The sequence below is a fragment of the Musa acuminata genome, chromosome BXJ2-9 (assembly GCF_036884655.1).
Source record: "Musa acuminata AAA Group cultivar baxijiao chromosome BXJ2-9, Cavendish_Baxijiao_AAA, whole genome shotgun sequence".
Taxonomy (NCBI): domain Eukaryota; kingdom Viridiplantae; phylum Streptophyta; class Magnoliopsida; order Zingiberales; family Musaceae; genus Musa; species Musa acuminata.
The window spans coordinates 47,990,267-48,061,085 of NC_088346.1; the positions used below are offsets into that span (position 1 = coordinate 47,990,267).

At 39.9% G+C, this 70,819-nt stretch overlaps 7 protein-coding genes, 1 long non-coding RNA gene and 1 pseudogene across 26 annotated transcripts; 4 read left to right on the plus strand and 5 right to left on the minus strand.

Annotated features, from left to right (window-relative positions):
* Nucleotides 1-775: 775 nt before the first annotated feature.
* On the minus strand, nt 776-1,707 carry LOC135621904 (NDR1/HIN1-like protein 13). The gene has a single exon (XM_065123531.1). The coding sequence runs from the start codon at nt 1,634-1,636 to the stop codon at nt 917-919; it is 720 nt and encodes a 239-aa protein (XP_064979603.1). The 5' UTR covers nt 1,637-1,707; the 3' UTR covers nt 776-916.
* Nucleotides 1,708-5,780: 4,073 nt separating this feature from the next.
* On the minus strand, nt 5,781-7,476 carry LOC103999434 (heavy metal-associated isoprenylated plant protein 47-like). 2 transcript variants are annotated; one of them, XM_065127036.1, is made up of 3 exons: nt 6,891-7,476; nt 6,542-6,614; nt 5,781-6,188 (listed from the first exon to the last, which is right to left on the minus strand). In XM_065127036.1, exons 1-3 carry the CDS (start codon nt 6,894-6,896, stop codon nt 5,932-5,934), a joined length of 336 nt encoding a protein of 111 aa, XP_064983108.1. In that variant the 5' UTR covers nt 6,897-7,476; the 3' UTR covers nt 5,781-5,931. The 2 variants fall into 2 exon arrangements, with proteins under 2 accessions (XP_064983108.1, XP_064983107.1); XM_065127035.1 differs by having other exon boundaries at nt 5,784-6,188; nt 6,542-6,617.
* A 13-nt stretch (nt 7,477-7,489) lies between these two features.
* Nucleotides 7,490-9,111, plus strand: LOC135623754 (protein ALUMINUM SENSITIVE 3-like). Its single transcript, XM_065127034.1, has 3 exons — nt 7,490-7,876; nt 8,274-8,519; nt 8,658-9,111. Exons 1-3 carry the CDS (start codon nt 7,592-7,594, stop codon nt 8,973-8,975), a joined length of 849 nt encoding a protein of 282 aa, XP_064983106.1. The 5' UTR covers nt 7,490-7,591; the 3' UTR covers nt 8,976-9,111.
* Nucleotides 9,112-12,953: 3,842 nt separating this feature from the next.
* LOC135621873 (uncharacterized) lies at nt 12,954-14,275 on the plus strand. The gene is made up of 2 exons (XR_010490950.1): nt 12,954-13,127; nt 13,633-14,275. It is a non-coding gene; the product is annotated as an uncharacterized LOC135621873 (long non-coding RNA).
* Nucleotides 14,276-16,507: 2,232 nt separating this feature from the next.
* LOC135622109 (uncharacterized) lies at nt 16,508-23,144 on the minus strand (annotated as a pseudogene). The gene is made up of 5 exons (XR_010490992.1): nt 21,416-23,144; nt 18,014-18,178; nt 17,300-17,444; nt 17,085-17,128; nt 16,508-16,994 (listed from the first exon to the last, which is right to left on the minus strand). The product of XR_010490992.1 is annotated as an uncharacterized LOC135622109 (transcript).
* A 120-nt stretch (nt 23,145-23,264) lies between these two features.
* LOC135580902 (pentatricopeptide repeat-containing protein At5g65560-like) lies at nt 23,265-30,344 on the plus strand. Of its 17 annotated transcripts, none has more exons than XM_065127044.1 (5): nt 23,266-26,771; nt 27,033-27,213; nt 27,984-28,080; nt 29,470-29,552; nt 29,674-30,344. In XM_065127044.1, exon 1 carries the CDS (start codon nt 23,499-23,501, stop codon nt 26,571-26,573), a length of 3,075 nt encoding a protein of 1,024 aa, XP_064983116.1. In that variant the 5' UTR covers nt 23,266-23,498; the 3' UTR covers nt 26,574-26,771; nt 27,033-27,213; nt 27,984-28,080; nt 29,470-29,552; nt 29,674-30,344. The 17 variants fall into 17 exon arrangements, with proteins under 17 accessions (XP_064983122.1, XP_064983127.1, XP_064983116.1 ...); XM_065127042.1 differs by having other exon boundaries at nt 29,479-29,552; XM_065127048.1 differs by having other exon boundaries at nt 27,984-28,063.
* Nucleotides 30,345-33,550: 3,206 nt separating this feature from the next.
* On the plus strand, nt 33,551-39,029 carry LOC135623755 (cellulose synthase-like protein E6). Its single transcript, XM_065127056.1, has 8 exons — nt 33,551-33,879; nt 36,454-36,772; nt 36,841-36,978; nt 37,057-37,188; nt 37,278-37,490; nt 37,598-37,822; nt 37,959-38,306; nt 38,390-39,029. The coding sequence occupies exons 1-8, from the start codon at nt 33,608-33,610 to the stop codon at nt 38,933-38,935; spliced, it is 2,193 nt and encodes a 730-aa protein (XP_064983128.1). The 5' UTR covers nt 33,551-33,607; the 3' UTR covers nt 38,936-39,029.
* A 2,260-nt stretch (nt 39,030-41,289) lies between these two features.
* Nucleotides 41,290-42,710, minus strand: LOC135622110 (caffeic acid 3-O-methyltransferase-like). The gene is made up of 4 exons (XM_065123749.1): nt 42,301-42,710; nt 41,856-42,166; nt 41,716-41,780; nt 41,290-41,638 (listed from the first exon to the last, which is right to left on the minus strand). Exons 1-4 carry the CDS (start codon nt 42,708-42,710, stop codon nt 41,342-41,344), a joined length of 1,083 nt encoding a protein of 360 aa, XP_064979821.1. The 3' UTR covers nt 41,290-41,341.
* Nucleotides 42,711-52,788: 10,078 nt separating this feature from the next.
* On the minus strand, nt 52,789-56,147 carry LOC135623756 (disease resistance protein RPM1-like). The gene is made up of 2 exons (XM_065127057.1): nt 55,994-56,147; nt 52,789-55,906 (listed from the first exon to the last, which is right to left on the minus strand). The coding sequence occupies exon 2, from the start codon at nt 55,840-55,842 to the stop codon at nt 53,011-53,013; it is 2,832 nt and encodes a 943-aa protein (XP_064983129.1). The 5' UTR covers nt 55,843-55,906; nt 55,994-56,147; the 3' UTR covers nt 52,789-53,010.
* Between the last annotated feature and the right edge of the window lie 14,672 nt (nt 56,148-70,819).

Sequence of the window (70,819 nt, forward strand, 5' to 3'; positions counted from 1 at the left end):
GATGCAAATGTCTATTGAGGTGGAGATGTTCGTGTCTTGTAGAAAAATTCATTTTATCATCTAGCAGTAGATGGATGATAATACCCCATGACATAGATACTTATGTATTGTTAAGTTTTACTATGAGCGTTACCGCAACTTTGCCTATAGATCACAAAGAATATACCAGTATTTTTATTGCTGATCAAATTAAAGACCTTTGACAATGGTTATGACATGTGACTTTTGACTTGTAATCAATGATTTTTAGTCTTGGTTTCAACCATCGTTTAAACTAATGTAGTTTAACCATAAGAATTATAGTCATAGTTTTAGTTGCACTTAACGAGCTAAAATAGAGGTTTCAATTGGTATATGTCCACAGAGCCATCCATGTTCATCTAACCAATGTTTCAGTTGAATTCTTTAAGCTTCTTTGGCTTTATGCCATCCACTAAGCAATGTTTTTTGGGAAAGCCATCCCACTAAGTCATGTTGGTGGCATCACTAGAGAGCTGAAGGTTCATTTGGAACACACCTTATTGCTAGCATCGATCTTACTCTGAGGGGACCTTTGATAAAGTTGCTTGGACTAATAAACAGAGCAGAACTTTCCCAATCTGAATTTTCAGCGGAGCTGTTGCAAGATTTAGATGAACACAGAGCACAAGTTGTTCTTTCCTACTGCTGTAAGATAAACAAAGATTTGTTCTTCAATGGCAAAACTATTATGAACAAGAAATGAATGTTCATGCTCTGACTACATCATTCAGGTCAAGAAAAAAAGGTACCTGACTTCAGTGCAATCATCATCAAGTGTGCGTATGTTTGATCAAAACCAATGCATGAGAGACCAGGAGAAGAAGAAGAAGAAGAAGAAGAAGAAGAAGAAGAAGAAGAAGAAGAAGAAGAAGAAGGAACTATGCATGTATAATCTTCAAGACTTCATTCTGCAACGTTTTGCCACCAGCACCCCATTTGGAGGAGCACTCAGCTCAACGTCGCAGCGAGGGTAGATCCAGTAAGAGAAGTGGCCTGCGCCCAGACTTGCCTTCACCTTGAAGGTTCCTCTAATACTGTACACGACACTGTTGCTTCTCACCTGCTGCTGCAGCTGGAGGGCAAGGCCAGGTAGAAGGGACACCTCGCTGGTTACCATGTGCACCGACTCCAGCCTCGACTCACCTGTCCGCTGAGCGAAAGGCTGCACCGCCTGGACCGCGATGATCCGGTCGTGGAAGTACAGCTCCACGCCCAAGTACTCGAACGTGAAGTCTATCTTGTGGTTTGGGTTGGAGAAGTTGGCGAGGAAGGTGAAGTCGCTATTTAGGTACGTGGAGGAGTCGATGTAGATGGTGTTAAGGCTTGCGGCGGTCAGATCCAGCGAGGGGTTCCTCGGCTTGACGACGAGGAAGATGATGAGCGTGATGACCCCCGCGAGGATGAGGAGAAGACTGAAGACGACGCACACGACTGCACCACACCATATCAAGGGGCTCGTTTTGTGGCGGGGTTGCAGGAGGTGTTGCGTCCTCGTTCGCGAGTCGTAGAACTCCGACAACGGTGGCGCCTGCAGCGCCGGTGACCCTGATTTCATGGGTGTGGTGGCTGACTTAGGAGGTCGGAGGCCGTAAGGGGAGCTGAGACGAGGAGGCATCTGCGGAGGAGTGTGGGGGAGAAACACCTTGGGAAGAAGTAATGGGGTGAGATGGTTTCTTGAGGACTATGGAAGGCAAAGAGGAAAGAAGCTTTTGAAGGAGGGAATGGGCCATGCTGTGGTTGGTGACTCACAAAGGGAGCTCGGCATTTGAATAAAGTGAGAGGGAGATGGGAGCTTGGAAGAGTCTGCTTTCTCTTTGACAAAGCACTATAGTTAAAATGTTATGATATCATCAAACTATCTTTGAGTGATAATTATTAAGGGATTAATTATAAATTATCCTTGTAATTAATTATCTTAAGTATCTTTTGTTACGGAAGTAAAATATTGAAATCCCTATATATGGATTAATTAAATATTTTACGAAAAATATTTCACTTTCGTAAGTATAGAAATATCAATGTAGCTTTTAAAAATATAGAACTACGATACTATAGGTATTTAATTACAAGGATTAATAATTTTGATCCTTGTAATTACAAGGATCGATACGATACTACGAAATCACACACAAGTGCATGGTTTAAATCAATTAAAAAAAAGATATTGTGTAAGTATTGTTTATCGTGATTGATTTTGAACACACGATCTACTTCTTTATCGTGATAAATATTTTGATACCTTATGATTATGATTATTTAATGGAGATCTCATCTTACATGATATTAAAGGACAAAAATAATATTTTATAAATTTAAAAAATAAATAAATATCAAAAAATATGTTAGATAAGGTTTTGAGTATATGTCAAAAGGAGAGACAGAGAGAATGAAGAAAATAATTGCCTTTAATTTTGTTCCTATCAAAATTTGGCTTGAATAATTTAGTTAGTAAAGATTTTGAGAAAGAGGATTTGGCCTGACCATTAAGACATAGTTTCTTGTCCAATTGGAGTCTTAATTATATGTCATCAAAAACCAAAATAAGTGTGCTCGGAATTATAAAAAGAAAATATTTTAAAAATAATTTTAAAGTATTTGGATCAAAGAATCTACTATGAGAAGATTAGACAATCTAATCACTATTTTTTTATTGATTAATGAAAATTAATAAATTTTTTTTTTCAAAATTGGCACAAAAGATACATTTTATATATTGAAATTATATGTGCACAAACATAATTACCTAAAATAGTGATTTGAGTGTATCTTCTGAGCCAAGGAAATGTGTTCATCAAGTTTGATACCTTATAATTATTTAATGGAGCTCTCATCTTGCATAATAAATACTAGAGGGAAATTAGTATTTCCTAAGTTGGAAAGGTAACTTGATACCAAAAAAATATGTGAGATGATGTTTTGAATTCTTATAGATAACTATGATATACAAACACTCTAGCTAAGCATATGCCATTATAAAAAGAAAAAAAAAAAAAAGGAAGAAAATAATGCCTTTCCTTTTGTTACCATCAATTCTGGTTTGGTTGGCCCTCTTTTTTTCTTGCCAAGTTGAAAAAAATACTTTGAAAATAAATTTAAAATATTTGGATCCAATAATTTATTAAGAGAAGATTAGGCACTTTAATCATTATTTTTTAATTGATTAAAAAACATCAAATTATTTTTTCAAGATCTACATAGAAGATATATTTTATATATTAAAATTTGATGTTGTGTAAGCATAATTGCATTGTCATAGAAGATTGAAGTGTGGCTACCATTGGATTATGGATTGATACACAAAGATCATATAAAGTTTTATCACATTGAATATCATTTCAACCCAAAAGCATATACACAAGATTTTTCAAACTTTATTTGAAAATATTTCTTATCCTTTTTCAAACTTCATCTTGCATATGAATATGTAATGGAAATATTTGCCTATTTATTTATTTATGGCTCAATCATCCATATAAGGTCTCAGATAATATTTTCCTATTCATCCCTTTTATCATTCTCAATATTAGGTCGGTTCAAATATCATTTAATTGATATAATAACTAATTCATTTGAATCAGTTTTATCGACTTTAAATTATCGATGCTAGATATTAGTACATCAATCAAGTTAGAACTTATAGTCAATTTTTTTTTTTGTTTTGGTAGGGAATGTTGCATATGGCAAAACAATGACAGATTCTAATTGATTAGAATTTTCTTTTCTAAATTATTTTATATTATTAAAATATTTGACAAGTAACATATAAGATAATATAAGTATAAAAATTATAATTATACTATCAATTTTTTATAAGACAGACGAGAATAAAAGGTTTAAGATGATAGATAATTAAGAGAATTTCTTTCATCTCTTAAAAAAAATATTATAATTAATTTTTTTATTGATCGATAATTATAATCAAAATTTAATCGGATTTACGATATACCTTACCTAAATAAATAGAATCACATAATCTCAATCAAATCATTTGGTACACTAAGGTTGGTGTGCATTGATGTTGTGACTTAGACCCACACAGCCCACCTCAAATCATCTCAAGCATGCAAAACAAATGTTAGGCGAGAAGAGAGAAGAATGCACCCATCAGTAAAATTTTGAGTAAGGTGATGTGCGAACTATAAAACATAATCGAGTTATCCCAAATCAAAACCAAAAATGATCGAGCCTCTACGAGTGTTGACATTCTAGAAATGCTTCCTCCAAAGATACAAAGGGGATCTCTCAATTTCAGCCTTCTAATATTCTTTGCTTTTTTTTCTTTTCTTTTTTTTCTTTTTTTACTCTGAAATTTTTTTCTAAATAAAAAATTATAGGAGGATACCAAAATAATTAGATAGGCTCATATCTTTCATCTCAGATGAATAATCTAAAAATACCCGACAAGTTTATATTGCTTCTTCTATATTCAGAATTCTGTGTTACTATATTAAGCTTCCAGAACCAATATTCCTGAGAGTCCTTATTGCTAATAGTCTTCAAAAAATTTGGAATGTTAAGAATGAGATCAAAATCAATCTAGATTTTTATCCTTAGACGATGAGAGAACCTTTTGAATTCGTAGTTTAAGCTGCTATATATATATTTTTGTATTTACTTTGGAAAGAAAGAAACAATAAATACAATATAATTGCTTCTGTGAAATGCTGGGTTGAGTCTAGAATGCTAATGAATTCATGTAAGTTAATGCTGCATTCCCTCTTTCCACTGCTAATTTTATTTATTGATATGAAAGAAACAGCATCCTAATTGTACTATATTCATTCATCATAACAATGAGAGGCGACCAAAACTAGCCTTTATTTCTTCTTGTTTCTCGAAAGAAACACAACAGCACTATAAAAACAGTAATTTACATATGATGCACAAATTTGATAAGACCATATGACATATTTTAATGAGCCTTTATATTCATATTACCAAAAAAAATATAGATCCTCTGGACAGTCGATATTTGATCATATATGTCATTCTGCTAATACCTTATTTATATTACATATTCAACTATCTAACTTAATATTTGTCATCACTTCCACCTTTGTGAGATAGCGTATGCATATATATCATCTATGGATTATCAGAATCTGTAATGACAAAGTGTGATATATTGAAAGTTCTGAAAGAAAACAAATGTGAAAGGACAAAAAAAAGAAGTACATTATTTTATAGAATAATGAGCTGTATTCTATAATTTCTTGATAAATACAACAAATGATTACATCACTATATGCTTCACTAATTAAATTAGTATAGGTGGATTACTCTTTGGTTATAATGAGGTATACCTCTATATCACCCCTTGGAATAAAGTGAGCTAATTATATATTACGTTTGTAATTAGTTATCTTTACTATTTTGATCTCTATACTTTTAAAAATTACATTCAGCTCCAACAAAATCTCTCTATCTCTCTTGATTTTTAACACTATGAAATTATCTTTTTAATAAGAATCTCAATGTTTCACTTTCGTAAATTTAGGATTTCCAATATAATTTTTGAAAGTTTACGATCTGAAATGCTAAAAGTAGTTAATTACATAGGATAATTTATAATTTACCTGAATAAAATTGAGCTATGATATAGTACTAAATATTTTTGTGAAAATATTAACTCAATCATCATATTAACCTTTTAAGGATTATTGGATACTGTTTGGTTTCTTGGTTCTCTGATTGTTGTGAGAAAAATAAAACAACCAAAGTCTTGATTGCATGGAAATCCTAAGAATAAATGGAAAAGCTTTCATGTAAATGCAAATGACATTACAACAAATAAAAGAAGAAGAGAACTTCACAAAGACTAACGGGAACAAACAACATCATGTCCTCAGCAGACTCTTACACAAGACAAACCAGCAAAGCAGACATGCTTGGATCTCAATGACACATTGTTTACAGGATGGAACATGCATTTGTGTTGGAGCTGCAGCTTTCAGAATCATACAACACCACCTGAGAACACTGTGGGTAATTGGGATACAAGTGCACCACACTCTCAAGCTTGTGCTTCTTCGCTTTCTCCACCTTGAGAATATTTGCATGGCCAACTTTCTTCCTCAGGATGCATGTTAAGTTTGCAGGATCGATGTCGTCGCCGACGATCACCAGATGGTCCTTGTCCTCCCCTTCTATTGCGACTGAATCAACCCCTTCAGCAGCAACATAGATTGAAAGATTATAGTTCCTTTCACATTTTTTTTAGTCGTAATCCAGCGATCATAGTAGTATTATGAAAAAATAGAAAGAGAGAAGAATGATAAATCTAGTTCTCCTTGAAAATCAACATCACTATGGTAGTATTATTTTTCGGATTTGATGATGATAACCCTACAGATCGAATAAAAGTTTTGCTAGATGAAATCGAAAAGTACGCATCATAAATATGATATATTGTCATTTGATTTCAATCATAACATTAAAATTTTTTTCACGTAAAAGTAATATATTTTAATTTTTATGATTAGATGAATATTATCGTTCTCCGCCATGTTCATCAGCTCACCTGTTGCGGCAACTAGCTTGATGGCTTTGGAGCGGCATTTGTCGCACTTTATCTGCACTTTGATCACTATCTTCTGCTGCAAAGATAGATGAATGCGTATGCTTGCTTTGTTAGCAGATCATTGAATCTAACCGTGCAATGTACTGCTTCTTCTCAGAAAGAAACAGAGGAAATGGTACAGGCGACAAGTAATCAACACAGCACAATTCTGATGTGCTTTTGAAGCAATATCATCCTAATTCATTTTTAGGAGGATTTTTGGACCCCCTTCAACAGTATATAACAATAATAATCTCGGTATAAGCAGTACCCACACTAAGCTATAAAGAGAGAATAGAGGAAGGCATACCTTCATGTTCCTTGTTCTCGATGGATTGAGAAGAAACTGATGTCTTGGCTTCGATGGGAAGAAGAATGTGGTGCCTACATATATACAGTGTCATTAATGTGTTCATGTGAAGGAGAAGACTGGTCGAAGGTGCCTGCAAAACCAAGTCAATGCGCAATACTTCAATGCTAAGAACACCATAACTGTGTCAGATCAGAGACGATGGTTTCTATTGCCATCGTCACCGGGTAACAGTGTAAGTAGAAGGTCTTATTCATGCCACTGGTTGCTTTCATGGTGCCATTCACAAGTATATATTACAAGGAGTGGATTGGATACTGTAGCAGTGGAAACCAACTCTACAGAAGTCATGTTAGATCAGCTCAAATTCTTTGATGTGCATTTCCAATGAATCCAACCAAGTAAAACCTGTAATATCATCTCAATGGGGATCACAACAAGACAGCTTCAGCTTCTTATCAAAGCTAATCGACCAAAACATCAAGCCATTCCATATGAAGTTGGTTTAAAGCATGTGAACCATTTGATCATAGATGAATGGTCATCACTGTACTTGATCAAACATTATCCTAAACTATGAACGACAGTCGCCTCTTCACCTGCCCCCATCCCCACTTCATGCTGTTCTTGTTGTTTATGATTCTTATCACCGTTCAATTATTGACTTGGGATGTGAGTTGAGAAGAGTTTGGTGCTCTCCTATGTTTTCTCCATGTTCCATCCTTGATTTGCTCCGATCCATGGATCTCTACGGCCAGTCTTCTTCTTGGATGGGCTTCCTCGGAGGGATGATCAAGCCTGTGGTCTCGACGGCCGTGGTGGTGATGGCAGTGATCCTGTCCTTCTCTCAAAAGCTTGGACTTGAAGGGGAGATGGTTCAGGCCACTGTGAGATCCTTCCTCCAGCTCTCTGTCGTTGGTTTTGTGCTTCAGTTCATCTTCGCCCAGAAGAATGCTGGATGGGTTTTGCTTGCCTACTTGTTCATGGTCTGCCCCCTCCTCTCTCTCTCTCTCTCTCTCTCTCTCTCTCTCTCTGTGTGTGTGTGTGTTTTAGCTCCAAAGGAAAAACACAATTTGGGGCTTTGCTCCCAAAACACTGATACGAGGACAAAATATATGCTGTGTGGGACAGAACATATCTTAGACTGCATGTATTCCCAAGATATGAGAGGATAGACAGGAGCATCCTCCTGTGGGTTGAATCTCACATCAATGTGATGAGGTTTACAGATCAAACAAATAGGAGAAAGGATTGATGAATTATACAGCATGATTCATCTTTTCCTAATGTGTTTGATCCACGAGAGAAGAACAAATGAGCAAAAATGTACTTCCCTTCCCTTCATGGCTTCCGCAAACAATGGTTCTTGGTGGCTGTGTACAGGTATCGGTTGCTGGCTACACCGCAGGAAGGCGGGCGGCACACGTACCTCGCGGGAAGTGGATTGCCGGCGCATCCATCTTGATTGGAACAACGGCGACCATGTTCTTGCCCATCGCATTGGATGTTCTACCTTTCACGCCCCAGTTCTTCATCCCTGTTTCCGGGATGATGGTTGGTCACGCAATGGCCGTCACCGGAGTCACGATGAAGCAGCTCCATGACGACATCAAGGCCCAGAGGAACCTGGTTGGTCTCAGCTCACTCGATGATCCACACAGGACGCTGAATCTCCATTTCCTCTGTGCTTCCTTCTTGATACTCTCCAGCACTCCAAAGTTGTGGAGATCTGCAAGAGCGATGAACGGGACAACTCCTTGTGAACAGGTGGAAGCGGCATTGGCTCTCGGCGCAACTCCTCGTCAAGCGACGATGCAGCAGGCGACGAGATCGCTGGTGGTGGCGCTGTCGCCGGACCTTGACAGCGTCAAGACCGTCGGCCTCATCACCCTGCCCGGGACCATGACAGGCCTCATAATGGGCGGCGCGTCTCCAATGGCGGCAATCCAGCTGCAGATAGTCATCACCAACATGCTTGTCGGGGCTTGTGTGATGAGCAGCATCCTTTCCACCTACCTGTGCCTGCCTGTGTTCTTCACCAAAGCTTACCAATTGGATCACCATGTGCTTGCTGCTGCAAATTAAAGCCTCTTTGCCTTCTCCACGTTGAGCTTGTAGCTTGCAGCCCACAGCTCGTGCTATCTAATCATCATGAATTGTCGTACATGAAATCTTCCAAGAACAACTCAAAATATTACATGCATCGTTGTATATATTTGGATCTTCTTCCCTCTCTTTCTGCTCCCATGCAAATTTTTCTTCCAAAGAACTCAGTGCTTCGAGCAGTCCATTTTGTTACTCTCGATAAGTATTTAAGGTCCCTCAATTACCAGCGTCAACCTCCACCTCCCTTTTCCCCCTGTGCCTCCCCTGCTCCTCCTCCACCTCCCCTTTCTCCCCCCCTTCTCCCCCTCGCCCTCAGCCTCTGCCGTGTTAATTGATCCCCAATGTATCTTTTATGTTGCATAAAAAGAATTTTATTTGTCGATGATTTTCTCATATTTTTTTATTAATTAATTTAGTTGTCTTCCTCTTTTAGCTCATTGTCAATAGTAATTTTTTCTTAGACAAAATAATAATAATAATCAATTTCAATATGAAAAATTGAATTATGTGTTATATGTAAGACACTCATATTATCATTAAGGAGTGGATGCTAATATCATGAAGAAGATAGTTGATCCATCAACTTCTATAGTGGTGTTTTATTCATCTTGTTATTGATGAGCATTTTGTTCTTACACTTTCAATATTTTTGTATTGATCATTTTCTTATTCAAGATAATAATTAGGTTTTTGAGGTGATACTTCTATGACTTCATTCGATTGACATGATATATTCTTCTTGATTTAGGAAGGTGGTTAATGTGAATTATTATAAATCATTACTAGAGGTTTGCTTAGATATATATACATCAAAAACATCATGCCTAGATATATATATATATATATATATATCATATTAGTAATTAGGTGAATACATCTATATTCCTTATGATTAGAGCTATATCCAAGAAAAACATAAGAAGTTTTTTTTTTGAAAAACTTATTTTGACTTTGGTGCCTTAAATAAGGAAAACATCAACAGTTGAAAACTTTTAAGCTATTATAGTTTGGATTTTTTTAAATAATTTTTTAAAAAATAATATTTTTATTTTAATAGAAGAGGAACGTAATCTATTTATCAAGAAAGTTGTAAAAAAAAACATCCACCCAAAATTTTAAAGACTAGTTTCTACGATATGTCACCATTCTAAGATTCTATTTTGCCCTGATATATCCGGACATGATAATTGTTGAGCTATTCTACGTTGAGTAAGATGGCTAGTATAAGACGTTGAGGTAAGTTTTCCTCGCTTTGAAAAATCTTTATTTTTCTATCAAATTAATTTTTTACTAGTTTTTGATATCTCAAGAAATAGTTATAAAAATTATATTTTTGTTTTAGAGGATAAAACTATGTATCGAAGTACAATCATCAATAAAAATAATATAATAACAAAAATATTGTATGGAAGAGATTAGCAAGCCCTCATAAGTCAGATTTTCTCGAAAGAAAATTGATATATTTTATTAGAATCTTAAAAAGGAAGTTTGCATCTCTTTCTTGGTTAACAACTAGTACAAATAGAGCATCGAGTAACCCAAATAGGAATGTTGGTAACCTTCTTTTTATCAAGAACCGATAGAAATTTTGAACGAGGGTGTCCCATTCGTTTGGTGTTATAAATTTGAAGAGGCTTTTTGAGTTTTAATGACTGAGAAAGCTTCTATTTGTGTCTTTTCGATAGCATAAAATTATCATTTTCATACTCCTTCGCTACAATCTTTTGGCTTCGATCCTTACCACAAAAATTCTAGCGAAGGGGAAGGAGTATAAGAAATAATAATTTTATGCTATCGAAGAGACACAAATTCAGGCTTTCCGATAAAGCCTCTTTTGGCTTCGATCCTTTGTCATTTCTTATACTTGAAGTTAGTCGTTGTTTAGCCATGTCTCGTACTTAGAGTTGCATTGCTTCTTGCCATTCACCTCTATTATTTCTTCTGATAGGATTTTCTTTACAAGGTGATTGGGTATCCTAAGATTTCGAATCAAAAGCAAAACCTACAACTTCCAAAGATGAAAATTAAATGCACTTAACTTTATGGCACAAAATCTTTCCGACATATTGACCCGTTCTTTGGTTCGATATCCAATCTTTTGACATGATGCTCTCCAGCTCAACATCCGATTCTCTTACTTTAATCGATTTATCTTTTCATGATCGAAGTTAGTCATGCGTCACTCAAATGCTAATTAGATCATAACTTCAATAATTGATTTAATCATCAAAATCTGAGATTCACACAAACAATGAAAAAAAAAAAATAGTCTCTCTTCGCTCCAATTCTCTACATCGCTACAGCAAGATGTAATATGACTTTTTATACACAAAGAATTGATAATTTTTAATGAAATTATTCCAATCAAGGAATATGAATAAAGGAGGAAATAATAATCCCTTGAATCATGACAATCATTTTGTTAATCGATCCCCAATGTATCTTTTGTGCTACATGGAAAGAATCCCAACACATCTTTTATGTTGTATTGGAAAGAATTAATTTTTTTCTCCTCTAACTCCTTGCCATGGTTAAGTTGATTTTGTGAGATCTCATTAACTTCTTCAAGTAGAAGAACGAATGAAAGAAAAGAAAAGGAAAAAAAAAAAGATTATTAAAAAATTAAAAATAAAATTATAAATAACAAAAAGAGTTTGTCCATAGAATTTTTTCATACTTATTTTACTGATATTTGTGTGTCATCTAACAGCAACACATTTAGAGTTGGATAATAAACGTATCCAAAGAACACATTTAGTGTATTCTTTTACTAATATTTGGGTGTTATCGATCGCGAGACTCAATTAGCAAACGCAAGCGATGTCTCATCCCCCGTCACTATTGTCTCAGAAGAAGAAGAAGCCGAAGCAGTAACAGTGTTTTTACTGACGTAAATGAGATCAAAAAATGGATGCGACGTAGAGTTATCGGACCAAAGAGGACGAAGCTTACAAGTTGACTGTGACACGTGGCGTAGAGGGAGCAGCCGTGTCGAGTTTGCGCTCGTTTGCATGCAGGTCTCTTCAACGTCGGTCAAACGATTCGAGTTTACCAGCACTGACGGGGGGAGGGAAAGGTTATGAACCTTATCGTCTTCTTCCTGTGATGCAGAACGAGATGGCCATCGCTGCTGTGTCTGATGTGATGGAGGTGGAATCAAGCGATGTGTCGCCCGGAGCAAAGCAAGACGGCGGCCGGCCCTGCGAGCAGTGAGCAATCAGCGGCCACGTAGGGACGAGGTGGAAAGCCTCGTTTGAACGCCAAGGATGCCATCGCCATAATGTCTCCGATGGAAGACAGGACGTGGTGGGCGCCGATGCACATCGACATGTGTCGCGGAGAAGGAAAGCAGAGACGTGGCCTCCATGGGGTGGAAGAAGACGAAGCATGATGAGCTCTGGGATAGCTCTGCTGCTGCTGATTGTTCCATCACATGGAAACGAATATACCTTTTCATGTCTTGTAGCTAAACCAATTAATTAATTAATTAATTAATTATATATATATAAGAGCTATTTTTTTTATATACATGTGTTTGTGTAAATTATATTTATATTTTTAGAATGGAAGGAGAAATATGCTACTTCCAAACAGTAGACATGAAAAAACACAAAATTAGATAATTAATTATCATCAATTTTGAATTATATATATTTTGGATCAAAAAGTTAATGAGTATGTTTCTTATTTAGCTTTAAATAGAAATAATATCCTTTAAAGTATTTATTTTTCATGAATGAATACAAGTTGATCTAATGTTCAAAAAACACACCCTGTTTTGAGTGATTGTTCAACTTTATTCTTATTTATGTGTGACTAAAAAAAACAAAAATAAAAGACCAGTAATCTAATGATTGGAAATAATGGAAGCAGGCAAGGAGAGGATACAAACCTAACCGTAGGTGAGTTTAAGAAAAAACCTGCATCACGTAGTCAAGTTGCAGAAGGAGAGGCGGCTCCAGAAAAGCGACAACGGTAAGCTTACCGAAGAAGGTCAGTGCGTCTTCCAGAAGATTACATCTATAAATAAACCCAACGCTTTTCGCTTTTCTTCTCACATCACTTATCCCCCTTTTCTCTCTCAAGTAGAAACCCATCGAGGAGAGGGAAGGCCGTCGCAGGTTTGCTGAAGTAAGCGCTTCGGATCTCTTCTCTTCTCTTATTTTGATGCTTTCTGTTCCTCCAATCTGATGGATTTTAGCTCAAAGATCCCTTTTTTTGTCTTTCTGGAAGTTTGCTTCCGCAGAAAAAATTGATCTTTTTCGTTGTACTGTTAAGATGTTTCAATATCATGTCGCAGAAGAAGCGAAATGATGTGGTCTGCGATATCTTCGAAGCTAGGATTGGCTAATGGCTTCGATTGTGTTGGTGTTCTTCTTTTACTATTATTTCTTTGCGCTGTTCTTTGATTTCAAGGTCTCTGCTTTGTCCACAGCATTTACAGAGACTCTCTGAAGGTATCGGGGACTAAAAACTCGGTTTTTGACTGTTAGAAAGATCGTCTTATTGTTATTCAGGCTTTACTGTGTCCGATCCTTTCGATTCTCCGTTCTGTCTTCACTAATTTCATGTGGGATTTTGGAATAGTCTGCATATGTTCGTTTGATCGAATCTTACTCTGTTTTCTGTGTCACAGGTCTAAACAAGCGGACCCTTTGATCGACCGTGCGTTCCTGCAATCCGACAACCATGGGGCTTTCGAGCCTGCCGACCCCATCGGAGAGCGTTCTCACCCTCGTGCTCGTCAACACTGCCCTCACCGTGTCGACCGTGAAGGAGCTCCTCCGCTCCGCCCTCCACGTGCTCGGCCTTCGCGCCGCCCCGCCGTCGACGACGAGGACGACGCCGGAGGGGCCACCGGAGCCCAGCTTCACCGACCGGTTCCGCAGCCGGACCAGCCCGGTCCGTTTCGCCTCGGCGATGTCGTGTCGCCGGCCCGGCGCCGCGGACTGCCGGGTCTGCCTTGCCCGGTTCGAGCCGGAGTCGGTGGTGAACCGGCTCCCCTGTGGCCACCTCTTCCATAAGGCATGCCTGGAGACGTGGCTCGATCATCGTCACGCCACATGTCCTTTGTGCAGGACCCATGTCCTCCAGGGCGTGGACCCGGCCGTCTCCGCCGCTTCCTCGTTGCCATGGTTTTAGCTCTTAATTACCGTGAAATGCCCCAGAAAGCCTCCTCTTTCTTTTTTTCCCCCCTTTTTCTGTGTATTTTCTTTTTTATTACTTCTTTGTAAATATTGAGGTAGTATATATACACTGTTCAATATAACTTACTCTCACCAGCAATTTTTTTTTAATTTTGAGATAATTTTTTTTTGCTTTTATCCTGTTATTTACCTTTTATATATATATATATATATATATATATATATATATATGAAAATAAATGATAAAATAATAATTTTAATGTTTAAGTTGGTCGTGGCGAATGATGTCGGTGGTGACGGACGATGAAGTCATTAGCGTTGATGTTGATGTAATTATTGAGTAATCTTTTTATCATTTTGTATTTACAATGATGTTTCATCGGCACATAATCAAAATCCATTACTGAAGTCATTCTAGAGATCCATTGTCTATCGAAGTAGGATCTAGATGTCTTTTCGTCGTTTTGTTATGTTGATGTTTCATCGGTACATAATCAAAATTCATTAGTGAAGTCATTCTAGATATATGTTGTCTATCGAAGTAGGATCTAGAGATGTGTCTCTGTCTTGTCGATATCAACATCGTGCTATTCCTTCTCGTTCGTCTCCTCAACCACCACCACTACTATTATTTTGCGATCAAGTCCTTAGAGAACATCGTCGTTGCCAACCTCAACCTTTTCATCTTTCCCGTGAGGTGTTTACGTGCACTCTAAGTATCCTCAACATCCTCGTCATTGCCCTCCACCTCCTTGCCCAACACATTATCGGAATCCATTCCATGCTTCTCTCTATTGAAGCATATCACTCCATCATCAAGTCAAAGAAGCTTCTTATCATTACTCTTGTGAACCTCCTCGGGACTCGTTTCATACAGACTAGGTCCATCAAAGATGTGCTTAAGGCCCTTTACTCGCTCAATCGCACCACCTTGGTCAAGCTGGGTGTTCTTTGCGCTAATGGTGAAGGACGAGCGAAGGGGGGTGGTAGAACATGTGACAAGTGCGTGGAGGCATCCTAGGGGGTGGACAACATCAATGTCTTGATAGATCTAATGGTTGAGAGGAGTGAGAGTATAAGAGAAAATGTTATAGTTGCATTGTTGAACCTGATAAAGAGCAACGGGGATAAGACAATACGAGACATTAGGGAGGTGGATGGGACGGAGGCAACTATGAGGGCTCTGGTCGACGGTAACAACGAGATGAGCACAAGGGGAAAGAACAAAGCGAAGACGCTATTAATGGTTCTAGAGTGTGCACGAGGGAGCTAGCCATAAGGTCTTGATGTTTACGAGACCGACACTACTGAGTCCATGTCGCAACCATTGCTCTATGACGAAGCCACAAAACACTTTGTCATCACTTTGCATCCGCCACTAACGTTGTCCACTACCGTTAACTGAAACATTAAAATTATTTTTTTACTCCTTATTTTTATATGTTCATTAATAAAATCGACGATGTTAAAATAAACGAACCTGTTTCACTTTCGTAACTATAGATATGTCAATAAAATATTTTTAAATATAAAAATCAAAATGTTAAAAACAATTAACTACAAACGATAATATATAATTAGTCCATATGTATCACACTTCTCGCATAGTTTAGTGGCCTTACAAAGCAATTAAGATTTGTTATAGGCTTATGAACAGTTCAAATAATAGCTCCATAAGCAAATCATACTCATCATTAGAAACCAAGGTGACACATGAAGACATGGCACACTACATGGAATTGTAGTTTGGACCCTTCATCTCCTGCAATGAACCTTTCACAGGATGACGAGACTCAACATGATGTTTCTTTCCTAGATTCCGTCAGATGTGTCACATAACAAAGTGCATCGAGACCAAACTTAATACACTGAACCTTTGATTCTTCCACAGCCTATCTTTCCCCGGTTGATGCAACATCATAATGCTTCTTTACCAGATTGTTTGAGATAATGTGAGGCATCAAAGAGCAACAAGACCAAAGTCACAGGAGGGAGAGACATGCTAAACCCATATGGACCAGATGGATTTCTATGTAATTTGATGCATCTATAAAATGAAAGAAGCATTTTAATGATTATCTGTAAAATAGATAAGAGTTCAAAGAGATAAATTTTACATTTAAAATAATGATTTGTGGTACATCAAATCCACTGACGAAAGAGTAAAGATTTTATTTCACAAAAAAAGGTATCTACTTGTTTAAGTTCCATGGTAAAACACTGATTACAGTCTCACAAACAGATCCCAAGAAAGCAAATAATAGCAGAAAATTTGGAGGACGAACAGTGCCACACTTGTTTCTTTTTCTCAAGCGCATGAAAAAATATGGGTGCATCAATTCCCATAAAAACAAAGGAATGATATAAGAGAATAACTCATGTCTCTTTTATATGAAATGTATAAGTCATGCAAGTCTACAAGAAGATAAATTGAAAAAGGGAGAGCACATGCAGAGGTAGGAAGGGAGAAAAGGCAAGAATAAAGAGATGAGAATAACAGAAGTTTACACAAGGAATAAGATGATCTCAGTGGAAAATTGTGCCATCAAAGTGTGGAGCTTTGTGAATGCATTCCAAGAAACAAGTATGATTATGGACTTCCCTATCATCAAAACCGATAATCCAAGCACTGTCCCACAATCACTCAAGTAACTTTATGTTAAAAAATTTCAGCACTGCTTTTATCTTCCTAAACATAAGTTGGAAGAATAACAGGATGTGTTATTTTACCTTTCCCAAGCTTTTGTTTTGTAGGTTGTAGATGATATCTCATCAACTGGAAATGAAAAGCTTTGGTTGATGAGGCTAAATGGCATCTGTTCTGAAGATTATTTCCTCACAAAGATAGCATCTGGCAAAAGAATCATAAAAAGGTGATGGTAACTTGTACCTACCCTCAAAGGTATAAAGTTAAATGCTATACATTTCCATGTGGTCAAACCTTTGCTGGTTGATTCTCCAGATTATTCCCCATATAACAAGCACCTGCAAAAGCATCATAGATTAATGGTAACTCCCGGCTAAAGTTAAAGTTAATCCTATATATTATACTGGCATTTCTAGGTGGTTAATCCTTAGTGGCTTATCTTACCAACTACATGTGGGTTAGCAACTGTGGTATCGAAAACCATACAGTATAGATGATTCAGGCCTTACCAGCAGCATCACTAGCACAGGCTGTCGATAAATCTTACGGCGTCAGTAGGATAAAAAACCTCTATGAGTTCAAGAAATAATTTTTTTCTTTTCGTAGAACAAATTCTGTCATGCTCCCATCTCTTGTTCCAGTCTGTACTGTTATCTAGGAAAACATGTGCAGGAAGCATCAAACTCTGGAATCATTGAACTCCATAATGGTAGCTTTGTTGGAATAAACTCAAAAATTAGAACATCAGACAGACATAGCAGGCATATTCAAAAAGGTCAAGAGACTTGTAAAGTGCGGAAAAATTGCTAATACTTCTTACTAAATAAAGTTTTAAACAAATCAGATATACTTATGGTTGACGATCACATTCGACACATCTATTTGTTGACTGGTTTTAACAAGAAACATATTCTATAGCTCGAAATATCAAAATCACATCTTACTCGGAACAAACCCATTGTTGTTTTCTGCAAATTCATTTGTTTCAACTAATGCATGAAACATGCAACAAAAAAATCTTCTCAACGAACAATCCCATGCATAAATGATAGATCCTCTAGCAATCTAGCAATTAGGTATCTCAATATAGTAAAACTGAACTTTTTTCCACAATCCTACTTGGTTACTTCATTTCTAATGAAAGGAAACCCAATGACTCATTCAGCAGACCATTTTCAGTAGTATAAATAAATAGGAGATGTTCGATGCAAGGAATTACTTACTGGACTGACACTAGTTGATGTCCAGCTTTCCTCTTGCTGTAAATGTGCCAACATAGTTGATGTAAACAAAGTTACACATTATAGTGGCTGACAAATGACAAATGCACAAAGCAACATAGTTGCTGGACCTTCAGGGTTCAGCAAGCAGTAGTTATCTGACTTAGCCTGCTGCAGCCATAAAGTAACCGTTGTTAAATATTCACGTCATGCATATGCTACATTATAGTACATCCAATCTACCTTAGAGCTTCAACATATTAAAAAGATTGACCGCACTGTGTAAAATTATGTCTCATGCTATTTGTCCAAACCAGGTGGAATAAAACAGAATTGGATGTTGTCTCAACAACTATTCCTTTCAGTTTATTTTTAGAATAATACTTTCAGTTCTTTGAAAAATACTTGTCCATATCATGGGCCAAATTTTGAGACAAGATTTTTCGTCAAGAATTGCTTTGTGTAAATAATTAATTTCTAAAAAATGAATAAATTAATCTGCACTAAAAGAATGTTTAAAATGAATATAATCTTATAAAATGGCACAGCCAAAACATAAAAAATAAAAAAATAAAAAGAGAAGAGTTTACTGCATCTGATGAAAAATACTAGTATCCAGAATGTACATTTTCTCATCACTCAAAAACAATGAAAAAAGATTGATATTTTGCATAACCACACATTAAGATGATCTAACCATTCTACAAAAGCAAAATTAATAAGAATATAACACACCTAGAGCAAAATCCAGTGAGTAACAGATGCTCTCTTCAATTGATATGCTCCTTGTTGAATCTCGGATTTTAATGATGAAACCAATCGATATATGTTTATGTTTTAATCTGCGTTTTGAGTGAGGATACTTCGATCAGGATGAGACAATTAAAGCAGGAAGAATCATGTTGGGCCGGAGGAATATGTCAGAAATTGGACGTCGGGCCGGTGGATCGGTCAACGTATCGATAGAAGGCTTCGGGTCGTGGATTCGGGCTTCGGGCCAAGAAGAGCGGATATTACGCCAAGGATATCGGAGTTGCAGTGTCAACTGGCCGATTGGGCAATAGGCCACAAGAGAGGACGATGCGCCGAAGAATTGGACGAAGCGTCGAGGGACCAATGATATGCCGGACAACTCGATTAATGCTTAGTATTAATTGTCTAGATCGAAGTGTGTTTTTACATGCGCAGGATTAACTACGATAGCAAGGCATGAAGCAAAATGAAGTCTCGGAGTCAAGGACACGATTACGTTGGGAGTTCGAGAGTTTGTCGGAAGTCCGAACGTTCGTCGAAAGTTCTAGAGGAACCAGCTGAGAAGTCTCGGAGCTTGCCAGAGAAGCTCGACGGAACTCGCCAAGAAGATCGTCTTAAAGTCCAGGAGCTTGCCGGGAGCCTGCCGGAACATTGCCGAGAGATTGTCGGAAGTTCGCCGGAAGCTCGCTGAAAGAATAGACATAGGGATTTGTTTAGCTTAGCAAATGTCTTAGGATTTCGTAGTTAGCACGTAATTGGGCTTGGATTTGGGTTAACCCAATTAGGGGCCAGCTAGGCCCATATAAGAATTATGTTGAGCCCAATAAAAGGCCCAAACAATGCCCCAAGAAGTCTCACCGTCGTGGCACAGTCTTCGAGACTGTGTCAGGCAATGGTACCGCCAGTCTGGGCGGTTGTACCGCCCCTGGCAGGGTGCCAGGCGATGGTACCGACCAGCACTGCCCCCCAAGTGGTGGTACCGCCAGACCTGGGCGGTGGTCCCGCCCAGGGCAGTGTCAGTGTCAGACTGACACTGGGCGGTGGTACCGCCCGTGCCCGGGTAATGGGAAAGTTTTAGGCTCCAAGTTTGAATCAACTTGAAGCCTATAAATACCCCTCTCGTCCCTGGTTAAAGTACACAAGCACAAAGAGTTTAAAAAGAAAGAAACGCTGCTAAAATCTTGTGTGATCTCCTCTTCCTCTTCTAAGTGTTAGACTGGTTTGAGAGAAGAGTAAGTGAGTGCTTGTAAGGGTTGTCTCCTAAACCCGGTAAAAGGAGAAGAGGGGTGTAAAAGGTAATTAGCCTTCGCCTATTGAAGGAAGGCCTCTAGTGGACGCCGGTGACCTCGTTGGAGAAGGAAGCCGAAAGTGGATGTAGGTCACGTTGACCAAACCACTCTAAAACTGCCATGTTCTCTAGTTTGTATTTTATTCTTGCTATTACCTTACTGCAAACCTCTTTAAGTATTTACTCCCTTCAATTCATTACGTACGCTTTCAAGTTAAGTTTCTGAAATCGATTTTTCGTCGGAAACGGTTTTTATCGTACGAAGTTTTTCAAACCAACGTAGTTTTTACCGCTGCACTAATTTACCCCCCCTCTTAGTGTCGACTCCTGATCCTAACACTCCTGAGTTGCTATTGTATAAATTAACCACATGAAAATAACCAAGACATGTGGTCATTCAAGTTGCATGTTTAAAAGAACTAATTGCTGTTTTCCTCAGACTCAGCAAGCACAAATTCTGCATATAAATTTTTTAAAGCAAGAACAACCGTCATTATTAAAGGACCCGTAATGGTTCCCTCCAGGTCAAGGACAAGAAAACCAATTAGATTCTTCAATAAAATGTCATTCAGGTAAATATCATTTATCTGAGGTCCAACACAAGCAGTTCTGATTGATATAAGAAGAAACATATTCCATGGAACCAGAAAATATGGTTTAAAATTTTAAGAAATATAAATACAAATGCAAAAATGAAGTAATTTATTTTGTATAAGGTTCTTATAAGACAGAAATACCAAGAACAGGCTTATGCATACCTACCTACTACCCTTTTTGGTAGGTGACGTAATATTATGTAAGGACCTACTTTAATAATTGGAATATGATTATTGATTTTTCATACCATAAACAGTTTGTTTTATTCAAATATAGAAAGAACCTTTCAAGGAGGATTTCTACATATCTATATGTAAATACTTTTAACAGACACTAAAACATCTCTCATGGAAAATTACATCATAGTAAACCTTCAAAATCAAATAATAAACAGTGTTGTGAGAATATGGACATATATGCATTTTAATCAATGTGAGAACAAAAGCACTTTAGTCAACAGTTCTATTCATCACCACCTCCTCAGACAGGAAACAAACCACTAGCCAGTAAGACGTCCTTTGGGGAGCCCGTATGGGAGACAAATAAACAATGTCAAAGGAGATGATATTACGTGTCAAATAAAAAGCGACTCGGGACAGTTTCATTCAATATTCCTTTTGTTTGGTCAATTTCTAGATCCAAGAAAATTGTTGACATGATAACCTTGAAAAAATCATCATAATTAGGAGGCAATTTTAACATATCAAACAACATGAACAACACAAAATTGGATAAAACCTCTAAAGCATTAGGAAACAATGTCATACCACCGTTGATGCTAAGGCCAGTTAAATAAGCACTATGCCCTGGTATCTCCTCCTGAACCACTGAAGTGCCATAGTCCATCAGCATAAGATGTATCGCTGCCAATCCTACAGCCCATATGTATCTTCCTTCTATTAATAGCTGAATCACAGCAGGAATTGATGAAAGCCATGGTGGGAATATAGGAACTAAGGCACTGATAAATGCAAGGATGGTCGATGGGTACAAAAAATGCACCAAGAAGAACCTAAATAGCAGCCAGGTAAGGCAACCATGGAAGATGGCAATCTTCGCAGTGGCCAAAAGTACACTGCTTATTGCATGGTCAATCACCTCAACACATCGAACCCTCATAGATTTGGAGATGGGAATCATACCAATGGCTTGTTCCGTAGCTCCACCAGACTCCAATGTGATGAGATAAAACAACACCCAGAGAAAAACCATCAACTGGGAGACAAAATTTAACAATTCCACCGTGCCTGAGACAAATTTCAGACCAATGGAGAACATTAAGTTAGCACTGCCACCAAGCACCGAAGTACTACTCAGAAGCACCGGCTTTGAGACCTCAATACCCTGTAAAGCAAGGTCTTTAGCTTTCACCACCAAATCCTCTCTGGTAATCAACAATTCCCTAAAGATGAAAACCAATTCTCTGTATATCACAGCCCACTCATGGTTCTTGACATGCATGCTCAGAGCCTGGAGCTTGACAGCGTAGGGGTGTGGCGGCGATCTTGTCAAACCTGTCCAAGTCTCAACAGAAGGATGTGCCGACCAACCTAACAAGAAATGCCAGAAGCCATTGGCAAAGTCAGTCAGATTATACTGGACAGCCAAATCATCGATTTGCTGCCAGACTGTGTCATAAAGCTTGGCCGAATACTGAACAACGAGGCCCGGTAGATCATTATCATCCATCCACTTCTTGAATCCGATCTTCTCAGCTTAATTGCTCTTCTGAACATGAGATTTCAGTGACATCGCGGCTTCCTTCCCCTCAACCCCAATCTTATATAAGAAGAAGACTCCGCCAACAATGGCCCCGATGATCATTACGCCGATCAAGCTGATGGCGACGATGGTGTTCAAATGCTTTAGGACGCCAGTCGTGAGGACCCTGCCGCCGCTGGGTATGGATGACCGCCCCGTGGCAAAGCTGGCGTGTATGACGACAGAGGTGGCGGCTGGGCCAGCGAGGGAGAGGCCAAGGGCGAAGAGGGCAGGACCAGCAGGGCCAAGCCGCTCATAGCAGACAACAGAGGCCCAGAAGGAAACGAGCCAGCGCATGAGGCGGGAGAAGCCGTAGCTACTGTCACGGGAGCGGGGGGCGGGCTTGCTGGGGTGGATGAGGGCAGAGCGGAGGTCGGCGAGGGTGCCGGCGGAGGAACGGAGGGGGCCAGCAGGGACAGCTAGGAGGGCGGGGAGGAGGCCGAGGCGGAGGGTTGGGGACCAGAAGGCCACAAGTGCGCGCTGGAGCTCACGAAGAGGGATGGAGCAGAGAAACGCCCACTGGAGGGGGCGGACGAAGCCGTGGAGGACGCGGTATAGGCCGTAGAGAAGGAGAAGGGAGAAGGCAAGGCCGGCGTGCGCCATGGCGATGTAGAGGGCGAGGCGGGCGAGGGGATCCAGCGCCAGGATCCCGGCGGACGCGGATGGTCGATCCCTCGGCCGTTCGGCGGCCGGAGGCCGGCGGCGGAGGGAGGCGTAGTGGAATCTTCTTCCAATTCATTAGAGATGGTTTTAAGAGCCAAATCTGATCAGGAGTGACATTAGGAATAGGATTCATAAAAGTAGACTTACCATCTTGCGACAGTTTGCGCTCTCTATCCTCACTGAGACCGACCGGTGATCGCTTGCGAAGGGGAAGAGACTCATCAACAGTGACCTTATCGACTCTCCTTTCTCCGGTAGTACACCGCGGACTCGGCTGGATTTGGGCAACCGGACTCGAATCTGTTTTGGGTCGAGCCAAATCTGTCCCGATGAGACCCCGAATCCCCGAATTCGAACCGGGCGCTTTCGTTGGACCGCCACTATTAAGCTTTCTCCCACCACTGAACCCTTAAACCGTAACCTAGCATGAGAAGACGATGGGCGGTTGCCGTCACGGCCAGCAAGCCCACCCCTGGTCTACTATCAACCTCCTCCTCCTCCATACGACCCTTCTCTTCTCGGTATTCCTCCTCCTCCGCCGTCGCCGCCGAAGACTTACTAGCCGAGACCCTGCCACCAGAGAAACCCAGCACCGGCTCGTTTCTCGTCGCCCGCCTATCCTATCTTCTCTCCCGGCCGCACTGGTGCAAGAATCGCTCTTTGAAAAAATTGGCTCGCTCCGTGACCCCGCCCGTGGTCGCCGAGCTGCTCCAGGGCGGTTCCCTCGATGCCGAGTCGGCGCTCGCGTTCTTCCAATGGATCGGCCAGCGTCCAGGATACCGGCACAGTGTAGAGTCCTATGCCTCCCTGGTCCACGTACTCCTTCGATCGAAATCTCGCTTCCAGGTTGACGAAGTTGTCACCTTTATGATTAAATCGTGTTATTCCGTCGAGGAAGTGCGCACAGCATTGGAGACATTTAAGTTGATCAACAGAGCAGGTGGCGGTGTCAGATTCAGGCCCTCTATTTGGTGTTACAACACGCTGTTGATGTCCCTCGGCAGGTATGGAATGATCGAGGAGATGAACGATATGTACCGGCAGATTAATAATGATCAAGTTTTGCCTGACCTTGTTACCTACAATACGATGATCAAGGCCTATTGCATGGAAGGGAATCTGGCTGAAACAAAACAGTATCTTAGGTGCTTACTGGAATCTGGTTTGGCTCCAGATAGATTTACGTACAATTTTTTGATCTTAGGGCACTGTCGGAGCAAGAAATTAGACAGGGCTTGTTGGATTTTCTTGATGATGCCACAGATGGGTCGCCGGAGAAACGAATTTTCATACACCATCCTCATCCAAGGGCTCTGTAAGCACTCTAGGGTAAATGAGGCTTTGAGCTTGTTCTTAAAGATGGGAAGTGATGCATGTCACCCTAATGTCCACACGTACACGGTGATGATAGATGGTCTTTGCACGGTGGGAAAGCTTGATGATGCTGAGAAATTGTTGAATGAGATTTTTGATAGAGGTTTGGTTCCTAGCAATGTGACTTACAATGCTCTGCTGGATGGTTACTGTAAGAGAGGGAAATTTGAAGCTGCTTATGGGGTTATGAAGCTAATGGAATCAAATGGTTGCAAGCTAGATGAATGGACTTATTCAATAGTCATTCAGAGTCTTTGTAAGGAGAATAGGCTTGAGGATGCTGAGGCATTGCTGAATGAGGCCATTGCAAGGGGTTGTGGTCCTAATGTCTTTACATTTAGCGCTCTCTTACATGTATATTGCAAGCATGGGAAGATTGCTGATGGTTTGAGAGTTATGGAACTCATGGAATCAAATGGATGTAAACCAGATGCATGGACTTATACAATGATGATTGATGGCCTGTGTAAGGAGAATAGACTAGATGATGCTGTAAAAATGCTAAGGGAGATGTTTGATAGACGTTTGATTCCAAGTGTTGTCACCTATACTGCTTTGGTTGGTGGATTTTGTGAGAGAAGGAAGATGAACGATGCACTACAGGTTGTGGAGATGATGGAGTCATATGGGTGTCAACCAAATGCTTGGACTTATACTGAGCTGATTTATGGATTTTGTCTAGAGAGAAACGTGCACAAGGCGATGAGTTTGTTATCCAAGATGCTTGAAGGTGGATCAACTCCAAACATAATCACATACACCAACTTGATTAATGGGCAGTGCCAGGAGGGTTATATGGATGATGCTCTCAGATTACTCAACTCAATGGAGGCAAAAGGTTTGGTCGCTGATCAGCAGACATATACTATTTTAATAGATGCCCTCTGCAAGGACGGCAGAATTGGTGAAGCTTATGCTTTATTTTCCTCTCTTGCCAGAAAAGATGTAATTCCAAACAAGGTCATGTATACTGCACTAATAGATGGCCTATGCAAATCAGGAAAGATTGATTTTGCTTATTCCCTGCTTAAGAGAATGAGTTTAGATGATTGCTTGCCAGACACCTTCACGTACAGTGTGTTAATAGATGGCTTTTGCAAAGAAAGAAAATTGCAAGAAGCCTTGTCACTGCTGGGGACTATGTCCAAAAAAGGTGTAGAGCCTACAGCTGTAACTTTTACGATTCTTATTGATGAGATGCTCTATAAAGGGGACTATGATCATGCTAAAAAGATGTTGAACCAAATATTTTCTTCAGGTTGTAAGCCAACTGCACACACTTACACTGCATTCGTCCATGCCTATTGCTGTGAGGGAAGGGTAGAAGAGGCGGAAAGTACAGTAACAGAGATGAAGAATAAAGGAATTCTTCCTGATTTGGTAACATATAACACATTGATTAATGGATTTGGAACTATGGGGTACATGGATCGTGCATTTTCTGCTCTCAAGAACATGATCGATTCTGCATGCCATCCAAACTACTGGACTTACTCAGTTTTGCTCGAGCATTTCTTGAAAGGCAAGCAGGAAAACATTGTCCTTAGTAGTTCAGAATTGTGGGAGAAAATAGATGTAGCAATAGTTCTGGAGTTTTTAGGGGAGATGGAACAGTTTGATTGTGCTCCTAATCTTGTTACATATGGTGCCCTCATAGCAGGCTTCTGCAAGGTGGCACGGTTGGAAGAAGCATATCTGATGTTGTCTCATATGAAAAAAGGAGGTTTATTACCCAACGGAGACATCTACAACTCTCTCATTATTTGTTGCTGCAAGTTAAACCGGTATATGGAGGCATCAACTTTTATGAACTCCATGTCAGAATGTGGCTATCTTCCTCAGTTGGAATCCTACCAGGTTCTTCTTTCAGGGCTCTGTGATGAAAGAAACTCTGAGCAAGCTAAATTATTTTTCTGTGACTTAATGGGTAAAGGTTATAATCCTGATGAGGTTGTATGGAAAGTTCTCATTGATGGTGTACTTAAAAAAGGTTATGTGAATGAATGTTCTGAGATGTTTACAATCATGAAGGAATTGAACTGCTATCCTACTCCTCAGACACTTGCTCTGATGGCCAAGTACACTTCTGAACTAAGTCAGGGGGAAACAAGCATACTGGAGAAATGATCCTTCTTAATTGGCATCTTACATGGTAATTCCTGTGGCAACTTTTAAATGTTCCCTTCCCTTGTATGGATACTTATTGGTGGAATTACACCGGAAGACTTATGAAGCATCCTTGTAATGGTGTCAGATGTCCTTCAAAGAACTGTCTTGAGACTGATAGTATCCTGTGATAGTAAACCATCCTTGACATCTGAATAGGTTTGTTTTTTTTCTTTCACTTATTTATGATTCATTTGGTTGGGAATTTGTCATCTATAGAAACATATTTTGTTAATCGAGCAGTAATTTGCTCTTCCTTGATGCTTAAAGGTTACAATAATGAAAAAGATTTCAGCATCATGTTTTCTGTTCAGAACTTGCTCTGTTTAATTCAGTTTTTGAAGCTTATTTAATCAATTATATTGTAAAAGGCTAAAAGCTTATTTCAAGTAGAATAAAAATCATTGATTGTGCATACAGGTACAAGGGCACAGGTATCTACTCAGACTAAACTGCACAAGTTCCTGCCTACTTGTATGAGGCTGTTGCAATGTACGGCAGCAATTTACAAAGGGGAGTCCAGGAAATGGAATCCACACTGGAGCAGTGTTCATATTTTCCATCATAGGTTGGAAATTGGCCTTCCAAGGCATGATGAGATGTAAGACCTTCGCACAGATCGACCATGGCCCTTCTTTAAGAATACCAAGAGAATCCTCTTCGGATGTAAACCAAAAAGAAAAAAAAAATCCATTGGTCATTATCAAGAATTAATGGATTAGAAGGAAAATTCCAAAGTTGGATCACCGTTGTTCTAATGATTTCTAGCGGTGGTGGTTTCCTCAGAAACCAGTGGTATTCTAAAAGCTATGTGCCTAGCGTCAAAAGTCAGTTGGCCATGGACGGCCAGATGTTTAAAGATAGTGTAGTTTGATGGTCATGAATTTTTCCCATACCTCCAGATATGAACCAAGTCGATATAGCTATTGTGAATGCCAGGATGGATCATGTCATATGGCTTAGGCATGGAAATAAGAAATTTGTATGTGAAAATATATCTTAAAAAAGTTTAAATTATTGAAAATCGAGTTTAGGGTTCTTGGTGAGGTATGTGTAATACAGTATTTAGAACTTCAAATTTCTTACTGATTTAGATAATAATACAAATATGCTTATTTTCTTTGTTACATTTGTTTCATTGGTATAGACAAGAATAAGAAAAGCTTGCCTAAGAATCAGCATATACATTTCTGTTATCTAATGCTGTCACTGGTATTTCTTTTTACAAAAGAATGTTCCCATCTTCTCTGAATTTGATAATGTTGGCCATGAGTTACATAATGTGCTTTGGAGGGGTTCTGGTCTGTACAACTAAACGACAAAAATTAAACTAATATTTACAAAAATCATACTGATATTTAATAAATGCAGATGCATATGATGGTCACGAGTAGCCAAGATAGATGCATTGGTAGTTGGAAGAAACACAAGCAAAACAAACTCGAAATGTGGTAATGTCTTGACTCAGGTTAGCTGCTCTTCACTCTAAAAAATAAACTGATACATTTGTTATTCCTGAAATGATGACATCATTCCTTCATATGGTTGTTTTCATTTCTTTTGGTTTATGTTCAACTCAATTTACAGATGTTCCTTGTGTTCTAGTTGTTATTTCAGATGAGTGGATTATTTTTGCCCTAGTATATTTTGGCTGGTCCAAGAGAGCGAAGGGATAGTAATAAAATGTTCTTTTCAAGTCTGTCATAGGAGCTGATAACCTTGTCTTCTTTTTTCTTTTCTCAATATTGGTGTCCAAGATTCTTCGGAGCAATTCATTAAATTCTGACAAGTTGATTCTTCAAAAGCTTGTGAATAGCTTCGACTCCTGAATATTTTGTTGTAGCATTGACAGTCTTACACTGGTTATTATTCCGATTATTGTTACTAACATGGGCTTTCCCTTTCAAGATATTATTGGAGATGGTGAGAACATATCAGATTCCTTGGAAAATTATGCCTCTTAAATTCTTTGAATTGACTGGTTAAGTTCTTGAGGTTTTGGCTTTGCAAATAAAGAGGTTTAACAATTATCACAATGTGTCCTAGGTTAGTTATTTCTTCTTTGAAGAACTTTGCTCTGAATGGCACTTGCAAAAAAATTTTCATAAGGAAATAATTTAAACTTTATTTTGAGAAAAAGTATGAGGTGGTAATAGTGGTAATACACAGTGACTAGGAGCAGTGTTAAATCTTTAAAGGAATACTAAAACGGATGGCCCAAACCATGATAACAAGTAAAATTGCAATGAACCATTTCTTGAAAAGAATCTGTGTTGGGGATCTATAAATGAAATATTCACAAGCAAGGTACCTAGGAGGACGATAAAAGGGTCTCATGAAGAAGGCCTTAAGAACAACAGCAGCAATAACAACAACTAGTTGTAATGACAGTAGCGATAGAAGGGTCCCATGAAGGTCTTAAGAATAACAGTAGCAATAACAACTAGTTGGAATGACCCAACTATTTGAGATCAGCTATGTAGATCTTTTATTGTCATTGAGCACCATAAATCTAGAGTGAAGGTACCTAGGAGGACGATAAAAGGGTCTCATGAAGAAGGCCTTAAGAACAACAGCAGCAATAACAACAACTAGTTGTAATGACAGTAGCGATAGAAGGGTCCCATGAAGGTCTTAAGAATAACAGTAGCAATAACAACTAGTTGGAATGACCCAACTATTTGAGATCAGCTATGTAGATCTTTTATTGTCATTGAGCACCATAAATCTAGAGTGATTACCTTATGTCTGATTAATTGCACATTATCAGGCAATACTAGAGTGATAACTTAGTTGATCATGCTAAGTATCTATATCATGAATGCGTCGTTTTAGTGCTAACATTAACTTATAGCAGTTCATGCAGGACATGGGACCAACAGGCTTTTTGGTAGACCTATTCTTCCTAGAGGGTCCTCACGATTGAGATAAGACTTTTTGGTAGGACATTCAGCTTTGGAAACTTCCATGTTTGATTACAAGAGGAGTATTGGAAGGACAGTTCAGATTCTGATGCCTCTTTGCAGCAGATCTCCTGATACACGTCTCATATCGATTGCAGGAATTCTCAGTTACTCAACTCAACACTACACTCACTTCTGCAGCTTGTGCTTCCTCACAACTGCACACTGGAGCTAGTTGGTTTACTGGACAAGATTGAAGACTTTCGACCTGGTAGATTGGAAAAACAATATGGATGCAGTTGCCTCCAAGTTATATCATTTATTAGTTCCTTTCTGGCAATGATACAAGATGGGGACCAGCTTGATTGCTTTGGAAAGTTGAACCTCCTCCAAAGTCTGCTGTGAAAAATGTGCTTTTTCCTCAAAAAAAAATATATATATGATGGATAACGGCCAAAGCCTGGATTTCGAGCAGTTTCTTGTGAACCCTCTCTGCGTTGAGCTGTTCGGGATCAAGTATGTAATAATATACCAATCAATCCGAATTTATCAATCATCCTTCATTCATAAGCAGTTCAGTGTCCGATGGATTCTTGCTTTTCTGGCTGATACTGTAGTGGGAATTAAAGCTTTTGTCGTAAAGCTGGACAGCAAATGCAACTATTTTGCTTCTTCACGCCTGATGCAATCGAAGTATCCATACAAGAACAAGTTCGGCATGAAGACTGAGCCACACAATTCCCTCGCTCATATATGGTGCAGATGAAGGTGAATTGTTTTGTCCTAAAGATTCTTTCTGGACTTCAAATGCGGTTATTTTGTTTTTTCATGATTGTTGTTTGTTTGGCAAGTCCCATAGTCTCACATCGGGAAAATCAGGCTTGTTATTTCCTATTGAAACTATAAATAAGGGTCTGGGCTTTGAAGTCAAATATATCATAAGTGGTACCACAAGAAAAACCTAAGTGTTTGCTTTAGGTTTAAGTCCATACTCAGTTAAATAATTTGAGCTTATAGTTGAGGTTTTTCTTGTTTAGTATTTTCGGATATTTTATGATTTAAAAATATTTTTTTTAGATATTTGTAATAGTTTTTTTTATAATAGTGATTTGCTCATCTTTCATATGTTAACGTAGGTCAAAGTTAATTGATCGAATCACGTAAATTTGGTGTATTTGTCGTTTTTATTTTTTTTATTTTATTGTCTTTGTTTGATTGTCAAAATTATCCTTTGATAAATTTCCTGGGACTAACTCTAATGTTGCAATCGATGGGACTAACTCTAATGTTGCAATCGAATGACATGTTCCATTTATCATCTCAAAATTTTGATTAAGCATGATGTGTCAACACTGCTAATCCTCTTTAGGAGTGTGCTTTATTCACTTGCTTTCCAACTCACTGACCATTCAAATGTTGCTCGCGGTGACACAAAGTTCCAAGCCAATTTGTGAGTGGTGTCGAGAAAAATGTTGTTCTTATCAGCATCCGAAGTTAGAAAACCTGATCATCATTGATCTCAAGATTGACGAGAAATATCCCTTAGCTAAGCTGAAATTGACCAGAAACCGTGACACATGAGTTCTATATTATAATAGTTTATTATGGATAAAGGTTTTAGCTATTTTGGATACATTCATAAAGTAAAAATAAGATGATTAAAAGATAATAATTTTGTTTAAGTGATTAAATAAAAATATAAAATGTATGTTAGATTAGTCATTTTTTATTAATTTGAGTATATATATTTAAAAAAATAATATAAAAATAGATAAATATGTTGAGATAATTTGTGACAAATTCTTTAATTTGAGTGCAAATATTTTAAAAAATAATATCAAAAAAATAAATAAATATGTTGAGATAAATACGTAGTCAAAAACTATTTGTGACAAATTCTTTAATAGAATAAAATAACAGCGAATCATCTAAAATAATAAAAGCATATTCGAAGTAGACCTACAAACGCCGTGATTCTTGATTTAACTTAGAATATTATTTCTGCGCTGATGCCGTATCTGCTACTGCGCTCAAGGAAAAAGAGGTTGCCATTTATTATCTACCTTCTGGTTGGCTTTGGCTGTCTCTCACCGATTGCCTCTGCCTTCCTTGTCATCATCCACAAAGGGACAAGCTTGGAGGCTTGCCTTGGATAAGTTCAAATTGGGTGAACCGAGATCAAACTTCTCTTCCTCTGGATTGTGACCTCCACACTTTTGACCCGGTTGTGCTTGCAAGGACTGGGAGATGAGAACCAGCAGGTGGTCGATGCACCAGGACAAGAGAGTCATTGTCTTTGGGACAATTCAGCCACCATCGAGTTCGTCCTTCCAGAGACAGAGAGAGAGAGAGAGAGAGGGACTGATGGTTGATACTTGAATTGGTCCGTCAAAGATTTCAATGGACATGGTGATGATCATGCTTAATCTGTCAATGCATCGAGAAAGAACATGAAGTAATCGTCTCTTACTGCAATCAGTGATACCATAGGATGTAAGCGGCTAGAAGATTCATTCTATTTGTCAACAAGTGCGGCTTAAAGATTCATTCTATTTGTCAACAAGATTTATATTTTATAAAGTTGATGTAAACATAAAATCTATACTTGTGCTTGTGTGAAATATTTTAATAATAAAATTTAAATTAAAAAACAATTTTTTTGATGATAAAGAAATTTAGAATTGCGAGTTGATAATAATACACTCATCAGATCTTTATAAGTCAATCTTAATCTTGCCCATTTTCGATATGAGACTAATCAAGGGTGTTATAAGGCTCCACGCTGTGACGAATCCTCTGACTCCGTCTACAGGAAACCCTTGACCAAAATGTTTAAGCTGAAGTTGATATTAATACACTCATCAGACCCTTGTAAGTTAATCTTAATCTTGTCCACTTTCGATGTTGGACTATCAGGGGTGTTATAGTCACTATGAGCGATAGATTAAGGATAAAAAGAGATGAGAGAAGATGTGTAAATCTTAATAATATCACGTATTCATATCTCCTATGAATTTCGAGTCCCCATGAGATCTTTTTCTTTTATAAGCAAAAGTATAAAGTCTAAAATAAATAATTATAAAAGTCTCCCATCATGATCATCTTCTAAAGAATTCTATCATAATTGAACATCCTTATTATTGATCGATAATCATAATCAAAATTTAATTATATTTATAATATATTTTATTTGAGTCATATGATCTAAAATTTCATTCATGCATACATATATGTAGTTCTAAGATAATAGAAATTTTTTCTTTTTATCTTTCTTGATAAAGGTAAAAAAGATACAATCATTTGACCTGATCTTTATATTATTATTTACTAATGTATTTTGTGTGTGAAAATTTACCGAATGAGATTTTAAATTTTTATTAAATAAATTTTATTCATCATCACATAATCAATATTTTAAGTATAAAATTTATCATATGCCATTTTAGGTTTTATATACTATAAAATTCAATTACTATAATATATATATATATATATATATATATATATATATATATATATATATATATATATAATATTGAGTACAAGACTTGTAGATATTATGGTTAGAAGATACGAAATAATAACTATAAATAATATGAAAAAATAAATATTAAAATTTTAACTTAATAAATAATTTAATTTTTTATATAGCTCAATGATAATAAGAGATTCATGCAACTGACTCCAAATAATTCAGATTACTATCTTATTATTGTCTTAGTGTCGCTGTTGATGAACCAACGTATAATTAATTTCATGCCACTCATCTCTTTATGTGGCCATCTAACACTAGAATCATACACCCAAACAAAACACTTTTATCTGGCCACTCATCTCTTTCGTGTCACTCGTCTCTTTGTATACGGCCGAATTAGCTCTGAATCATTGCAGCAAAGAAAGAGAGTCAGCGTTCGTGAGAGAGAAGGAAAGGGTAGTGACTTGTAGTTGATTTCATGCCACTAGTCTCTTTGGATAACCAATCTAACTAGCACTATATCATACACGCAAAGAAAGACACATACACAGAGAGAGAGAGAGAGAGAGAGAGAGAGAGAGAGAGAGAGAGAGAGAGAGAGAGAGAGAGAGAGAGATATGGCAGAGAGGAGACTCCTCTCTCTCTTTGGGACAGAGAGAGCAAAGGGAAGGACTGCCTACAAGCTGTTTGCCAGCTCCATGCTTGTGAGCATTTGCCTGGTCTTGTTCTACAGAGCAACTAACATCCCCGGAAGAGGGGAACAAGGGAGGTGGGCATGGATGGGGATGCTTGCAGCAGAGCTCTGGTTCACTTTCTACTGGATCATCACTCAGTCCGTGCGTTGGAATCCCATTTATCGCCACACCTTCAAGGAGAGACTCTCTGAGATGTAAGTCACAGCCACTCTCTCTCACTTGGCTCTCTTTCTACCTTGTTTCTTCTATACAGTTCTTCATAAGAAGTGAATATTGAATTGATAGATAGATACAAATGATAGGATTATCACGTAAAATAAGGTAAAATATTTTATCTTTTACTCATTTTTTTTATAATTATAATATTTATATAGTCTTCAAAGATATATTACACTAAATATACTTCGAATGAATCATTCTTTCGATGAAATTAACCTTTTTTTATCATTCTTTAACAAATTTAAATCCATGATCAAGTCCATGAAACATATCATTCTTTGACGACAACTCGATCTCTCGACTCAACTGCACATGTTAGAAAGTAGCTATTAGAACCTCGGAAGATAGATCATGAACTCTATTCAGATGCTTCCATATCTTGATTGTGAAGTCAGATTCTATTCTTGATTAAGGATCACTGTTTTCCTGGTTGACCAAACCAAAAAAAAACATATTTACTGATTATTATGCTGAAAAGAATATTACCATAACCTTGTTGGTTTTGTTACACCGACGAGAATAAAATATGTCCTTCTAAAGTGGGTGAGTGATGCATCGAATGGTTGTTGAGAGAGAGTAGTTGCCGAGACAATTATATAAGCTGAAAGTGATCTCCTTGTAGAGATTGACCTTGTCTTCGAGGTTCGATCTACTTATAGAGATATGATCTGATAGCTGGCATAAAACTTTGGAGGAGGCCTCACACATCAATCATCTTTGTCAACTGAGATGAGACTACGGGTTGGCAGCCTACAAATTCAGCCCATAGTGGGTTTGGACAGCCCACAAATTCAGCCCATAGTGAACTTGGCAGCCCACAGCCCACAACCCACACCCCTCTTAACCTAATCCTAATTAAGATTAAGGGGGTATGGTAGTTACGTTTTCGAAGCAGAAAAAAGCATAAATAAGACAGCAACATGGGAGAAGAGAAGAGCTACGGGATTCGAAAGAAAAGGAAGAAAACAAGGCAGAAAAGAAAGAGAAAGAAAGGGAAGAAGACACAATCATCTAGTAGTGTTCTCATCTCATGTTAGATCAAATCTACAGTAGACTCTTGCTGTGATTACTTGGGAAGGTTTTAGATATCGTGGACAGTGACGTGATCCTTGTATCCCAATTGTTCTCTTGTGATTGTTGCTAGGGTTTAGGGCAAGAGATTGAGATTTGTACATTCATTATTCTCATAGTGGAATTGGAGAGATTTTTCATGTATATCTTGATATTCTATTTGATTATGGTTCCAATTAATTTCGCTGACTTGCTAGTATTTGTTCATATACAAAGATTATTTCTGATTTATATCCGCATCATGCAAGTGACCCTGCCATTTCCGGTTCCAGAAATCCTACACGACCAAACAACGACACAATGCAATATTTGGAGTGTTCTTTTCCTCCTTCGTTTATGTCTTTCGTCTTTTATCCGACGGAATCCTCCACTATTGATTTGAGCAGATGAACGAAAATATTAAACTAATATTTGATTGATTATTTATTGGTAAAGATATTTAAATATCTTATTATTAATTTGAAAGAGAAGAAAATCATATAATTTACATTGTTCACTAATCTACTTGATATATGTTTCTTTAATTATCATCTGCCTACCATCATCTTTTCCATATCATAAAATTACTTTTTTATGATATGATTACATATTACCCCTATCATTACATTTTTTAAATAATTTATGTTAAAATTTTATAGTTATAAAAATGAAACATCTAATTCTATTATTTTAATATTATTAGTTTTATCGATAAGAATATAAAAATAAAAGATAAGGATGACTATCGGGTGACTATTGTGAATGAGGAAAGTGACGATAAAAGATAAGAGCTTCTCTGTATCTACGTCGATGCCGATGCAAATGTAAAATGACAGAAAGGTCACTTGACAACTACGTTGGTATTGATGGATATACAGAGCAGTCTTCATCTCTCGTTATCACTCTCCTCATCCACAACCATCACCTCAAGCGACACTTTCGTTACTCTTTGTGTTAGTGTCGATATAATTGTCAAGTGGTTGAAAGATCGCCAACACGAATATAGAGTGGGCTGCTACTCTCCTCATATACAATAACTACTCATGGTCCCTAACGATTCTACCATTCGCTACCACCGACATTATTTGTTGTCATTAACTAGAATAGTAAAATTATCTTTTTGCCTTTTGTTTTTGTTTTTCTTTCGATAAGATCAATGACGTTAGAATATTTATACTATGTTAGTAAAAATTTATATTTAATTAAATTTTAAAAATATTTTAACTATTATTTATAATTTTTATTATTTTTTAATCATTAATAATAATAATTTTATATCATTTTAAATTTTTATTTTATTATTTATTGAAACTATATTTAAGAATAAATATTTTTTATTTTTTAAGAACCTGATTCATTCATCCTAACGTTATCCAATACAGCGTAGGATCACTTTTATGGATAGAGCCCATAGGATTTTGGATTGGGCTTCAAGGGGCCCATGTATGTGATGATAATAATAACAATAACCGTCATCGTTTTGTTGCCGCTAAATGCAGAGATGACTCCGAGCTGCCGGGGCTGGACATCTTCGTGTGCACCGCCGACCCTGTGGCGGAGCCGCCTGCGCTGGTGATCTCCACCGTGCTGTCGGTCATGGCGTACGACTACCCGCCGGAGAAGCTGAGCGTGTACCTCTCCGATGACGCCGGATCGGAGCTGACGTTCTACGCTCTCTGGGAGGCAGCACAGTTCGCGAGGCATTGGCTCCCTTTTTGCAGGCGGCACAAGGTCGAGCCACGGTCACCGGCAGCCTACTTCTCATCCCGTTCCCACCCTTGCGATACCTGCAACGACACGGAGCGGTCCTACATGAAGGTAGCAATTGTCTATGTGAAGGAGCGGTCGACGACATGATAGTTAATGATCGACACAAATTCTTGCAGAACCTATACAAAGAAATGGAAAGCCGCATAGATGCCGTTGTCATGCTTGGGAAGGTACATGAAGATCTCAGAGCACGGAAAGGCTTTTCAGAATGGAAATCTGGGATGACATCCAGGAATCATCAGCCTATTGTTCAGGTACAGGTGTCGTCAGCAGCACGATCAAGATGAGTCTACTGCCATCTTGTCATTGTTATTCTTTGGTTTCCCTCGTAGATCTTGACAGATAGCAGTGACAAAAGTTCGGTCGACGATGATGGCACTGCGTTACCAACATTGGTGTACATGGCACGCGAGAAGAGACCGCAGCACCATCACAACTTCAAAGCTGGCGCCATGAACGCTTTGGTAACCTAACCTTGATCGCTTTACTTTCTTGCACTGCAACCTGCTCAGGTAAAGACTCGAGCAATTACTGTACATCCCCTAACGTGCAGATAAGGGTGTCTTCATTGATAAGCAACAGCCCGGTCATCCTCAACGTGGACTGCGACATGTACTCCAACAACGTGGAGTCCATCAGAGACGCACTGTGCTTCTTCCTGGATGAAGAGAAGGGTCATGACATTGGCTTTGTGCAGTTCCCTCAGAACTATGAGAACAACACCAAGAATGATCTTTATGGCAATGCCTTTAAGGTGATCAATGCGGTAAGAGCGACATGCAGATCGAGTGTTTGAAACGCTACGTACTCTTCATAGCATCAAACAGATGTCGGGCAAGACCTAAATTGTGTGCAATGTGGATGGGCTACAAGGTGGAGCTTGCCGGCTTGGACAGCTGGGGAGGACCTTTGTACATCGGCACTGGATGCTTCCACAGAAGAGAGGTCCTCTGTGGGAGAAAGTACAGCAAGGACTACAAGGAAGACTGGAAAAGAGAAACTAAGAGGAAGAAGGAAGATACTGCCTTCATCTTGGAAGAGCGAGCCAAGTCTCTTGCCACTTGCACCTACGAGCACAACACTCCTTGGGGCAATGAGGTCTCTCTCTCTCTCTCTCTCTCTCTCTCTCTCTCTCTCTCTATATATATATATATATATATATATATATATATATATATATATATATATATATATAATGTTTTCAGATGAATAAGCTGCAACTCTGGGATGACAGATGGGATTGCAGTATGGATGTCCGGTAGAGGATGTGATCACAGGATTAGCAATTCAATGCAGAGGTTGGAGATCCGTCTACTTCAATCCTCCAAGGAAAGGTTTCTTGGGTGTTGCTCCGTCGACACTGGCAGAGACACTGGTGCAGCACAAGAGATGGAGTGAAGGGAACTTCCAAATCTTCCTCTCCAAGTACTGCTCTTTCCTACAAGGCCATGGGAAGCTAAAACTAGGACTGCAGATGGCCTACTGCATCTATGGCTTGTGGGCACCAAATTCCATCCCAACTCTCTACTACGTTACGATCCCTTCCCTGTCCCTCCTCAAAGGCATCTCCTTATTCCCAAAGGTAGGCCACATTGGATTCTCCATCAATTCCACCTTTGCATGCCCCAGTACTAACTTAAGCTGATTTCTTTACGCCGAACTTAGGTCTCCAGCCCATGGATCATCCCCTTTGCCTACGTCGCCATAGCCAAGAATGCGTATGGCTTGGTTGAATCCCTGGCATGTGGTGATACCTTAATTGGGTGGTGGAACATACAAAGGATGTGGTTGCTGAAGAGGATCACCTCGTATCTCTACGGCACGGTTGATGCCATCCTCAAGGTGATGGGGTTCCCCAGGACAGGGTTCACGATCACGGCGAAGATGGCGGACGCGGACGCCTCCAAGAGGTACGAGCAGGAGATCATGGAGTTCGGCTCGTCATCGTCGTCGCCGATGTTCGTCGTGATCGCCACGACGGCGTTGCTCAACCTTCTCTGTTTGGTGGTTGGGTTGCAGAGGCTGGTCGCAGATTGGGATTTTGGAGACCAGTTCTTGATCCAACTTCTTCTTTGTGGAGTGGTAGTGGCTCTGAATCTTCCCATCTATGAGGCACTCTTCTTGAGGAAGGACAAGGGAAGGATGGCTCCTGCTGTCACATGCATCTCTCTTGGATTCACTGCTGTGGCTTATCTACTTCCTATAGTGTAGTCTTCTAAGACCTTTACGCTACACGATAGTAGCTAAACATGTCAAAGACTCTCAATGTCATTACTGCAGTTTCATGGGCCTCTCTTTCTGCTCATATCTCCTGGTGGTAAACGTCAGTACTGCGGTTCGTAGACTAGTCTGAAGCTTTGGATTTAGATTCTGTCATTGTTGTTTTCTTCCTTATATTGATAATACCACAATATAAGATCTCAGGAACTTTACTGGATTGGCATTTCAATCGTAGTAGATAAATTAGTCAATGAGATCAAACTTGGATCTCATGGACCAAGTCCCAACTAAGGCACACCTCAAGACGCTCAACTATAAGTGAGCCATACACGACTAGAAGATCCCTGGCTGGTCATATAAAACACAAAGAGGAATATATGAACACTGATGTTGCTACGGTGGCTTCTCACTCACCAGCTGACACATGAAAAGTGCGAGCAGGAGGAGGAGTCTGTCATCAAGCTTGACCTTTTTTGGCATGTTGACGCATCTTCCTCCACCTCCGAGTTAGCGTCCTCGGGCTTCACGCGTGCAATGACCAACTTATACTCAGACTGGAGGTAACACCGCACGAAGGAAGTCCTTTCTTGAAGCCAGTTGATTTCTTATGCTCAGCCATCGTCTCCTTTGGCACAGTACAGGCAAAGACTAACCTCGGCTCGGGTAGCGCATGATCACATCTCCCCCCACTTTTTCCTCAGGATTCTTAATGCACCTGCACAGCTATAGGCTCTCATCACGTAGCCGTCGATTCTCGAAACAAAAGTTGTGGTATTGTTTGGAAAAATTATTATAACAGAATAATTTTTTCTCTTTGTATATCAAAATAATTTTTTCATCAAAATATCAATTTATTATTAAAAATAAATATTAAAATTTTACGTGCAAAACTCAATGCGGAAAAAATCATAGGATCGTAGTCCACTTTAACTCTCCAATATCATTAATAATGATAATAAGTTTACAATAAATCTTTTTCAAACAAATAATGATATTGGGATATGTATACTAAAATAACTTGTTTAGGGGGGATCCAAAACATGAAGTTGTTGGTGTGAGCTAACTTGAATCACCTACATAAGATATGTGAGGGTATCATGCCAATTTGAATTACTCATATAGGACTATTAGATACATATTGATATTAGGGAGAAACAACATTAACCACCCATTTAACGGATGTAAAATACATACAATGCATGAGACCATTGGGACATACCAACTTCAATCTCTCGTATATCTGAGTGTCAAACACATATATGATATTGGGATATGTATACTAAAACAACTTATCTAGGGGGGATCCAACGCATGAGGTTGTTGGTTTGAGCTAACTTAAATCACCTACATAAGTGTGAGGGTATGCCAATTTGAATTGCTCATGTACGACTATTAGATACATATCGATATTAGGAAGAAACAACATTAACCACCCATTTAATGGATGTAAAATACATACAATGCATGAGAGCGTTAGGACATGCCAACTTCAATCTCGCATATCGAGTGTCAAACACATATATTGTGTTGTCACATGATCATTGGTTGGCGCTCAAATGGCCCTCCGAGTGATTTACTCTTTCCGACGACTTAATAAATAGCTAGTTATGGGGTCATTTTGATATATTAAAATTTAAAACAAGTGGTTTTGGTTCCAAACTGGAAACAAAATCGAAACTATCAGTCTGGCAAATGAAATCATTTGATCCTAAACCAAAACCGTAATTACCTGAAGCTAGTTCGGTTCTAGTTTCAAATTTGGTAAACTCAAAATCGTCTATTATGGAACTATGGATGACATCAAGGTGTGCCAAATTAAAACACTATAGTAGGGAGTATTAGATGCATGAGGTGCATGAGTACGTCGAGTTATAATGACTTGAAACATTCATGTAGAAACACAAGAACATCGAGACATGCTAACTTAAACTACTCACAGCAGGGAGGTTTTAGATGTGCATAAGATGCAAGGGTGTCGAGTATACCGACATGAACTATCATTATCATTATTGAGGTTGTTGGACACAAGAAATGCATGAGTGCTTTCAAACTTGCCAACTTGAATCACCAGGCTTATGAGGCATAAAGAACGTTTAAGATACTAATTCATCAGCTTATTTGAGCTCACAGGGAATTCTTGTCCCCTTCTCCTTCGTGCTCTTACCATCATCTCGATGTTCCAAAGCCAAACCATCAAATCAAGCAAAATGGTGTAAGATCAAAAGGACAAATCCAGAACATGGTTAAGGGGACTATGCAATCAGACAGTCGTAAACTTCGTCTGTGATGTCACCTTATTGAGTCGAATCCACGAAACTACAATCGTAATTCTACTAAACCTTCCCATATAAGAGTTTAATTTGCCCACCACATGAAGCTTCTCTCCGAGACTCCAATTTACTTGGTGAACTCCAACACCGACATACCCGCAAACGTAGCAGCAGCATTGAATCCGGCGAAGCCGGCTTCCGTTGCCAAGGCCCGGAACTCCTCCTCAGTTCTCTCCTTCCCTCCGATGCAGTGAGCCAACATGACGAGGTCCAACTGGAAGATGAATTGGGCTTGTGCAGTTGCCGCCGGAGCCACCGGACGGATGTATTCCACCACCAACACCTTCCCATTCTCCGGGAGACTCTTCCGGCAATTCTTCAGCAACGTCACACAGAGATCGTCACTCCAATCATGAAGAATCCACTGCACCCTCAGAATCACTCGTCGTTAGCATTTTTGGAAACCAATGCTCAATCAATAAAAGTCTACGTCGACATAACCTTCAAGAAAATGGCGTCTCCAGAGGGAACACTGTCGAACATGTCTCCACTGACGTGCTGCACTCCTGCAACCAAACCATACCACGAAAGAATGATTAGACGCCTGTTGATGATGATTACAGAGACTGATGGAAACGCACCTGGAATCGGTTGTGCGGTGGAGATGACATGGGGGAGGTCGAAGTTGATGCCCTTGACGTGGGGGTGCTGGGAGGTGATCATGCGGAGGGTGGCGCCGTCATTGCCGCCGACATCGACGAGCACGTTGATCCCAGCGAAGCCGTTGTAGTTGCGGAGCAGCTGCTTGATCATGATGCCGGAGTGGCTCAGCATCCCCTCGTTGAACACCTTACTGAACCGTGGATCGGTGCCCATGTACTCGAACGCCGACATGCCGTAGGCGGCCTCCACAGGGTGAACACCGCCCAACAACGATTCCTTTACGTGGTGCCTGCCATCAAAAACTTTAACTAAGAAAGACTATCCAAATAAATTAAAATTTCAATATACTATCTTAAAAAATCATAAAGTTTCTATTAAATCATGAAAAAAAAATCATAAATTTAATATCATATTTCGACGCACCATATATCGATGTTGATCTTGTCGTGCTCCAACAAAGCATACTTCGCTATAGAGGCATCGTCGTTCGTAGTCAAGTACTTGCAGACGGGCTTCATGCTGTACTTCCGCAAACTGCGACCATCGGCGGAGACGACGGTGCAGGTGATGACATCGTTGGCAGCGAGTAAGCAGAGAAGCCGGTCCACCCAGTTGGCCGCCTGCGGGTTCTTGGCCGGCAGCTGGGCAGCGATTTCCTCCGCGCTCAGTGCACCGCCTGGGCCAGCTCCGACGATGATCTCGAATAGGCCGAGCTCGATGGCCACCTTGAGGGTCATGGGGAAGATGACGACCGACGACAGTTGCAGTGCGCGCTGGCATGCCTCTTCCTCCTCCTCGGGGGTCAACCGCAGCACCTCCTTCATGGCCGCCATTAGGAGTTTGCTATCACAGGACGAGTACGTGATCTGTGTGTTTAGGTGGAGGAGAGCGAGGAGGTTCGTGCTGACTTTATAGTGTGCTAATAATCCTCCAAAGAATTCAATTGAATCTTATCTCCTTAATATTAAATCTTGCTAAACGCGCATATACTCCATATACAGAATGTTTTTGGCATCCTAATTATGTAAAGTAGGTTAGCATACATGACACAGTTATAATCCGATCGTCTATAGCTTTATTAACGGTATACCTGTTTCGAATAATAAGTAAAAATTGATTTTTGTAGAACCTAATTATTATGGAGAGAGCATTATAACCTTCGACAAAATATGCATTGGATTTGGATGGACTCTTTATAATTTCCTTTTGTTGGAATTAAAGATGTTCATTGTATCAAGAGATAAAATACATTAAGAACCTATAGAAGGATAATATAAATTAACTATTAGTTCTTGAAAGAGTTTTTTTTTTTTGAAACAGTGATTCATATTAAATGTAACGAATATAATATATGTATGGAGGTTATATAAATTATGTGTTGGGTCATGAAATATAGAAAGTTTTTTACTGAAACATATAATATTTTGTCTTGTCCTATTCTTCCTTTATGTGATAGCTCTATCTTTTCTCCCTATCTAGTTCAATACCTTCTTGGGGTAACCTTGCGTAAACCAACTTACCATTTATTCATTATACGTCGGTCATTCACTAATTTGACGGAGACAAAAAGAAAATTTTGATATGTACTTGCTATCTCTCTTCTCTTGCTTATTTAGTTATTGTACACTTGATTAGTTTGTAAAATATTTTAAATAACCAATTTTATCCCCCACTTGGTGCCATTTGGTTTCACTTCACCATGGACCCTCTCTGAGTTTATAGACTCCGTCATTCTCTTTCAAATAATCTATTAGGTAAATCTTTAAAAATTATTGACATAATTGTTAAAGGAGCCCGAGGCAAAATCACTCTCATGTCATTATGTACTTGACTTCTTTGCTCCCTAGTTCTTCCCTTCCAAGCCCCTTTTGCCTCATCAACTACCAAACGGGTAGTCACCAGTTCATCAGAGTAGGCCGACAATCACTCCCTCAGCTGCCTACCCTCCTCGATGGCCTTGCCTAGCTGCCAGCAAGTATCCTTCAACTCCTAGCATAGGACTTAAACCTGCTCCTAGGCCTCTACCACACTCTCTACAGCCTCATCTTCAATGACAGTCGATGTGTCCCAAGCCTCCTCCACCTGTGCCTCGACTTCTTCAGCACAATAGATAGCCAAACCTAGGTCCAAGAATAGTTCAGAGGTCTCAACCTCCACTCTCCTGAATGCTTTCACGAGGTGTTTCTCTACCTCCTCGACTTGAAGGTGGGTCCGAGTCAACTATGAGGATAACTTTGCAACTCGAGCCTCTACCATCCTCCTCTCTTCTTCAGGCCGCTTTGCCTAAGCCCGCTAGGCAGAGTTGGCCTCAGAGAATTGGCTGATCAATGCGTCCACATCCCACAAACGGTCAACAAGCACCGTCATGTAGTGATGGTGCTGCAGGTGCAAGATGGTTAAAGAATAAGTCAAAAGAAAATAACAAATATGCTCAAGGGGCCTTACCAGGACTTCGTTGTGAGAGTAGAGGTCATCCAATACCCCTGGCAGGCAGTTGTATATTATGCCAGCCAAGGTGTGTTGGGAAATCTTGGGAGCGACATCACATGAGCAGCGAAAGAACAAGAAAACAAAATCCTCGATTCCCAAAGAGATGTTCGTCGTCGTGCGAAGATTGGTACGCAAAATTCGCGAAACTTAAAACTGCGTATAGAGTAGATTGTGTTACCTAGGGAGATCGTATATCGCTGTTTGCTCGTAAATCTTTAGGAGTGGGTGAAGGAGGTCAAGCGTCCTCCTCTCTAGCGGTGATCCACACAGCAAGGCTGCGACGATGCTCCTCAAAACTCCAAGCCTACTCTGAGGTGGAGAAGGGGAGGAGAATAGGAGAGTCAAGCAAATGCTCTAGCCTATGAGGCTCTGAATCCCTCCTATTTATAGAGGTCCCCTGTCAAACCCTAATGGGTCCTCCCCTAGTGGGTATTGGATCTGCATCCAATAAAATAATGGCTCCGTCGGATATCTCATATTCGAACCTCTACTCATCGCAATGCCTATCATATGTGTGTGACCCTCTAGGCCCAATATCGAGCTGGCCATGAGTCATACCTATCAGAACTCCTTCTAACTCAGTGAATTATTATCTCTGTAATAATTCACTTGACTCATCGACTACGGACGTACTAGCCCACTACGTCGTAATCCCCAGACAATACAGAGGAATCCAATCCATTGGACTTGTCTGTCCTCAGTTACCGTGTACCTATAATCCCTTATCCATCTAATATCCCTGATATCGTATATCGAGCATGGTGTTGTCAGACCCATACGGTTTCTACTCGAGTCTCGCTCTAATGGATTCTCTCGGAGAACTCTTTCTCTACGAAATTGCTATCTAACAATAAGGCATCATCAACCATCCAACATTCCGTAAGAGGATCAATCAGTGAACTCATTCTCCAATGAGTACCTGTACTATATCCCTAGTGTCCCTACACGAGCAGCTATGAGACCAGCTGCATCCATCATATGGACGAGTATACAGCCCACCAGTCTGTCCGGTTATCACGATGTCCCTCTCGAGTAACCTATGACCGGGATTATTTAGGATATGTGTTTAAAGGTGAATCGATCTCATTATCGTGATCTCATCACGATCCGATTCTCATTGCACAAATCAAAGGACATCACAATATATATATATATATATATATATATATATATATATATATATATATATATATATATATATATATATATATATATATATATATATATATGCAATAATTATAAAGTGATATACGCCAAAATATAATAAGCAAAAAGATTATGTATCAAGTCACATGTGTCATCACTCACGTGATTGGCTTGCTGGGCACCTATGACTAGCAAGGTGGGGTTGAGCGAATCCCGACAATAGGTGGTGGCTAGCTTTGCCTCCTCCCGTAGTCATTGGTCCTTGGGCAACCCCTCCTAATGCGACTTCAGGGGGGCACCCGAGTACGGAGCCAGGCGGCCGAGCATAGTGGAAACGAACGATCTGAATGTGAGGAAGCTCTAGTCCAGCGAAGGATCAGTAGATAGAGGATGCGGAGGTATGGCCTAAGGGCCTTTGGTGGCGTCATCCTCCCAGGGGGTGGAGGGCTCCTTAGCCGCCTCCTCACATGATGACACCACCGCAGGTGGACCCAAAGATGGGCCCGAAGAAGCTACATGAGGATCCTCCCTCGCCATAGACAATTGCAGGTTAGGGATTTCCTTAGTGGATGGCTCCATATGTGGAACAATGACCACGGGAGATGGAGCATTGTGGGGCTAGAGTAGCGATATTGGTTTCCCAGAGGCAACCTCTTAGATGGGGTCAGCCCAAGTAATGGCCCTAGAGAAGTGACAACAATAAGATTCGGACCCCCAATTGAGGGCCATATAAGAGAGACAAGGGGTGGCCCCTACCTCTCAAGCGATCCCAACCCAAGAGACGAAGCCACCTCTACCTTCATGAGCAGTGGCTTTGGGGGTTCAGTAGGGCCCTCCGATGCCTCTTTTAGGGGCTAAGGCGTACAACATCGTACTTACCTGAGGACCTCAAAAAAGTCAAAACCCTTGCAAGGGGTTGCAGGTCTCCCTCGAATAGGTCGACGCCAACCTTCGAGCTTCCAAAAGCCCCAATAGCAGGGCCACAAAAGGTGCCCTAGGCCCACGATGGTCGCTCAACCGTCAATAGGCCCTCGTTGGGCCCCAAGAAGGGAGTAGAAGGGCACCGCCTCTTCAACTCCCAAAGATTCATACCTGCTAAGGGTCCACAAAGCAAGGGTCAAAGACAAATAAAAAAGAGCCAAAAAAGAAAAAAATGATCGTACCAAATGGGGCTGGAGGAGAGGTGGCCTCCACCGAATAGGCTTCCTCCTCATGCTTCATGACCCCAGATGAGAAGAACCCCTATATCTTGTCTAGGGCCTCGCCTTTGCTCGGAAATAGAGAAGGCAGTGTGTTGTCTATGATATGTGCTGCCAAGCCTTTCGTTGACGATGAAGAAGTGACTCCTCCAACCCTTACTGTAGAAGATCACTCCGCTTATCTTAAACCTTGCACAGGATGACAGGTAGTAACTACTTAGCCCTTGACTTAGTCGAAAACATGAGCAAAAGAGGTCCCAAGATGACACCACCTGCACGTCATCGCATGCCTTGAGGAAGAACCTCAAGAAACACCAAGAATTTGGTGTCATATGGGAAGGCAAAATTTGATAATATCCCAAACAATAAGCCATCACTGGAGGAATAGGGAGGCATAACCCCGCCTCCACAGCATCAATGGAGAGACAAAATCACCCGAAGAGTTGATGGAAAGGGCAAACCTCATCCCTAAGGATAGACAGAACAAACTCCGATGAATTCGAAAGCAATTGCATAGTGCCTCTAACTACTACGAGGTAACCACAGAACTGTAGTCGTGAGCCTCCTTCATTTGCACTAGGTCTCATGGGACCATAGGAGTCTCTGAAGGCTCGCTCCTCGCAGATAAAAAGCTTACCTGAACCACCTACCATATGTGTATAATCCTCTAGGCCCAATATCGAACTAGTCATGAGTCATACTTATCAAAACTCTTTCTAACTCAGTAAATTATCATCTCTTATAATAATTCACTTGACACATTAACTACAGATGTACTAGGCCACTACGCCACAGTCTATAGACGATATAGGGGAATCCAATTCATTAGACATATCTATCTTCAGTTACCATATATCTATAGTCCCTCATCTATCTAATATCTCAGATATCGTACACCAAGCATGATGCTATTAGGCCTATATAGTTTCTACTCGAGTCTTGCTCTAATTGTATTCTTCCGAAGAACTCTTTCTCTCTCAATCTGAATAACCCTAACCATGGATTTGTGAGTAAGAATACATAGGATATTTCTCTCATGACACTGAGAGCAGATGATTCTCTATTGATACTCAATTACCCTCATAAGATTGGCTACCACATCCGATGATCGGTTGAACTAGATATATAACCTCTAGACCTATAAGTTCGGTATTAAAGAGCGGAGTACTCATACAGGGCATCCTTGGTGTTTCAAGTCTAAGGACCAAACATACAATTAGGACTACCGAATCACTATATGACAATAAGGTATCATTAAACATCTAACATTCTATGAGCGGATCAATTAGTGAACTCATTTTTCAATGAGCATAAGTACTATATCCCTAGTGTCTCCACACGAGAAGCTATGAGACCAACCGCCTCTATCATATGGATTGGGTATACAACACACTAGTCTGTCTAGTTATCTCGATGTCTCTCTCGAATAACCTACGATCGAGATTTTTAGAGTTTGTATTTAAAGATAAGTCGGTCTTATTATCGTGATATTTGCTAGTCATAGGTGTCTTATAAACCAATCACGTGAGTGATGACATGTGTGACTTGACTTGCTTATTATTATTATTTGACATTTGATCACTTTATATTGATTGTTGCACATACACATATATATTGTGATGTTCTTGGATCTGTGCAATGAGAATCAGATCATGATGAGATCACGATAATGAGACTGATTTACTTTTAAACACAAACCCTAAATAATCCCGATCATATGTTACTCGAGAGGGACATCGAGATAACCAGACAAACTAGTGTGTTATATACCCATCCATATGATGGATATAGCTGGTCTTATAGCTGCTCGTGTGGGGACACTAGGGATACAATACAGGTGCTCATTGGAGAATGAGTTCACTGATTGATCCGCTCACACAATGCTAGATGGTTAATGATACTTTATTGTTAGATAGTGACTCCGTTGTCCTAGTGGTGTATCTAGTCCCTAAACTTGAGACACCAAGGATATCATGTATGAGTGCTCCACTTTTTTATACCGAAGTTATAGGTTTAGATGTTCCAAATCTAGCACAGTCGGTCATCGGGAGTGGTAGTCAACCTTACGAGGGCTATTGAGTGTCGATAGAGGATCATCCACTCTCGGTGTCATAAGAGGAATATCACATGTGTTCTTGCTTAGACAAATCTCTAGGCATGGTTATTCGGATTAAGAGAGAAAGAGTTCTTCGGGAGAATCCGATTAGAGCAAGACTCGAGTAGAAACTATATAGGTCTGACAGCACCATGCGCGATATATAATATCTGGGATATTAGATAGATGAGGGACTATAAGTATATGGTAAATAAGGAAACACATGTTCAATTAATTGGATTCCCCTGTATCGTCTAGGGACTGCGACGTAGTGGCCTAGTATTCACAATCGATGAGTCGAGTGAATTATTATGAAGATAATAATTCATTGAACCAGAAGGAGTTCTGACAGGTATGAATCACGGCCAGCTCGATATTGGACCTAGAGGGTCACACACATATGGTATGCATTGCAATGAGTAGAGGTTCGGATATGAGATATCCATTGGAGCCCCTATCTTATTGGATATCCAATAAGCCTCTGAATTATTGGATCATATGGATGAGATCTAATAAGAGCTAATGAGAGATTATTGGATAAAGATACACTAATCTAAGAGGCTTTGGTAGTTGGATAAAGATTCAATACTCAATAAGGCAGGATCCATTACGGTTAAGTTGGCCCGAGACTTCTATAAATATAAGGGAACCAAAGGTTCATAGGTTAGAGTCTCTCTAGGGTTTTATCTCCTATTCTCCTCCTTAGATAGCAGGCCTGAAGATTTAAAAAGCATCGTCGCAGCCCTATTGTGTGGATCACCACTAAGGAGGATGTTTGACTTCCTTCACCCTCTCCTACAAATATGTAGGGATTCAGGAATATATGATCTTCCTAGGTAAAACATAATCTTTCATATACATAGTTTTCGATTTTATGATTTTTATGCATTAATCTTTGCACGATGAAGAACATAATCAATGAGAAATTTGAGGATTTTGTTTTATGTTCTTTCGCTGCGCATGTGATGTCACCCCCAAATTTCCTTACAATCTCATCATAATTTGATTCCATTCTGCAGATCCATAGACATCACAATATATGCAATATACAACATAAATTGAGAAAATATCAATATCAATAATAATAATAATAATAATAATAATAATAATAATAATAAGCAAAAAGACTACGTAGCGTATCACATGTGCCATCACTCATGTGAGTGGCTTGCATGGTACATATGATTAGCACAATCCACCACTCCAACATAGTCAAACCCCTTAGCGAGTCCAATCTATCACTCTAACACGGTCAAGCCCCTTGGCAGGTCTGATCCACCGCTCTAACATAGTCAAACCCCTTGACGAGTCTAATTTACCACTCTGACGTGGTCAAACCCCTTAGTAGGCCTAGTTCTTGAGTCGTGCGCTTTAGTATAAAGACTCAAGGGATGCACCTAGGCATAGTCTACACACGCCCTAGCCGTGCACTCGATTTGAAGACCCAAGAGTGACACCTCGGATAAGTAAGAGCTAAAAGGAACTCGCTCCTAAGGCAAACACCTCAACATGAAGTCTCGAGGGTGGCACTTAGGCCGAGTCTACACGTTCCCTAACTATGCACCTCGACATGAAGACTCTAGGACGAACTTATATGCTCCCTAACCATGCACTCGATTTGAAGATTATAAAGTATAATTCACTCGGTGTAATGATCATAATCACTGAATCATTAACCCAATCACATCATATTAAATTTTTTCTTATTTTTTAATATCATGATAGTAAATGATTTATTTAATTCATATTTAAGAATAAATCTAATATAGAGGAAATATTCTCTCTCGTATCTTATATAAACTCGGACAAAGACCCCTCTACTTTCACTGGTTTTGGAGGAATTTGATAGAGAGGAGAGTAGATGGTGGTCACCACCCTAAGAAGATTGTAGGTTTTCCATTTTAATTCTATCATTACAAGTTTTAAAATAATCCATCAATGCTTTTTCTTAATATTACATAAAATTTCATATTTATTAATTTTAGATTTTAAAAGTAAAGTTATACATGTTTCCATATTCTAACATTGTAATATTATTTTTTTTAATATTATATCATAATGTAAAAGAATTCGTAAATCACATTTTCTTAACCTTGGTTTAGTGGGCCCTATGTAGCCGATCTCAAATCACAATGACTCGGATCGCTTCAAATGGGTCTTAAGTGATTCTAAATTTTTACAAATAAGTCTAAAGCTGATTTTGGGTGATTCTAAATTGGTGTGAGTTTGAACAGGTGAATCCAAGTTGGTACAGCTTCAAATCAAATTGGTTCAACATAGGTGCATGCCATTCTTAGGATATAGTGAGCTTGGTATCCCTTTTATCTATTGGTTTAGACAATTTAAGAGGTTTTATTTGATGTTGTTGATGACTTTTGATAATTATTTAGAAATTAATCAAAATTTTAAATTTCATTGTTGAGAATGGGGTTGAGTGTACTTGTTTAATATGATTTTTACCATATTTATGAGGTATATTTAGAAGTGCCCCTTGAAAGGAGCTAAGGGATTATCACATTTTTGACATGCCATATGCCAAAAATAATTTATTCTAACATTTTTTACATTTATCTTAATATCTCATTGAATGCATGAATGAATGAATTTACAAAATATAATGTCTCTATTGAGACTATCTAGTGGTTTATGCATTATTGCATAGTTGGTAGGTCTTGAGTGCACATAAAAGCATCTTGTACACTCTTTAATGAATAAAATTTATTATTTTTTAAATATAAAATATAAATATTTTATAATATATGAGGACATTATTTTCCTACCGACATAGGCTAATACTGATAATGTTACATGACATTATTTCCTTATAACATTATTTGCCTACAAAAACATTATTTATCTTTGAGAATTAGCCGGCTAACATGGTGGTTAGATAATTTATTGATCTCCATTTTGGTAGGTGAGAGGTACCACTCAATTCATTGTGGAGCTACAATATAAATTTTCTTAATATTTATATACATAAATATATTATTATGATTCATATTTATATATATAATATTTATAATGGACTTGTTATATATATATAATAATTTTTATGTTTGAACTATACTATTACGATTCGTATTTATATTATCTTGATATTACTCATATATTTTTAAATAAAGTTTGACATATGGATATTTATATTTTTAGAACTTAATTATGGAGATTTCTATCCAACATGATTGCTCAAATGTTTTTGTATATTATTTATTGTGATAGTAACTTTCTAAAAGTTACAAATTGGAGACTTAAGTGACAAAGACCTGTTTGACATTTTCTTCTCTTGTGATGGTGGATTAATCAGAGTTCCATGACTTTGGTCTGATCCATGAAAAATTCTCTATTCTTGATTACATACATTTTGGAATTGTCTGCAAGCAATGGAATCTTGAGTCATCAAATTCATAGGCATTTTAGATAGAATCTTGGGTCATTATTGTTAATTTCTATATTTTGTGAAATATCAAAATAAATTTCACATGTAAAAATTTGAGCAAACTTATTTCAATCTGAACCACAAGACAAGATATATTCATGGCTTTGGCATGTAAAAAATAATTATTATTTTTTGAAACTAATTTTTCTGTTATTTCAAAATCATTTATGATTTAATAATATTTTTAAAAATCCATACTCAATAATATTTCATAAATCTTAATCAATTAAAAAAACTACAAAATTCTCATTTTCCAATTAAAGAAAATGTGTCCTATGATAAATAGGTGGATGAGTAATAAAATACCCCTCTAAATTAACTGTAAATTAATTAGCTACCCATATACTTCTTCTGACTTACACTTAAACACTCTTCTCTTAGTAAAAGAACAATGGATACAACTCAAGGGATGACTTCAACCTTAACACTAAAGCTTAAAGCTTAATTTAACCAATATATATTATTCTTAAGAAATCCAAAAAATATTGGCCAACCTTTGGATTAAGTTTGCTTGTGATTAACCAGTAGATAAGAATCACAAATAACACAACCATTTGCTCCTTGCAACTATAGATACAAATATTACAACTTACAGGTGATAGAAAAACACAAATCAGCAGACACAACAATGTCATTCTTCAGACAAGGGTGAAACATAAAAGAAGACCACACACAACAACACTGAGCAAAGAGCAAATATAGTAATAGGAGTAACATCATGGTCTTGGCTTCAGTCATGGGATCCGAAGGTGCCGTCCGCTGTGTCAAAGCCACGACATCGACTTTGAGATAGACTCCCAGCCAGTGCTCGCCTTCAGTCGATGGTCTCCTTCAAGGCTCGACATAAGGCTTTCAGGCATATCTTGCAAGTATAGATGGCGGAGACCGGGAAGGTTGTCGATGCCACAAAGTCCTTCTCCCTGTAGATCTCTGCAGCGGCTAAGATGCAGCAAAGACAAGCTCGGCAGAGCCTTTTCCTCCATGTCCAGCTGACTCAGGCGTTTCAACTCTGCAATATTAAGTGACTTCAGACGCAAGAACATGTTTGCACGGAAGCGCAGCTGCTCTCCGTTGTATGCCCTTCGCAGCGTGAGGTGCGCCAGACTATCTAGTTTCTCAAGATGAGGAATGGGGTTGCAGGTAGCTTTCAGTTGAGAATCCAGTAAGTACAAGTGGGTTAGGCTGCTTAGGAGATTGAACCATGGAGGGACTTTCCACAGCTGCCCATCCAATACAAGCTTGCGGAGGTGAGGTGGAGGAGAAGGCAGGGAGTCCAACATCAGTGCCTCGTCGGATGCCGCGTCGATAGTGAGGGAGAGAAGCTGGCCCATCTTGCTAATGGAATCGCACAGCTGAATCCCGTCTTCCGCATGCACGTTCGTAAGTCCAAGGCATCTCAGTCGGACCAGCGCAGCTATTTCAGCGATGAGCCTCTCATCTGCTTCGACTGTTTTCAGAGTCAGCAAGCCTTTCATATCCCGTATCCACGAACTGGTATCTGTTTTTATCCTTGGAGCTTTTTGATTCAGTATGTCGTCAATCTTCTTCACGGTTGCCTGATCGGATACTAAATTAATTATACCCCTCCCTTTTTTTAGCTTCTTTAGTACATAAACACAGTCCATTAGCAGATGCCGCAGTTCCTTGAGCTTAGCCACTTCATGGGGAAGACAAATCACCTTGGTTCCCCTCAGATCCAAGGTCTCGAGCATCTTAAGTCTTTTGACATATTTGGGGAGCACTTCAACATTTGTGTCCCTTAAGCTCAAGTACCTTAGATTGAACAGATCGAACACTTCACCCGGGACATGGTCGATAGGAACATTTCTCAGTTCTAGCACCTTCAACAGCATAAGATTTGGGGACATGGTTAGGAAAGAAGCAGCAGAAGCTTGGTCATCGACGAAGAAGAGAAGAGATCGAAGGCGAGACAACGGAGCCTCCTCCTTCTTATTATTTGGCGGGACAGCCGGGGCTTTCTCAATGCCGATCTGGACGGACAGGCGACGCGCTTTGACATCATCTACTTTCGCTCCTTGCTCATCCAAAACCGCACAGAGTTTGTGGCCTTTGGATACACATAGGGTTACCTCTCTCATGAGGATGTGCATTCGGCAGGCTTTGACTTTGCCGAATTCATCCTTCCTTGCCACCTGGAGCATGCTACGAAGGATCAGCTCATCGAAGTAGCCCTCTGCGACTTCCTCCGATGTCATTCCATGTATGTCCTCCACGAGTCCCTCCGCTACCCACAACCTGAGGAGCCAATTTTTCTTGATCACATGGTTCTCCGGAAAGAGGCTACCACAGTGCAAGTAGCACTGCTTGAGATGGTTAGGTAGATCAGCGTAGCTAAGCATCAAGATGCGCGACATGGTTACGAGCATCTCGTTGTTGCTCAACTCTGAGCCGATACCATTGTAGAAGCGCTTCCAAGTCAAAGGACTCCGATCTTTGGACGACAACAAGCTTCCTAGTGTAAGGACAGCTAAAGGCAAGCCTTCACACTTCGCTACAATTTTTCGAGCCCAGTCCTCTAAATCTTTGGGGCAAGACTTATTAGGATCTATCCAGAAAGCCTTCTTGCAGAAAAGAGACCAAGCTTCGGATTCAGGCAAAGGCTGGAGGTTCAAGATATGGCTGTCGATGCATAGCGAGGCAGCTACGTGGTGGTCTCTTGTGGTGACGATGACCCTACTGCCCACTTTACCGTTTTGCAGGAGATAAGAAAAGTCATTACATGCGTTTCTGCTCCACACATCATCTAACACGATCACGTACCTCTTCTGATGAAGGCACTCGTCGAGCTCGTCTGGTGTCCCCTGCACCTCGCGGTTGCCTATGATCTGCCTTACGATGCTTCGCAACGGCTCCTCAGCGTTGTAGGTTTTGGAGATGGAAACCCAAGCAAAGCAATCGAAGTGTCCCCTGACATGCTGGTCGTTGTAGACTCTCCTGGCCAGGCTAGTCTTGCCCAGGCCGCCCATGCCACAAATCGAGACCACCATGTTCCTCGGGGCGTCGTCAGTCTCACCAAGGAGCCATTTAATGACTCTGGCTTCGTTTTGCTCCATTCCCACCACATCAGTGCCCGTGGTTTCGTGAGGCAGCTCCTCATGTGGCTGCCACATCTGACAGCCACCGTGGTAGCTCTGTTCTTCTCTGCGCATCAAGAGCTGTGGCAGGTATCGGTCTCTTCTTTGTTTAATATTTTCGAATTCTTCTTTGACTTTGGTCAAACGAGTGCCGATGTAGTCTGAGGCGTGGGAGTTCCACGATTTATCCCACTCTTGGCAGTGACCGAAGTAGACGATAAGATCCATCATGTCTTCGACGTCCTGCGCTGTTTCCTTCACCTCCTCCACCCAATTCGCCTGGGACTCGCTGTCTTGTTTCCGTTGCTCCTCGTCACGTAGTAAGCACTGCATGCTCCTGAGCTCCTTCCTCAGGTTATCGAACTCATGTTCGATATCAATGCTTTTGGATCCTTGACTCTTGTTGACGGCTGTTATCGCTCCTCGGACAGCAGCGGAGGTCAGATCCTTGCTCAAGCACGCCAGGTAGTTGCTCAGCACAGCGAAAGTCAGCGGATCCATTTCCAAAGATATACTCTCAGCCGCTATACATCACCAACACTTCCGGCGTGACGACCGCCGCTTACTGCTCCATAAACAAGCAACGAAGGTTATGCATGCAAAACAAGTCTATAATCTTACATATCATAAAGAGATCAAGGAAGTTATGTACCTTCTTCCACGGCGTCACTCCTTCCACAACCATTCCCAGCTCAATCAAAATAGAGATTGATTGCATCTACCCAAAGGACTGTCTTCTATATAAATGCATGACACTATGGTCATTTCGACAAGAGGATCACTCCACACCACTCATCTTGATGGATCATTCGGTGCATTGACGACCCCACTTGATCAATCATAACCCGATATCTTTTGTTGGATCATTCACCCAACCTGATGCTGTAGAAGCGCCTCTTTGTTGGATCTTGGTGCATTGACTTCACGTGTTGGAAGTCACTCACAGCTGGTTCAATCATTCATTGGCACTGACCCACCACCTTGGACGTTTATAACGTGATGAGCACGACTGAGGGGACTTGGCCAACTCAGTCACCGGACACTAGTCCAGTGTAGAGCATCATGACGTGACTGCTTTGGTTGCTTGTCCACGTTACGTGACCCACCAAAGAAAACTAAAAACATCTTGTGACGCACCACGTTGAAGAATTATCACAATGGAATCGTCCTCACTCTCTCACTCTCTCACTCTCTGTATATATATATATATATATATATATAGCGATATATATGTACTTTTGTTGTAGGAAGAGTTTGCAGAAAATAAAAAGGTTTGCGTGCTGCTCGTGCCACAGTTTTGAAATGCGTGTTATGGTGGAAATGTGTTGATGACGGTACCTCTAAGGATCAAATTCGAGTTATCTTAGCGTTTCTTTCGTTAAATCAGGATAAAGTTTATTTATCTTTCAAACAGTCTTACTGTTAGTAGTAGCTCACTATTACCGGCAAAACATAGTACTTGATTGATCTCTGTACTTTATACCCCACATGTTGGGTTGATAGCCCATATTCAGTCCAAGATGGGTTTTATCTGCTCATAGTTAATCTTCTCTTAATCTAATCCTAATTTATATTAGGGGAGTATGGTGACTATAAAAAAAAGGGCAGAAAAAGACAGCAAATAGGTAGTTTTTGGTAGTAATGGGATTTCAAAGAAAATGAGGAGAAGGAAGAGAAAGAAAGGGAAGAAGACAAGGACAATACAGAGAGACTGTTCTCAATTATCTAGTAGTGCTTTCATCTCAAGTTAGATCATATCTATAGTAGATTCTTACTGTGATTACTTTGGAAGAATTAGGGAAGATTTAGATATTGTGCACACGACATGATCCTTGTATCTTAGTTATTCTCTTGTGATTGTTGCTAAGATTTTGGACGAGAAATTGAGATTTGTATATTCATTATTCTTGTAGTGGATTATCTCTAGTTTGCTTTGTGGTTTTTACCCTTCACATTGGAGAGGTTTTTCATGTATATCTTGGTGTTATATTTGATAGTGATTCCATTTAATTTCGCTGTGTGTTATGACCTACTAATATTTATTCATATACAAAAATTTATTTTACTTTATATTCCATCACCACATGTTTGAAAATGAAGTGGCGCTAAGGGTCTGTGTAGGATGATCATGGTAAACTATTTCATTTATCATCTGCTAGCATGTCAAGTAGGTAAGGGACTTATTGGAATTACCCTTATTATCTTAGAGATGACTCTTTTCATAACTCTAATATAGGTTTCTCAAGTTGCACCTTAGTGTTGTTCTGGAGTCCACCATTAAACTTAGATAGCAACATCGCAAAAAGAAAGAAAAATAAAATGAAAGTGGTGTTAAGGGTCCACCACCAAAGTTTGATAATAATATCACGAAAAGAAAGAAAATAAAATTTCATATTTATGTGCTGTGACAAGTTTTAGTGACATGCAACCCTCCACTTTTTTTAATTCGGATATACGATCAATATTAATTATTTTTTATTAAAATAGACAATGATTCTCACATTATTCTGAATCGATAAGGGTAAAGAAATTTGTACAAAATTATACTATTAATCCAATGACTTATAGTATAGAAGTACGAGAATTAACATAATTTGTTTATTAGAAACTAAATGGGTAAGAAAAAAAAATATAGAAACACTAATATTACTAGATATAAAATTTAGGTTAGAAATGGTGTAGATACATGATGAATACTTCGAAGAATCAATCTATTAGAATCATTTTTTGCACCTAAATGAGCAACCAGAGATACTATTTAGATATAATAAAAGTTTACGCATAATTGATTGTTCTATATATATATGTTTTCATTTAACTTGGAAGAATTATAATAAATAAGGGTGAAGCTCTACCTAGTAATAAATTTTTTTAATGGACTTTAAATTTTTTATTGATAAATAAAAACATTATTATTTTGTTTAAGAACACTACAAGTGAGCCTTGATTAGTTTCAATTCTCATAGATCTTAATTATTCAATCCATTATAAATTTTATGATTTTATAAAGTAATTTATTTAAGTGTCTTATGGATTTCAATTCAAATTATGAATTTATCATATATTTCAAATATCCTGGTCATGAAACTGGTGTGCCCCTTGTATTGCAAGTTGTCTCATTTAAACCTCCAAAAATACATTGAAACAGGATAGAGTTACATATTGCAAAGCATTTAAAGTGTTTTTTCATATTCTTCTCCACCAAGATCGACATTTTATAGAATAACTAAATCCATATTTATTTTCTTCACATGCAAGTTTCTCCATCCTTATTCTCCAATAATAATCAAATCTAAAAATAATCATCAATCCTAACAACATTAATTAAATTTGAAGTCTCTATTATACCTTTCTGTGATTGTAAAACATTTTGTCATGATTCTCTCTCTCTCTCTCTCTCTCTCTCTATATATATATATATATATATATATATATATATATTCTTAGTTATTCCTTTGTCGCCATGCTGGACAGATGTTCATCCAGCGATGCTTAGTGGCTTTTTCTCTCTTGTACCGTTTGATCTTATCTTAAGTCATAAAAAATAATATTACCATTATATCATGCTCCACGCTAAAATTTGAATAACAAGATTATAAAAAGAAAAGATTAAGATTTTTGCTTATTGCAAGTAGAATATCATTAATCTAATGAAATCCTTTAATTTTCTAATTTTATTTGGATTTGAGATCAATATTGATATTTTTATTTTTAAAAAAAGAGACAATGATTCTTGCATTATTTTGAATCTGTATGGGTAAAAGAATTTTTACATTATAGTATTAAGCCAACAAATTAAGAGTAGAGGAAAAAATGCATATATGTATGACAAAAAATTAATATAATTTGATTATTAGAAACTAAATAGGTAAGAAATAATATAAAAATATTAATATTACTAATGTGGTGGATGTTGGTGATGTCTAAATGGATTTGACTCCATTCAAATTCATGTGTATGGAGAATATAATGTGGCTAGAAGGTAGATTGAGTGTCAATGAAATAAATGATCAATACGAAGATCAAGGTCGGATAGAATGCTTGACAAAGCCTCTCTAACACTTTAAGTTAGTTTTGAGATAAAAATTGGATGTGTCGAGTAAAATAATAACTGACCTCGATAATAGTGGATTAATGGACTTGGCCCAAGGGAATATTCTATTATATGAGCAAAATATCTCTTAGGATTTTTTATTGTAGCCTAGCTTATGTAGCTACACTACTGGCTATCTCGTTGTTGAAGATCTTGAACTCAAATCAGAGCACTTATGAATTTATATGTTTGAGCCTCTAAGGATGAGCCCAACTCCATCGTAGTTCATAGTTACCCCCCACCCATTGACGAATAACGTTCACGTGAGAGGGGAGACTGTGTCAGTCGACTCTTGGATGAGTTTCGAGATGCAGTGCGCTAGTGCTTGGGATTTTATAACTATTCTTGGGATATAGCATAATTGAAACTCATTTAGTTCAACCAACCACCCCAATAGTCAGCTCAAGATGTCGAAGTGGTTGGTCGGTGATCACGTGGATCACATGGATCTAGAAATACAATTATATCTTTCTTATTGCTAGTATTAGTGTGAACACTAACTTCTCAATTGACAGATACTAGAGTTTGGTCCTAGCTAATATATGGCTAACATTGTATATTGAACTCTAGGCCTTAGAATCTATAAGGATCGAGCTAATGGCTAAATCAATCATGACAAGGTACAAACTCAACATCTGCCTTGGGTTTAGGGAGGTGAATTGTGACAATAATGGACCTTCGACTTAGGCACCGTCAATTACAGGTGGTGATGTGGTATGCTAAATTTGACTGTGGGAGATTGAAGCGCTTCATCAATCGGGAGGTTGATTAGGCACCAATGCTCTTGGATGATCGATGTCAAAGGCCAACCAAGGTACCTTGGTAAGCATCGATGTTGTGGTTGGTTATTATGGGGCAAGAGCCACTATCGATTAAGCTAACTATGGAAACAGGGAAATGATGGACTACATCATCTTCCTCAGCATCTAAACCTGCTAAGTGAGATTTAGGAAGACTTATATTAGGACCAACATATGGGTCGAGGTCCCTATTAGTGGAGAGAAACTAGGGTCATTGAATAATCACTAGTATTTCAGAGATTTGCATCGAGGTAGTAGCATCGAGTGTTAGAAAGGGTAGCTAATTTCCACCTCGAGTAAAGGTATTGTGGGTCGATAGTGGAGCACCCTGGCTCAAGTGCTTATTGAGTGGGTCAGCGAGATAACTTTCTTACTATATGGATCCTTCTAATACCAAAATATGATGGATATTGATGATATCTAATTCAACCCTAATCGATTTCGATCCACATATACAAGGAGTCTGTGACGAAAAAAATGACTCGAGTGTCCATGAAATGACGGACTTGCATAAAAATCGAGGTTGGGTGGGTTACCCGATGAGGTCCCTCAAACGTTCAAATTAGTTCCAAAGTGGAAAGCAAGATTTTTGAGTAAAAACAATAACTGACCTCAATTATAATGGATTGATAGACTTTCATGGTGAGCTTGACCAAAGAGAATATTTTGTGATATAGATAAAATATTTGCCTATAATTCTTTATTGTAGCCTAGCTTAGCTGGTAGAGGTCCCGCTCTCTCCTACTTTGATTATGCCATCACTTGTCAATATTTCTCTTATCAATTACCATAATTTATTTTATTAGAATGTTATATATAGAAATGTTTTATATACCTGATGAGTACTTAAAAAGGAATCAGTTTTGTAGAATCGGTGTTTTTCACCTAAATGAGCAACCATAGGTACTATATACAATATATTTGTATTAAATTAAAAAAAATATGATAGAGTTGCTTAGGAAAGAGAAACAAATCTTTAATGATTATATTGATGCACAAGAGATAAATATAGTAAGAGTATAAAGAGTGTGTATTGAACTTCCTATGATTAGCTCAAGTCCTTATCTTTAACATTCGTAATCAGAGTAGTAATCATGATTTACTTTGATATATATTATACGCTAACAAAATTATTTTAATTGATGAAAGTTTAATCAGGAGTCAAGCTTAGGTCCTTATATTTTCACATTCCTAATCAATGAACTTACTGATCATATACAAAATAGGTTTTTATAATGTATATTATTGATGAAAATTTAGTTAGGACTGATTCTAAACTGAAGTGATGAAGATAAACCTTAGAAAATAAAGATTTTAGATCAAGTAAATCTAAGACATATGTATGATATAGTTCTATAAATACTAAAATATTGAGCTTATGTTACAAGATTGGATAAGAAGTTCTTGACCGTAAAACCTTACCATATCTTAATTTTATTATTCAATAGGAAGCTAGATTGATTAAACTATCTTTCATAAAGAAAAAGTTGAGAGCAATGTCAACAAATAATATCATGTTCCTCGTATCGAAATAAAATTTTTTTATAAGATAATTAATTACAAGGCCAACCATGCTTTATTATAGATCAAAGTATCAGACTCTTTATACACATAAAATATGTAATATATTATATTAAATATGAAAATAATTTTTTATATTATGATTAAAATCAAATAATTAGATCCGATTTAACGATGTGTACTTAATCTATAAAGAAGAACTAGACTTCTTTTCTGTTAGCCAATATATGTTATCAGAATCTAATTAGTTATATTATATATATCTTATCTAATTATAAAGGGTTATAAAATCTAACACTCATATATTATAAAGGATCATAAAATCTAACATTCTTAAGATATAACATTAAAAAAAATTAGAGTCGTAAAGATGTAAGTATTTGGTGTGGTCCTAATCAGAAAAATGAAATGAAGATCTAAAATGGTATGATAAAAGAGTATTAAATGGTATGAACATGTTTCGTGAAAACATGCCAAACAGATTCCTAATCGTCCGTCCTACTTTGCGATCTTAGCAGCGGAATCATGAGGAGAATAAACAAAAGAAGCCATCCAATAAGCATAGCAACAGAAAACAATCAAGTCCATCGACCAGTGAGGCCACACAGTATGTACCAAACCCTAGGTGAGTGTCTATTAATCCTAGCATATGTCGCTGTTCCAGCTAAGATATTTTCTCCCTATGGTATAGATGACAACCTGTGAAAGAAAATAAAAGTGCTTCTGCATAATTGATGCGTAGGAAATGGATATCAGATTTATAATAAAGCAATGTATCAGAAAGATGGTAAGGCTCCCGGAGGAGATGTGAGGGCTCCGGTGGCGTCGGCGGCGGCCAAGAGGAGCTAATTCTGTTAGAATCCAATGGCCCGGGAAGTGACAATCTTGGACGTCGCAACAAATTAAGATGCATGCAAATATCATAATAATATAATATTAGAAATATAACTATTATGTAAAAATTTAATATTAAGATTAAAATCGAATATGATAAATTTGAGATAAAATATTTTTACTTTTTAAACACGATAATCAAAAGAATACCTCATATACTATGAAATAACATACTGTCACGAACGGTCGTCGCGCACCCGCAACAACTCCGTTCAACGAACCGTTCGTCGCTCACACCCGCATGTACAGCTGCTTGACAGCATGTTTTCTTATGGTTTTGGGTCATTTTGCTTGTAAATATGTAAGTTCGAACAAGCTGCAGCGTTGCAAAGCGACCGTTCACCGAACCGAGCAAAACAGCCCCAAAACAACCCAAAACGGCTCCGTTTTCGCGTGCCGCGGGAGGTGAGCGGAGTGCTGCCTCCGCTCACCAAAATGTCAGCCAGCTCAGACCCCAGGAACCCCCCGGGTGGCACATGGCTGGATGGGGCTTCGGTTATATACCGGGCGTAGACACTCTTTCGCAAGTTCGCACGTGACCTTTACGGGAACTTGGTGTTGCGTCCGGGACCAGGTGAGCGGCTGTTTGTGGGCTTGCAGCTGTTCGTTCATCCTTGAAAGCCTTGTTTTTCCCCCTCTCCCTCTTTTCTCTTGTGCACACAAGGTGTTCGACGAATTGCTTGTAAAGCTTTCCTTTTCGCGAGACTTCGGGACTTGTCCGTTGCTCGTTCTTTCGATCTAACTCTCTTTCTCTTTTACAGGTCCTTCGGGACCTGCGAGAGGTTACAAAGTGGGCTGATCCTTGCGGAGCAAGATCGCAAGGGCGAAGCGCGACTTAGGCAACGCAAGCTAAGTTCGCGTCTTTGCCGCAAGAGTGACTCGCGACTTAGGTAACGCAAGCTAAGTTCGCGTCTTTGGCCGCAAGGGTGCCGCACGCCTTAGGCAATTCCAGCTAAGGTCGTGACATTGTGGTATCAGAGCGGGCAAGCTCTTCGATCGAACAGCGAACGAACTTCGCAACTTCGCCATGGCAAAGCATCGTGGCGAATCAAGCAAGACGGGGCAAGCCGGACCCTTGCCCCAAGCAGCCGCAGGTGGGCTGCATGTGCACACTCGCTCTCATGCTGTTGGAGCCGCTCACGAGGATCGCGGCAGCGAACAGGATGAGCGAGAAGTTGGCAACTCTCCGCGAGCGGAGGAAGCGCAATCTGGTGCGCTAACTGGGAGAAAGAGTCATAAGGAGAGACTCACGACGGCGGAAACCCGCCTGGATGTTCTGGAAGCGAGCATGGAGGAACTCTACCATGGCCAACAAAGACTTGTTGGGGTAGAGAGCTCGCAAGAGGAAGCGGAGTCCAGGATCGACAAGGTCGAGGCCCTAGTCGACCGACTGTCCGATGACACCAAGGACTCCGTGCAGCACTTACAGGACGTTGTGGCGGAACTCACGGCAAAGGTGGCTATGCTCACAAGAACGCTAAATGCGGGAGGAGGCAACACCCGCGTTGCACCGCCACAAAATTTGAGGGCACCTGAGCCCCATGGATACGGAGGGGCCAGAGATGCCAAGGAGCTCGAGAACTTTCTGTTTGACATGGAGCAATACTTCCGAGCTACGAGGCCCGATTCTGAAGATACCAAAGTTTCCATAGCAACAATGTATCTGAATGGAGATGCAAAACTTTGGTGGCGAACTCGTTGGGAGGAGATCCAACAAGGTCGGTGTCGAGTCGACACATGGGAAGACTTGAAGCGGGAGTTGAGAACTCAGTTCCTACCGGAGAACACAGAGTTCATCGCAAGAAGGAAGTTGAGACAACTCCGCCAAAGTACCACCATCCGAGACTATGTAAAGCAGTTTTCTGCACTGATGCTGGACATACAGGACATGTCCGAGAAGGACAAGTTGTTCAGCTTCCTTGATGGTTTGAAACCATGGGCTCAGCAGGAGCTGAATCGAAGGAATGTTACCGACGTGGTCGGGACAATTGCAGCTGCAGAAAGGCTCACCGACTTCGTTTCCTCTGAAGACCCAGCGAGAAGGAAACAATCTTCAAGCAATCGCCCTCCAAAACATTCTCGAGGGAAGGAGCTCGGGGGCGAACAGAAGAAGAAGAGCTCCCACAAAGGGCCGAACCCAAAAGGCAAGGCCTCAAAACCTGGAGGATGCTTCTTGTGCGGAGGACCGCACATGGTAAGGGAGTGCCCACAGAAGCAGGCACTCAACGCTTTGACAGCTTCCATCCACCCTCCCCGATCGGACAAGGGCAAAGCTGTTGCTCTTAGTTCGAGCAGTTCAGAATCCAGCAGCGACGATGAGGAGTCGCAAGGACCCCGAATGGGAGCAATGCGTCTGTTGAACGCTATGCGGGGTCAAGTGGGGGAGAACATAAAGACGAAGGCACAAAAAGCAGGAAGCAGTGATCTGATGTATGTGGACATCAAGCTGAATGGCCAAACGACCCGTGCCATGGTGGACACGGGCGCTACCCACAACTTCATAGCCGATCGTGAAGCACAACGACTTGGGTTGACATTGGAGAAAAGCCCAAGCCGAATGAAGGCGGTGAACTCGGAGGCCAGGCGAATCTCCGGGTTGGCGAAGGGAGTTCCCATCAAAATCGGGACTTGGAGCGGGAACACCAACATGATGGCCGTGCCATTAGACGACTTCCAAGTGATTCTTGGAATGGAGTTTATGCACGCGGCGAAGTTGGTGCCGATGCCGTTCTTGAATTCCCTATGTATGATGGGAGGCGATGACCCCTGCGTGGTTCCCGTCTCTCGGAGAGGAACCAAGGAGCCCCAACACATTTCGGCCTTACAATTGAAGAAAGGGGTGCGAAAGGGCGAACTGACATTCGTGGCTGCTATGAAGCTAGAGCCACTCAATGAAGAGGCCATTCAAGAACCTGCTATGGTGGCGAACGTCCTAAAAGAGTTCAAAGACGTTATGCCACCCGAGTTGCCGAAGACTCTCCCTCCACGCAGAGGCGTGGATCACAGTATCGAGCTGGAGCCAGGAGTGATGCCTCCAGCAAGACCACCCTACCGCATGCCTCCACCAGAGTTGGCCGAACTCAGGAAGCAGTTAGGTGAACTGCTAAGCGGTGGTCTCATCCGCAGCTCAAAAGCACCTTTCGGAGCTCCAGTTCTCTTTCAGAAGAAACAAGATGGGAGCCTCCGATTATGCGTCGACTACCGAGCCCTCAACAAAGTAACAGTGAAGAACAAGTATCCCATCCCGCTCATTGCGGACTTGTTCGATCAATTGGGCAAGGCGAAGTATTTCTCAAAACTCGACCTCCGGTCGGGGTATTGGCAGGTGCGCATTGCTGAAGGCGACGAAGCAAAGACTACTTGTGTGACCAGATATGGAGCGTTTGAGTTCTTGGTGATGCCTTTCGGCTTAACCAACGCTCCGGCCACATTCTGTACTCTCATGAACCAGCTATTCAAGGAGTATTTGGATAAGTTCGTGGTCGTCTACTTGGACGATATCGTCGTCTACAGCCAAACGCTCGAGGAGCACGTTAAGCACCTTCGGACGATTTTCAAGGTTCTCAGGGAGAACACGTTGTTCGTAAAAAGGGAGAAATGCTACTTTGCTCAGACTGAGATCCTATTCTTGGGGCATTGAATCGGTGATGGCTCCATTCGGATGGATAAGTCGAAGGTGCAAGCAGTTGCGGAATGGCGAACTCCAAAGAAGGTGCCAGAGTTGAGATCCTTCCTTGGTTTCGTCAACTACTATCGACGCTTCATCGCGGGATATTCGAAGCGGGCAACCCCACTGACGGAGTTGCTGAAGAAGGAGCAGCCTTGGAAGTGGTCGGACAGATGCGAGATAGCATTCCAAGATCTGAAGGCTGCTGTTCTGGAAGAACCAGTGCTCAAATTGCCAAACTATGGAGAGCCCTTTGAAGTCCATACAGATGCTTCGGACTTTGCTATTGGTGGAGTACTCATGCAAGAAGGTCATCCGGTGGCCTACGAGAGCCGCAAACTCAACGAGACCGAGAGGCGGTATCCAGTGCATGAGAAGGAGATGACAGCGGTGATCCACTGCCTACGAGTTTGGCGACACTACCTCCTCGGGTCGCGATTTGTGCTGAGGACAGACAACATCGCCCTGAGTTATTTCCAAACTCAGAAGAAGCTCTCCCCAAAGCAAGCACGGTGGCAGGACTTCCTGGCTGAATTTGATATGGCAATGGAATACAAGCCCGGGAAGGCGAATGTCGTGGCCGATGCGCTGAGTCGGAAGGTGGAGTGCGTGAATGCTGCACAACTGGAGGGCAGAGGCCAAACAAGTCAGTTACACTCCAACTTCCTTTCTCGAATCAGAGATGGACTGTATAGTGATCCCCAGGCAGTTATCCTGATGCAGCTCATCAAAGAAGGCAAGGCACGACGATTTTGGGTCCAGGAGGGACTTGTTTACACAAAAGGAAATAGAGTTTATGTTCCCCGAGTGGACAATTTAAGGCGTGAACTCTTAAAAGAGTGTCACGATTCCCTTTGGGCTGGACATCCCGGCATTCACAGAACATTGGCTCTCGTGGAGAGGGCCTTCTACTGGACAAAGATGGGGATTGATGTGGAGGAGTATGTTCGAACATGCATTACTTGCCAACAAGACAAGGTGGAGCAACGGAAGCCGGTGGGACTTTTGGAGCCGTTGCCTGTACCAGAGAGGCCATGGGAGAGCATTTCCTTAGACTTCATATCGAGCTTGCCGCCTGTAGGGGGACTTGGATCGATACTTGTGGTGGTCGATCGGTTTTCAAAGTATGCAACTTTCATTGCTGCTCCCCTACACTGTTCAGCTGAAGAGGCGGCCAGACTGATGATGAAGGGTGTAGTGAAGTATTGGGGAGTCCCACACAATATTGTTAGTGATCGAGACGCTCGGTTCCTAGGACGATTCTGGACCGAGCTATTCAAATTGTTGGGGTCAAAGTTATACTTCTCTACAAGCCTCCACCCCCAGACGGATGGTCAGACTGAAAGAATAAATTCGCTCTTAGAGCAGTACCTCCGGCACTACGTGAGTGCCAATCAACGAGATTGGGTGAAGCTGTTGGACATCGCCCAATTCTCCTACAACTTGCAGCGGAGCTCTGCATCCAACAAGAGCCCCTTCGAAATTATCACAGGACAACAACCGTCGACTCCGCACACTATGGCGATTGGTTATACTAGGAGTAGTCCATCAGCCTACCATTTCGCAAAGGAGTGGCATCGAAATGCCGATATTGCGCGGGCTTACTTGGAGAAGGCGGCAAAACGGATGAAGAAGTGGGCAGACTTGGGAAGGCGACCACAAGAGTTCAAAGTTGGCGATTTGGTGTTGGTAAAGCTCCATCCAGCATCACTCCAATTCTTCAGGAAAAGAGTCCACAAAGGATTGGTGCGTAAGTATGAAGGGCCCTTCCCAATTATCAGCAGAGTAGGCAATGTTTCTTACAAGTTGCAGCTGCCGGCGTGGTTCAAAATTCACAACGTTCTTCACGCCAGCAACCTGAAGGCCTACCATTCGGATCCGCAAGATGCTTCTCGAAGTATTCCAACTCGGCTACCTCCCATCACAGCCTCCTACGAGAAGCGAGTGGAAACCATTCTAGCGGATCGCAAGATAAAGCTACCCAACGGAGCGGAGCAGACAGAGTACTTGGTGAAGTGGCGAAAGCTTCCCCGGACTGAAGCCAGTTGGGAGCCTGAAGACGCCCTGCGACATGAAGAAGAAGTCATCAACAACTACCAACAAGCGTCAACGAGGGCGTCGACAGTTTAAGTGGGGGAGAATGTCACGAACGGTCGTCGCGCACCCGCAACAACTCCGTTCAACGAACCGTTCGTCGCTCACACCCGCATGTACAGCTGCTTGACAGCATGTTTTCTTATGGTTTTGGGTCATTTTGCTTGTAAATATGTAAGTTCGAACAAGCTGCAGCGTTGCAAAGCGACCGTTCACCGAACCGAGCAAAACAGCCCCAAAACAACCCAAAACGGCTCCGTTTTCGCGTGCCGCGGGAGGTGAGCGGAGTGCTGCCTCCGCTCACCAAAATGTCAGCCAGCTCAGACCCCAGGAACCCCCCGGGTGGCACATGGCTGGATGGGGCTTCGGTTATATACCGGGCGTAGACACTCTTTCGCAAGTTCGCACGTGACCTTTACGGGAACTTGGTGTTGCGTCCGGGACCAGGTGAGCGGCTGTTTGTGGGCTTGCATCTGTTCGTTCATCCTTGAAAGCCTTGTTTTTCCCCCTCTCCCTCTTTTCTCTTGTGCACACAAGGTGTTCGACGAATTGCTTGTAAAGCTTTCCTTTTCGCGAGACTTCGGGACTTGTCCGTTGCTCGTTCTTTCGATCTAACTCTCTTTCTCTTTTACAGGTCCTTCGGGACCTGCGAGAGGTTACAAAGTGGGCTGATCCTTGCGGAGCAAGATCGCAAGGGCGAAGCGCGACTTAGGCAACGCAAGCTAAGTTCGCGTCTTTGCCGCAAGAGTGACTCGCGACTTAGGTAACGCAAGCTAAGTTCGCGTCTTTGGCCGCAAGGGTGCCGCACGCCTTAGGCAATTCCAGCTAAGGTCGTGACAATACGGTATATACTCGGTTTTATAGGTGAAAGTATATGATATAGGATAAAAAATTAGAAGAATCCCTCTTATTAATATCATCGACTAATGAATTCTATTATGATTGAACTTTTTTTTCTTATTGATCGATAAATATAATCAAAATCCAAATATATAATATATCTTATCTAATTAAATAAAATTATATAATTTAATATGAAAAACCAATCGAGCAAATCAGTAGACGAAACACATCTACTGTTATATATTCTTCCGACAAGTAAGATCAAAGGCCACACACAAAATCAAATCCACGACATCGACTTTGAGAGACTCCCAGCCATTGCTCTCCCTCGGTCGATGGCCTCGCCGAAAGCTTAATCCAACACTTTAGACATATCTTATATCAATTTTCTAATATATTTTTTACTATTAATATTTGAATATTTTCTTTTGATTTTAATATTGAAAGAATAAAAGTAATTATGATAAGTCAATATTTGGTTATTGGTGCGGCCTAGCTCGTGAACAATTATCCACGGTGGGACTATCCATATAGTTTTACTCTTTAGAAGTTTATGAGTTTCAAAAGGTGTCTCTAAGGGTAAGAATAATCTGACGGACCTATGGGTCTTTGATTCCTCTTACTTTTCAAACAATATGAAATTAAATATCTTTATCAAACTATAATCATCCACTTGCTCTCTCTAATAGTCAAATAATAATTACTTGGCGGAGTCATCTTTCCACGTAAGACTTTTCAACTTTAGTTTATTAGTTCTCTTTTTTTTTCTTTTTTTTTTTGGTGTTCATTCATTATTTTTATCTTCAACTAATCTTACAAAAATCACCTTTTTGGATGGTTTAAATTCAATATTCATGGATCCTCTCTTTTGCGTGATGAAGGCATTAGATTCATCGGACCACAATGGGAGTTGCTGTTCGACATGTCTTTCCTATGTATATAACAAGTCTGTCATGTAACGTGAAACATTGGCTGTGAAGATGTAGTTTGCAATTGAAAAAGACTTCACTCGGCTTCAAATTGAAACGTATTCAACGATCTTAAAGGAAATATAACTTTATTCACTATCATCGTGGATATCAAAAGCCTCCTTACCTAGATTTATTTGCTATTTTGCATTGCTTTTGTGAATGTAATCCAACAATTATTGAGACAATAACATATTGCTCAAGTGAAGGAACACATGTATCATCAGAAGTCTAAACACATTCTAAGGAGATTCCACCCGATTATAGAGATTGTGACACGAGAAGATGTAGCAATGAAAAGAGTTCCATCCGAAAATAACATCGTAAATCCACTGACGAAACCATTATCTCAAATTATCTTTGAGCAACACAAGGGTCTGATGGGGATTAGACACGTAGATAATTAACTTTAGGTCAAGTAGGAGATTACTAGTTATAGGTGCCTACAAGCCAATCACGTGAGTGATGACACATGTGATATATATATATATATATATATATATATATATATATATATATATATATATATATATATATATATATATATATATATATATATATATAATGATGTCCATGGATCTGTGCAATGAGAATCGGA

Coding starts and splice junctions, on each gene's coding strand:
- LOC135621904 (XM_065123531.1), bottom strand. CDS start 1,636: ATGCCTCCTCGTCTCAGCTCCCCTTACGGCCTCCGACCTCCTAAGTCA.
- LOC103999434 (XM_065127035.1), bottom strand. Junction 6,189..6,541: donor CAAGCTAGTTGCCGCAACAG/GTGAGCTGATGA, acceptor TTGCTGCTGAAG/GGGTTGATTCAGTCGCAATA.
- LOC135623754 (XM_065127034.1), top strand. CDS start 7,592: ATGTTTTCTCCATGTTCCATCCTTGATTTGCTCCGATCCATGGATCTC. Junction 7,877..8,273: donor TGCTTGCCTACTTGTTCATG/GTCTGCCCCCTC, acceptor GGCTGTGTACAG/GTATCGGTTGCTGGCTACAC. Junction 8,520..8,657: donor TCAAGGCCCAGAGGAACCTG/GTTGGTCTCAGC, acceptor CCTTGTGAACAG/GTGGAAGCGGCATTGGCTCT.
- LOC135580902 (XM_065127050.1), top strand. CDS start 23,499: ATGAGAAGACGATGGGCGGTTGCCGTCACGGCCAGCAAGCCCACCCCT.
- LOC135623755 (XM_065127056.1), top strand. CDS start 33,608: ATGGCAGAGAGGAGACTCCTCTCTCTCTTTGGGACAGAGAGAGCAAAG. Junction 36,773..36,840: donor CGGAGCGGTCCTACATGAAG/GTAGCAATTGTC, acceptor AAATTCTTGCAG/AACCTATACAAAGAAATGGA. Junction 37,491..37,597: donor CCTTTAAGGTGATCAATGCG/GTAAGAGCGACA, acceptor ATGGGCTACAAG/GTGGAGCTTGCCGGCTTGGA.
- LOC135622110 (XM_065123749.1), bottom strand. CDS start 42,710: ATGGCGGCCATGAAGGAGGTGCTGCGGTTGACCCCCGAGGAGGAGGAA. Junction 41,781..41,855: donor CACCGCACAACCGATTCCAG/GTGCGTTTCCAT, acceptor GTTTGGTTGCAG/GAGTGCAGCACGTCAGTGGA. Junction 41,639..41,715: donor GAGACGCCATTTTCTTGAAG/GTTATGTCGACG, acceptor CTGAGGGTGCAG/TGGATTCTTCATGATTGGAG.
- LOC135623756 (XM_065127057.1), bottom strand. CDS start 55,842: ATGGATCCGCTGACTTTCGCTGTGCTGAGCAACTACCTGGCGTGCTTG.